The sequence below is a fragment of the Xenopus tropicalis genome, chromosome 2, assembly GCF_000004195.4.
Source record: "Xenopus tropicalis strain Nigerian chromosome 2, UCB_Xtro_10.0, whole genome shotgun sequence".
Classification (NCBI taxonomy): domain Eukaryota; kingdom Metazoa; phylum Chordata; class Amphibia; order Anura; family Pipidae; genus Xenopus; species Xenopus tropicalis.
The window spans coordinates 116,051,059-116,123,147 of record NC_030678.2 but is presented as its reverse complement, the minus strand read 5'-3'; the positions used below and the strand labels follow the sequence as shown (position 1 = coordinate 116,123,147).

At 37.2% G+C, this 72,089-nt stretch overlaps 4 protein-coding genes across 13 annotated transcripts in view; all 4 read left to right on the top strand.

Moving 5' to 3' along the window:
- Positions 1–20,977, top strand: part of mcf2l (MCF.2 cell line derived transforming sequence-like) — a 133,916-nt gene extending 112,939 nt beyond the window's left edge. For 7 of the 10 annotated variants that reach the window (XM_012957900.3, XM_012957901.3, XM_031897032.1 and 4 more), the window contains 19 exons: positions 133–206; positions 1,120–1,193; positions 1,959–2,025; positions 3,473–3,588; positions 4,679–4,748; positions 5,335–5,427; positions 5,754–5,846; positions 7,444–7,569; positions 8,388–8,609; positions 9,193–9,285; positions 9,544–9,622; positions 10,278–10,344; positions 10,558–10,673; positions 10,902–10,994; positions 12,653–12,727; positions 15,341–15,471; positions 15,926–16,035; positions 17,767–17,870; positions 17,960–20,977. In XM_012957900.3, coding sequence (XP_012813354.1) covers positions 133–206; positions 1,120–1,193; positions 1,959–2,025; positions 3,473–3,588; positions 4,679–4,748; positions 5,335–5,427; positions 5,754–5,846; positions 7,444–7,569; positions 8,388–8,609; positions 9,193–9,285; positions 9,544–9,622; positions 10,278–10,344; positions 10,558–10,673; positions 10,902–10,994; positions 12,653–12,727; positions 15,341–15,471; positions 15,926–16,035; positions 17,767–17,870; positions 17,960–18,054 — 1,898 coding nt within the window. In that variant the 3' untranslated portion in view covers positions 18,055–20,977. The remainder of the gene's footprint in view (positions 1–132; positions 207–1,119; positions 1,194–1,958; positions 2,026–3,472; positions 3,589–4,678; positions 4,749–5,334; positions 5,428–5,753; positions 5,847–7,443; positions 7,570–8,387; positions 8,610–9,192; positions 9,286–9,543; positions 9,623–10,277; positions 10,345–10,557; positions 10,674–10,901; positions 10,995–12,652; positions 12,728–15,340; positions 15,472–15,925; positions 16,036–17,766; positions 17,871–17,959) is intronic. The other 3 variants (XM_012957904.3, XM_012957906.3, XM_002933006.5) reach the window with 3 other exon arrangements.
- Positions 20,978–25,373: 4,396 nt separating this feature from the next.
- On the top strand, positions 25,374–38,631 carry f7 (coagulation factor 7 (serum prothrombin conversion accelerator)). Its single transcript, NM_001079351.1, is given in 9 exon segments — positions 25,374–25,517; positions 27,040–27,099; positions 28,555–28,718; positions 31,721–31,745; positions 32,064–32,177; positions 32,937–33,077; positions 33,756–33,856; positions 36,419–36,539; positions 37,657–38,631. Coding segments are annotated over 9 exon segments (1,359 nt in total). The 5' UTR covers positions 25,374–25,444; the 3' UTR covers positions 38,217–38,631.
- A 5,232-nt stretch (positions 38,632–43,863) lies between these two features.
- f10 (coagulation factor 10) lies at positions 43,864–53,505 on the top strand. Its single transcript, NM_001015728.1, is given in 9 exon segments — positions 43,864–43,911; positions 44,023–44,129; positions 48,112–48,269; positions 48,376–48,400; positions 49,169–49,282; positions 49,493–49,624; positions 50,161–50,387; positions 51,600–51,717; positions 52,530–53,505. Coding segments are annotated over 8 exon segments (1,395 nt in total). The 5' UTR covers positions 43,864–43,911; positions 44,023–44,059; the 3' UTR covers positions 53,081–53,505.
- Positions 53,506–62,985: 9,480 nt separating this feature from the next.
- proz (protein Z, vitamin K-dependent plasma glycoprotein) lies at positions 62,986–70,823 on the top strand. The gene is made up of 9 exons (NM_001122717.1): positions 62,986–63,015; positions 63,169–63,268; positions 64,698–64,861; positions 66,293–66,317; positions 67,182–67,295; positions 67,798–67,935; positions 68,678–68,766; positions 69,468–69,585; positions 70,177–70,823. Exons 2-9 carry the CDS (start codon positions 63,199–63,201, stop codon positions 70,707–70,709), a joined length of 1,251 nt encoding a protein of 416 aa, NP_001116189.1. The 5' UTR covers positions 62,986–63,015; positions 63,169–63,198; the 3' UTR covers positions 70,710–70,823.
- The last annotated feature ends 1,266 nt before the right edge of the window (positions 70,824–72,089 follow it).

Genomic DNA, 72,089 nt, shown 5'->3' with positions numbered 1-72,089 from the left:
ATTCAAATCTTACAATTAAATGATATTAGTAAAAATAAGAATAAGAAATAACAAAAACTCATAACTGGCATTTCATAAGCAAATGTTTTTCTTAAAAGTATTCCATAAGCATGCAGCATATCTTTCTTTTAGGTCTTCATAGGTCTTCTGAAAGCAGATATAGCTCAGGAAGTATTCAACGACGGATAAATTATCGCAGAGCCAAGGTATTTATAGCAGACTTATCAATTATTTTTAATTGATTTTTTTTTGTGAAGAATCTAAATTGAGTGTAAATACTGTATGATTATAATGATCTTTAAACTAAAATGATGTGCAGGTGCAAAAAAAAAAAGATGATTTTATCAGCTGGTATACCACTATGCTTTACTGAAGCTTTTTTTTTTTTTGGTTTACGTTATTTAAATCTGTTATAGTACAGTTCCCACCTTCTTTTGGATACCAGTAATCTATAGTTAACATGTCTAAAGGCTTAAACAATGGCTAATATTTTATATCTATGGGCTGTATGGACAGATAAAGTACGAGTGGCAATGCAGATGTATGGCTATCTTCTATTGTTTGATTAGGCCAATAGTCTCTTTACTTTCAAGCACCATGCCATTGCCAGCACATTTCATCAGCAGATTTCATTTTTAGACATACCCAGTTATTAGCAGGATTGCAAGATGATTTCTTGAAATTGCTCCCGGACCTGACATGGTTAGGCAGTGTGATCAAACTTGGCCATACTGCGTGCCCAAATATGGACATTTATGGGCAGATAAACTAGTTCTTTAATACGCATCTAAGGTCTTTGATCATAGCCACATAAATTAAATGCTTTTATATTATATTTTCTTGCATCCCTTACCACCTGTAGTAAAGGATCTAAATTGTGCACCACTAAGCAAGCAAGTGAAAATTAAGTAACTGGACAACTTGCTGTGCAGGAATAAACATAAAGATTCCTGATTGGAAAGCACTGTATGAATTTTAATAAGGGATCCCAATCAGCAGTGGGTAACAAGGAGGGCGACAAAAATAATATTACAAATATAAATAGACTAAACATAACTTTTGAAATATCACATTCTTTTAAAACAGGTTATTTTTATTTATTTTTTTTTCTACCCTTAGAGCGAAGTGGATGGTAGTCAGATGAGAAGTACATCAGTGATGGAAGACGAAGAAAATCTAGCAGTGTTAAGAAGGTTAGAATCATTTTATTTGATCTCATTATCATCAGGGAGAAAGTGTGGGATGAACATTAGAGAAAATGAGTGCAATGACGCATTTTGTGGAAGGGCTTGAGACAGAATGGGGCAAAGCTTAAGGTACATTGGATGTCAATAATTATACATTGGCATAAAGCTGAAGCTATATTGGGTGTAATTTTTTTTTCTCTTTCTATCTGGTTTCCTAGGGTCAGCAAAGCTGACTAAAGGTTGTCATACACAGGCAAATTAAAGCTGCCGATTCGGGTCCTTCAGACTGTTTCGGCTGCTAATCTGACTGTGTACCGGCCAGATGTCAATCGTGCAGGCTTGATTTTCCCATCGGATCGAGGACCGAATTGGCATATTGATATGGTCCTCGCTCCAGTGGCTGCTATCCCCTTCATTGTAATGCGAACGTTTGTTGCTAATGATAGGATTAGAACAATATTGCCCACCTTAGCTGGGACATATTAGGGAAAGATCTGCTCCTTTGGTGACTTTGCCAAATAAACAGATCTTATCGTGTATGGCCACCTTAATGTTAAGGCACAAATTTTATATTGTAGTGTTTTTATATGTCAGATTCATACGCAACAATGGACCACTGGATATGTGAAACAAATAGAATTACTTTGCTGCTTATTACAAATGACCTCCCTGTTTTGCTGAAATATTACCTTTGCAATATATAAAAAAGAATAACATAATATATGTGCAGCTTTTCTGGAAATTCTTTCATTCTGCTTCTGTTGTTTCCAGACATGTCATGAATGAACTTATTGAGACAGAAAGGGCATATGTGGAAGAACTTCTATCTGTGATTGAGGTATGCAGTGATAAGTAAATATGTTCAGTTATTCAATAAGGAGCAAAAATTATTTAGTGAGGCTTTAAATCTATCCTGCCACTTCCCTTCTAACAGCAAAATGTAAGTACACTGTTCCCTAGACAATAAACCTGTCACAGATAGTAATAGGTTGTGTTTATGTTCATTGATGTAAGACTGATGTATTGCTCCTTTTGCATTTATTTTTATGGCATGTTTCACCAAGGTTATCACTAAGGGTCATTAATATGAAGTAAAAGCCAATATTCTGATTGTTTGGCACACAGGAAACGTAGTCCTTGTGTTCAACTGTGCCTAGATATGCAGCAGTCTGTGAGGTCACAGGAAGTGATACAACACCTTTTACTTAATGCCAAGTAATTCCTGGCATGATATAAACAGCCATTGTGGCATCATATATTCATGGAATGAGGGGGTCACATTAAAGCAGTTTAATAGAAATCCCTGTTTCTCTACATGTAGGATGTGTGCCGGAGTCAGTTATTTTGTTAGATTTTGTATGTACTGGATTTGGTTAATTGAGATCCAATACATCTGCTAGGAAAGAGAGCCCCCCTAAAACATGTATTAGACCCACTTTTCATGTGTCATATGGCCCAGACTTTTACACTAAGAGAGATAGATTGCTGAGAGGGAGACTGTGAAGATTGATTTGATTATTTTAGAAGTAGTACAGCATTTTTAGTTAATATTTCTGTAAAATTATTTTAGTTCACCTTTAAAGGTCCAGCCGCTGTCTAGGGCCTCTTTGAAGGCATGATATAAACAGCCATTGTGGCCTCATATATTTATGGAATGAGGGGGTCACATCAGAGCAGTTTGATGGAAATCCCTGTTTCTCAACATGCAGGAAAAGTGCCCAAGTCAGTTATTTTGTTAAATTTTGTTTGTAATGGATTTAGTTATTTGAGATCTAATATATTTGTTATGAAACATCAGATTTTTATATTATTATTAGTTTCATATTTCCATGAGATAAAGCTTATATTAAATTTTCATAGTTCCGCTTTAAAGGTCCAACTGTTGACTACGTCCTCTTTAAAGGTCCACACTTTGGCCATGGAATGAGTACAAATATTTGCTGTCCTATATTTTCTTATAAGTGCTCATTTCAAGGTCTCACTGTATCTCTCCTTCAAGCTAGGCTTTCAGGTATATCTAGTAGAGTAAACTTCCCAATTGTTACCCTTACTGGCCTTCAGGCTGAGCAGCCCCAACCCTGCCCACAGCTGCTTCTATCCCCCGAAGAGGTGGCATCCACATAGTTTGGGAAACCACAGTGCAGCATATTACTGATTGGCTCAGATAAAAATGTATTACTATATCTAGTGCCAGACGTATTTCATTTTATATTTTTATAGCAGCATATGTAATTAAATAAAAACTACCCAGGTAAATATTGCATTTTCCTCTATGCTTCTTGTAGGGTTATGCTGCTGAAATGAATAATCCTCTAGTGATGGACCTTATCCCCTCAGTGCTCCAGAATAAGAAGGATGTTCTTTTCGGCAACATGGAAGAAATTTACCAGTTTCATAACAGGTTGTTTTTTGCAGTTCTTTTTTGAGGGAACAGTTTTGCGGTCTCTAAATAAATGTCTCTTTATTAAAAATTATTTTCTCTTGTGCTAGTCAGGCAAAATAAACTTATGCTATAAACATTATATAAATCTTGTTTTCTTTAGTCTTGAATTAACAATTGCAGAAAGCAGGAAGGTACAATTTTGTGGACACTACTATTAAAGCAAATTTTGTGTCACCACAAAATCTTTTGTATGCTCCAGAATGGGGGAGCTGATGCCCATGCACAGGGTACACAATTACAGACATGAGGAAGGAGATGGAATGTGAGGAGTGCAGTGACATCTAGGAAGTGCTGAATGGAAAATGAAAGTAATTACCTGTCCCACCTTTGTGCCCGAGGCAAAATATGATTTCCAACTAAGAATTCTAAATGAGTTTATAGCAGTTATGGATGTTGTTATTAAAAAGGGAATTTAGAGTTCATGTTTAAGTTGCAAATTACTTTCACTGTGCAACTTTTTATGTGTGGGCAACACGTCCCTTTTAATGTAAGTTGACCTACTAGCCAATGAGACACTTATATTATTTAGGTTTAATCCTGTTGCAATCAGTTCTCGTTCAGAGACATTGCAGAAATGCCTGGGAAATTACTATATCTACTTAATGTAACAGCAAATAAAAGAACACACCAGGTTTATACAAGTTGATTAGAAGATTATCTTGAAAAAATGTTAAAAAAGGTAAATTGAAACTGTTCTAAATGCACAATAAGCTATAAACTCTTTGCTTTGTATTGTAAAAGGTATAGACTTTCTGTCCAGCACAAGTGCTCCTAATACTAGTTTTACTGTGAGTGCATTTTTAAAATATAATAAAATATGCTTCATTTCTTGTGGCCCTACTGTTTTAAAAGAAAATAAAAATACGATACCTATTTGAACATACAATGCTAGCATGTAAGAAATTGGGTGTGGTTGTAAGCGATTTATATTATGGATGGAGGTGACTGAAATCAATTGGTAAATGTATTGTCTATAATCTGCTCACAGTATATATTCCATTTAGTAGATTATCCTGTTGAATGCTATAATTCTATTTCTTTTTTCTAGAATATTTCTGAGAGAGCTGGAACATTATAGAGACTATCCAGAACTAGTGGGAAGGTGTTTTTTGGAAAGGGTAGGTGATTCAGAGGTGTGTGACATATGAGTTGGCCAGTGCATAAAATACTGAAAACAAAGATGGCTGACAGTGCTGCCACCACTGGAAACTGTGTTTTGCTTTTCAGTAGTCCCCAGTATTCAGTTCCATTAGATTCTGCACTTATTCTAGTTTTATATATGTTCCCATGACAATATGCACTGTGATGTTTTTTTGTATATGGCATTGCTGCAAATTGTTGGTGGTATAGACGATAATATTATGTCTATTCGCATACCTAATTCACAAAGCTTAAAAACCTCAACAGAACTGGAACGTTGCTCTTTCCTATACATACGGCAGATGTTTTGAAACTCTCATTTCTGTTCTTTGTTTCCACAAGAAGATGTTTGTTGTCTCTGTAACAGAAGTCTAAAATTTAGTAAGGCATTAGTCTGGATCATTACTATCCTATGAAGAAAGTCTTCTTTCAAAAAAAAAAAAAAAAAAAGGTTACTTGAAATGACTTAATGCACATATATTAATGCCACTGTATGAGTGTCAGTTGGTTGGTGTATTTGTATTATTTACATATGCATGTAAATCTCCTCACTTCTTGGTAAAGATGGAAGATTTCCAGATCTATGAAAAGTACTGCCAGAACAAGCCACGGTCAGAGAGTTTGTGGAGGCAATGCTCCGATGCTGCTTTCTTCCAGGTAAGTGTGTGATAATGTTTTCTTGTTTTAATTATTATTAGCCTTTATTTACGTAGCACCAGCATATTCTACAGTGGTTTGCACAGATTGTTCACCATTCGCATCAGTTCCTCTAGCAATCACCTGCACAGAACCAGTTTCTTCAGGGGGTTGATTAACTTATTTTAATAGTAACATAAAGCAAACCCACACAGGGTGAACATACCGTGCAGATATTGTCCCGGCCGGTTCTACAAGACAAGCCATAGTATATTATGTGCATTATTATACTGGTCATTTTGGTTTAAACCGGATAAATGTGCGAAATGGTGTTCTTTGTTCTGCAGGATTGCCAAAAGAAACTGGACCATAAACTCAGCCTGGATTCCTATCTTCTAAAGCCGGTGCAAAGGATAACAAAGTATCAGCTTCTGTTAAAGGTGCAGTTGGGTTGCAAACCTCTAGTAAATGGCGAGGGTTATGGACACAGAAATGCAGGGCTTACCATTCATGCACCCACTTAAATACAAGAACATGAAGTTGCAGCACTGCACTTTATAGTGGTGGTATTGTTCTGACTTTTAACTTTTAAGACCCAGGGGCTGATTTACTAACCCACGAATCCGACCCGAATTGGAAAAGTTCCGACTTGAAAACGAACATTTTGCGATTTTTTCGTATGTTTTGCGATTTTTTCGGATTCTGTACGAATTTTTCGTTACCAATACGATTTTTGCGTAAAAACGCGAGTTTTTCGTATCCATTACGAAAGTTGCGTAAAAAGTTGCGCATTTTTCGTAGCGTTAAAACTTACGCGAAAAGTTGCGCATTTTTCGTAGCGTTAAAACTTAACGCTACGAAAAATGCGCAACTTTTCGCGTAAGTTTTAACGCTACGAAAAATGCGCAACTTTTTACGCAACTTTCGTAATGGATAGGAAAACTCGCGTTTTTACGCAAAAATCGTATTGGTAACGAAAAATTCGTAAAGAATCCGAAAAAATCGCAAAACATACGAAAAAATCGCAAAATACCGATCATTACGAAAAAAATGCAATCGGACTCCATTCGACCCGTTCGTGGGTAAGTAAATCAGCCCCCCAGTGTTCTACTCCATATTGCAAACAGTCCATATTGTTTGTGGAATAAACAGTCACTTTTTTTCTTAGAGGTTTGTCCTTTTTAATAACAGGAAATATCTAGTGAGAGCCCAGTGTGGGTCTGATCTAGTTGAATAGGGTGCACAGATCACTTCAGGGACATCCAGCTAACAGGGCTGAATTGATTGCAGTTTATTTTAAATCCGCTGCCCTGCAACATGTATTTATTACATGTGTCCCTGAATTTTCAAATGATCTGGTCACCTTAAATTAACAGTGATTTTTAACCTGAAAAACCAACTCATATTTTTATTTTCAGAAAACTAACTAGATATTAAGGTACAAAGTAATCAGTATATATGTGTCTTTTTGGATAAAGAAACCAAAAGATCATGTTTGCTAGATCACAACTACAAAAAAAACTACTAGGAACAAAGTACAAAAGAAAATATTTACTTTTTCTGAGGTATAGATAATACAATGGGAGAATAACGGGCAAGTGCCATTCAAAAGACTGCCCACAGGCCAGTGTAATACAAGCCAGTGCACGGCTGAGACCAGTATAACTTGACATAACATTTCATTATAGTTTGCCAAAGAAATATAGTTCTGTAACCATCCACTCTTTGGAAGATTACAATGGCCAATTTTAACAATGTAAATCAAAAAAATGGTCAGCTTTAGTAGAATTAGACCATTCACACAGATGGCTAAATAGTATTTATCCATGTGTGCATGTCATTGGATATCAGAACAGAATTAAGAGAAATCAGCAAATAAACTTTGCAGTCTGAATGGTCTGTCAGAATTGTTTCTGCTTTCTGTGGGGAAAGATCTAATTATTTGTGTCCGTCTTCTGTGCCAGACCATGGTGGTTCTCAACCCCTGGACACCTTGCTTTTTCATAACTAAAATCACAGTAATTTGTTTTGCTGCAGGAAATGCTTAAGTATAGTAAAAACTGTGAAGGAGCTGAAGATCTTCAGGAAGCACTTGCCTCTATATTGGGCATTCTTAAAGCTGTCAATGATTCCATGCATCAGATAGCAATCACTGGATATGAGGCAAGTTGTACTATTTTTTATTCCCTTTCTTAAAAAATATTAGGAAATGTTTTGTTTTCAACTAATTCCTGCTAGTGTATGCTAGGCACTAAGAAAGTGGCAACTATTATTTATGTTAATAGAATGTTGTTACCTTATAACACTTAATATGCCCTTAAACCAGTTTCCATAATTTCCCAATACACTGGGAACTGGGACTAAATATGTACAGAACATGCACACAATGTATAGCACAGTAGTTCCTCTAAGCAGAGTTGATTTGAATTAAAATGCTTTATTCCTTGTCTGCTTTTTTTACTGTTTATTTTCTAGTTCTGTTAACAGGGAAAAAGAAAACAAATAAGCATTGCATTGTTGCACCTTAGATCAGTAATTCCTAAACTGAGGGGTAGTCATTTATTGTCATGAATGTAGTTTATTCATGTTTTTTTCCATCAAACCATCAAACATCAAACCAGCTTAGAGATAGCACAGGAAAAGAAACTGCATTTTCATGCACGGCTGCCATTGGTGATTTATTTGACCCATAACTTCAGCCGGTCTTACTTTAAAGAATGTGCAATCTCAGCAAGTGGATATACCTACATCACTGTGATGTTGGCCAGATGAACCCCTTTATCTCTTTCTGAGAGGTCCCTTCCTCTAGCCATAGTGGCCAAAATATTGGGTCATGATGTCATGTTAACTGCTTTGTTAACTTACTTATGCTCATTTACGACATGCTTTACCTATACTCTTACTTGTGTTTTCAGAATTGTACAGTGCAGTTGATATATAGTCAGGCACTAAAAATGTTTGTTATGCTCTATGTTTTTTAGGGGAACTTACATGAACTTGGTAAACTCTTAATGCAAGGATCATTTAATGTATGGACAGAGCACAAGAAGGGCCATTCCAAAGTAAAGGACCTTGCTAGGTTTAAACCAATGCAAAGACACCTGTTTCTGCATGAAAAAGCTGTGCTGTTCTGCAAGAAGAGGGATGAGAATGGGGAGGGCTATGAGAAGGCACCATCCTACAGCTACAAACATTCCTTGAATGTAAGTCCCTGCTTAAGGCTGACTCCAAGAACATCCACAGTTTAGACTGAAAAGGAAATGAGCAAAATATGATTAGCAAAATTAGTGGGTACAATTATTGGAACTTAAATCACAATATAGTCAGAGACTGACCCACATGATGTGAGTTTTATCAGTGGATGATATCTAAGTATTTTGGCTCTGGTGCAGTGAAAATGTAACATCCTATCACCGGTAAAACAGCTACATTGCAAAAAACTAGAGATTGGTTTTCAACATTTCAACACTAAAATTAACATTTAAATCTTACATTTTTAGAACATAGAAATGGAAAGAAAAGCATTCGGTTCCAACTATGTTGCTAAATCTGACAGTTTGTCCCTGTTATCAGTTTGCTATTGAAATTGTACAGTGCATTAGATAGACATACAATAAAAAGTGCTCTCATACTCTATTTTTAAGGCTAATTGTAAATGAGCTTGGCAAACTCTTAATGTAAGGACCATTTAATGTGTAGACAGAGCACAAGAAGGGTCAGTTTCAAAGTAAAGGACTATCTCAATCTGTTTAATGCAGGCACTCATTTTCTGCTTTATCATTACAGATGATGTTTGTTGGAATTACTGAGTATGTAAAAGGAGACAATAGGAAATTTGAAATTTGGTACAACGCAAGGGAGGAGGTTTATATTGTGCAGGTAAATTTATTCAGTCATACATAACTATTTGCACAACTTGTTTTTGTGTTTTTTTTTTTATAAAAAAAAGATAAAAATATGGGATTGAATGGATGGACAAATAGGAACTTTCTAACAGTTCTGTTTACACTTGGAGAACTATTTACTAATACACTATTTACAAAATACTATTAAATAGTATACTATTTACAAAAAATACTATTTACCAAATGATCTGTGTTTCAATGTTACTTAAAAAGAGTTCTGGTTATTTAATAGGCACCAACCACAGAAGTAAAGGCCACCTGGGTAAATGAAATCAGAAAGGTGCTGACAAGCCAGTTAAAGGCACACAGAGGTAAACACTGAATATTTCTCTAAGAAATGATTAACATATGTAAAGTTCCCTTGGAAAAATTACTTGTAAAACAAATATTTATTAGGATTTAGCATCAGTAGGGGACCCTACTAGGTATTTCCACTACTGGCCCAGAAGCTGTGTTATTGTTTCACCCCTGAAAGGGATAATGACAGATTCATTGTCTGGTTTAAAAACTGCTTGGAACTAATAGTTTAATCAATATTATTGTTTATAGTATTTATATTATAAATATTACTTAAAATAGTTGGAGTTACTATTAAGGGGGTGAGGTGTTTTTCTTTTGAGATAATATTGATGATTTTGTGATGGCTTCACTTATTAAGCAATGCAGCTGCATACCCACCTTCTCAAAAACACAGACACAAACACTTCAGACAATGGCATTCAGCTACAATGGCCCAAAAATCAACTGCAGGAAAATTAAAATATTCCTTAAATAAACCTGCAGTTTCCTGATTTTCTATCGCTTAAAAGCAAGAACTACCAGAAAACTGTAAAATGGCAGCAGGTGAGGAAGGTTAGTACTTGAAGTTCTTTAGCACAGAGAACAATATTAGACATTTCTAGCAAAGTAAAAGTTCTTTATGAAGTGATTATAAAATAAAGTTAATGGGTATTTAATTTTCTGCAGATGCCAGCCACCATAAATCGGCAGAGCACGCAAACAGCTTACCTACTCCTCTCCCATCCAGTACTAGGTAAGTGTGTTTAACAAGTAGTGAATGGAATATTACAGACATGAAACTGCGTTTGCATTTATCTTATATTGCATCTACCATGCTCAGCCTAGAAACAGAAGCTATGGACTTTTCTGTGTTGAAATAAAATTTTACTTTGTGTTAATATTTCCAGTTACACAAAGGTAAATCACATGAAACCCTAAAATTCACCTGTCAATATTATCTTTTTAGTCCCCTGAGAAACAAATCTGGGAAGATCAAAAAGCTGGAGGAAAGAAAAACTGAGCCTTTATTGAATCCGGATGTCTCCTTAACATCTGTACCAAAATACCTTGAAAAAGGCAAAGGTTGGTGTTTCCCTGTCTGGTTAGAGCTAACCTATTAGTACATAGATCAGTAATTGTATACAGCTTAGAAGGTCTGTTTATTATGGACCCCTAGTTTAAATGTTAGTCACACCCAAACATTTTCTCTAAATACTTGAACTCTGCTTGTTGTTTCCTCTTTTCTTTACATCTCCTTTCAGCAATATGGTTCTACTTTGGCCTTTTCTCTTCTCTATCTCTCGTTTCTAGATGGCACAGTAACTAGTCCTACCTCAGACTCTTCTGCCTTGTCAAAAAAGCGGTTCACTTTGCAGGGTTTTTCAAACCTCAAAAGTCAGAAAGGTAATTACCTACCAGATATGTTATCCACGTACAAGAATCTGGCATTGTAGCTCTTAAATAACATATCAGCATAAGTAGATATAAAGTAGTTAAGGAGGACCATAATCATTGTTCATACTTTCTGCTTTCTTCTGTAAACACAATTATATACAGGTATGGGATTTATTATTTAGAGTTCTTGGGGCCTGGGGTGTACCAGGTCAGATATATTTCCTTAATTCAAAGCATCATGTCATAATAGATTTAAGCTAAACACAGCAAATCATACATTTTTTTAGAATTGCTTCTGTGGGAGATGGCATATTTAAAGTTTCTTCAATAATAGATCCCATGCCTGTAGTAGGAGATTCTAACTTCAGTATCGATAGACAATAAGGCATTGGATGGACCTGCTGACACCTCAGGGACCAGCCCTCACATTCTTCTGGTGTGCTGTGGCTAGTGGTGTTTTTATTTTTATTTTATATCTGCATATCTTCTTCCTCTTGCCCTTCACTTTCAAGCTGGCCAATACTTAATCTACTCAGTCCCTTACAGATATTGCTGCCCGTTTTCATGTGCTAGTCTTAATGAAATGGTACATTTGGTTCTGCAACCAAGGAACTGCAACCATTATTTTGGAAATTTGTTTTTTTATTATATCCCATGATAATTTTAAGGTGCCCTTGGTATTACTAACTGACCTGCTCTTAACTATTAATTATTCTTTTCATTTTATAGTTATAGCTTTACATCTAACAATGAATGCACTATAACATAAAATCCTTTATTGTGTAGAATGTTTGCCTTTGATTCTATCTAGAATGATAATGACAATGTAAAGTTTAAAAATGTTTGTGCAGATAATACAGCAGAAATGGGAAAACGCTGCCTTATTTTTTATATAAAGACCATATAGTCCTACATCTACTGCAAGTTAGATGTGTCTGTATACCTATAAAACTGAACAACTTAGAGCAATTAACCTCCTGCTTAAATAGACTTTTATAAAGTCTACATTATTTCATCTGGTTAGTTCTGACATACTGAGAAATAAAATAATTATTTTTTGCTTATGAGCTCATTTATAATTTTAAAATGTAATTAGATGGCCAAATTCTGCAGAAAAAAAATAGTTTTATAACTGCACTTCTTAGTAAACTTATACACACTCCTGATAAGGGATGGTTACTCCCCCAAAAACATTGATGCAAAGGAGTCACAATAAAAGGGGTAAGCTCCCCGCCTGCATGAAATAGGTTGTATGTGTAGTTCCGTTTAAACTTCTGTTTACTAAATTCTGCTTAAGGCCACAAGCAGGAGTTAATAAAACTCAAAGTATCACATATAAAAATAGGTTGTAAAGCATTCAGTAAGCATAAAACTGTTGGTATAAAGTAGCCCTTCATTTTAATATGCAATCAAACTAACCAGCCTTCTGTATAATATAAAAAAACTGACTCATAGAGATGTAGATGGGCCTATATCTTTGACCATTCAAGTTGAAGGCATTTTTTAAACACCTAGAACCTTATTATATCAGTTGCTGTTGAACTGTAAGCATATTAATCCTCCTATGATAAACTCAAAGGTATTGCATTTGCTCAGTAATCATTCTATCCTTTCCAGACCTTCAGTATCTGTGTCTTTCTATGTTTTACCTCTTCATCGTTCTGCAGCCTCTCCTACCAGCCCAGACAAAAAAGCTAAACGCCATGAAGTAAAGAGTGACCCAACTCCCTTTGGTTTAAGAGGTAGAGTGATAAAATATTTCATATATAACACTGATACAAAGCTCTTCATATCACAAATATGCCTGTCTTAAGTAAATCATGAATAGATGCAGGACATTTTTTTGATAAAGATAAAGAGCACTTTAGAACACCAATTTTATCAGGTTATAGTCATTTCTCCAGTTACACTGACAAGCAGATCTCAGTGCTAGAAATTAGCAAGTTCCAAGAGATGAGTTTTTCATATGCAGTATTGATAATGCAGTAGGCCATGGGTACTAATGACAGAAAATGATGTACAGCTACAGGCTTCTTTTTTCGCTTGCTATTTTCTGCATCTTCCTTTTTTTCTATTTTTATCTATGGGAAAATTTCCCACTTGGGGAAATTATTTGTATATGTGTACTTTTATTTGAACAAGTGGTATCCAGAAATAGTCATGGCAATATAAAGCTTTTTGTTGTTGTATCACTAATGAAAGTGTGTATAGCAGCTTTTATGCATAGAAAATTTTATTTTCCTGAATGAAGAATGATGAATATCCATATTGGTTTTCCTTCTTGTCATTTAAAAATGGAATGACACTGTGGGAAATACACATTCATACTTGTTCTAAGGCACCATATTCCATGCAATGTGGATTATGGTGTGGATACTATTTCTGTTTCAGCCATTCAACCATAGGTCCAAGAATGTCTAGGACATTTCGTTAAAGGCAAAGCAAATCTCCACATTTAATTTTTGCTTTTTCACCCCAGTGCACAGGTCCCCCTAGCCCCCTTTTCAGCTGCATCATTTGCAAATTCTGGTGCCCTGTAGAAAGTCTCACTTAGATCTTGCAACTGGTGGTGGCAATTATTATTATTATTAACATTTATTTAGAAAGCGCCAACATATTCCGCAGCGCTGTACAATAAGTGGGTTTCATACATTGGACATACAGAGTAACATATAAAGCAATCAATAACCGATACAAGAGGTGAAGAGAGCCCTACCCAAAAGAGCTTACAATCTACAAGGAGAAAGGGTTGAGACACAAGGTGTGGGGATCCCCACCTTTGGTGATCAGACAGCAGCAACATGTGGGCTAAAATCTAAAATGTGGTCCTTGGATAGTGAGCATTCCCATAGTCACCAGTGATCGTGGCCAAGGCTGAGAACAAAAGTTATGTGGCCAAAGATGGCAGCCATCAGCGCCACTGTGCCACTCTTAGTTTGGGACCCACCACAGAAACAAGGTTCAGTTGTAGAAGTGTAAATAATGGGGAGGGGGCCTGTATTCCCCGTTCAAGTGTTCAATCAATTTCTCACCATAAATTGCCTTAAAGCTTGGTCTCCCAAGCCACTGCTCTTGGCCCAGTGGGAACATTGCTCTATTCTTACAGGTCCTCATGCTTTGTGTGCCATTTAAATTGTCTGTGGTAGATAAGTTGCACAGTATAGAGTAGGTCATAGGCCTTTTAAGCAATGACATGACACCAAGTGGATTCACGGTAATATATGGATTTCTGTTAGGCCTGTAGACCTTATCATAAGTTCTTTCACAGATAAACGTTCATTACTTAAACTGACAAAGGACAGATGGCACAGTATTGCTCAGCTCACCCCAGCTGAACGGAAGAGGCAAGGTACAATTTGGTGGTGTGCAGTGAATACAAGGGGAACTTCCCTAGTTTGTTTTTGCAATAAAGGAGTGAGCATGCATTTTCATATATACGCTGTCTACAAACCAGGAACTATAGTATGTTTTGTGTGTGTGTGTTTCTTAGAAACCAATATTCATCTTTTACCGTACTTACTAAAGAAGATCTTTATGAGACAGCAAAACAATAAATTAATTTAGCTTATCATTTTTTTGGAAAGCTGTGTTGGCACACACATGCTTGCTTACACCCATATACACACAAACACACGCTTGTGGCTTGCAGTGTTGACTTTTGTAAAACACAACAACGTGACACCCTGAAAAATGACAAAGTTACCAATGGAAAGGAAAATTTTTTCCACCAGTTGCTGTAAAAAATATGTTATATATACTAAATTCTGCATAGAATTAAACCTTTAAATACTATTTTTTATTAGAGGAATATTTACATTTGAAAATATTTATATTAGAAATTATTTTTTGGAATGCATTCCTAAAAAGCGATCTTGTTGATCGGACACAGTGTAGACAATGGCTGCAATATGCTGCAAGCTTGTATACCCGTTGCCTTCCCTAAACAAGGCATTAAGTACAGAACTACTTTCTGCATATGTTCCAGGCAAGGGCAGTGAAAATCTTAATTGAGGAGGTTAGAAATAGTCTTCACTCCATAAGAGAGAGCTTATAATGTTATACGTAAATATGGTAGATGGTTTCACATCCAAAGACTTTATTATTCTCTAGACATTGCAGCCCTTTTCTCTCTGGCTTTTACACATTATAAATCAGGTACAGACTAATCTGCTGAATCATCTCCCATCTCCCTACCAGGATATTAAATTATTCTGTGAAGGTGGTGCTTATAGTGGTATATAGTTACTAAAGAAGAAAAATAAAAAAAAACTGATATATTGAGCACTCTGAACTGCAGATATAAAGTGAGTAATTTACATTTTATATATATATATATATTATATTTTTATGTGTAGGTTGGAACAGAGCATCACATTCACTTGATGTCTCTGAAGAAAATAATGAAGATTGGTCTAGCGGAGAGGATCCAATTAACTCTTCAGATGCAGAAGAAGATGGAGGAGGTGATGCACCAGAGAAAAAGCTAGTAAGTTACACAAGTTCAAGCCAGTGTCGGCCAGGCCCAGACTGGGAGTAAAACTAGGCCCTGGCATTTCAAGTACACAGAGGTCCAATCACCCCCCCATCAGCCCACTAAATAGAGACTGTCTATGGCATTTAGTACTTCTCAGATGTTTTACCACCAATAGAGTTATTCAACAGCTGTGAAATTACTGTGGCAAGATTACCACAGCTCCTGTGTTGGCACAACCCTTTTGTGTAGTAACATTTCTATTGCATACAATGGGATGTTGAGGCAGTTATATTGTTTCTGTTCACCACAAATTGTGTTATGCCTAGCATTCCTGCCCTACACTGCATATAATAGAGAAATGAAAATGCTTCCATTAAGTTTAAAACCTTGTACATTAACTAAATGCATGCTGATACACTGGGTAGGTCTGGGCATGAATTAACAGTCAATCCTATTTTCAATACAGACTCCTGGTAAATATACTGTTGTGGCTGATTACGAGAGAGGTTCAGATGAGCTGCTGGTAAAGAGTGGAGATCTTGTTCACATAATACATGAAGAGGATGGTGGAATGTGGTATGCCATTATATTGCTATTGATCACTCCTGAATTAAAAATCTATATGCTAGGAACGGCACGTAAAAGCATCACTGTATCTATCAATGTATTTTAATTTAGTCATTACAGATTATCGTATAGCCTGGTGGGACATTTAGCAAAGGGGTTGAATGGTTACTGAGAGATGGACAGTGCAGAGATTAAAGGAACAGTAACACCAAAAAATGAAAGTGTATAAAAGTAACTAAAATATAATGTGCTGCTGCCCTGCACTGGTAAAAGTTGTGTTTTTACTTCAGAAAGTCTACTATAATTTATATAAATAAGCTGCTCTGTAGCCATGGAGGCAGCCATTCAAAGGAGAAAAGGCACAGGCACATAGCAGATAACAGATAAAACACTATTGTATTCTACAGAACTTATCTGTTATCTGCTATGTAACCTGTGCCTTTTCTCCTTTTTTCCAGCTTGAATGGCTGCCCCCGGGGCTACACAGCAGCTTATCATATAAATTATAGTAGTGTTACTGTAGCAAACACACCAGTTTTACAAGTGCAGGGCAATAGTGCATTATATTTTTATTACTTTAAAGCTCTTTAATTTTTTGGTGTTACTGTTCCTTTAAAGCGTTTGTAACCCAGTAGTTTAACGGCAGCCTAGTTAGCATTACTAAGACTTTGATGCTGTGCAGTTACAGCCCATTAAAGGAGAACTAAATCCTAAAAGGTTCAGCATCCCTATTATAATAATGACACAGGCCTTCACATACGTGCACAGGAACTCCCCTTTTTGTTAGGATTTTGTTAGGATTGTCGGGGACACTGCACATGCTCAGTGTACTCTGGGCAGCTGTTGAGAAGCTAAGCTTTGGGTTGTCCTAAATTATCTGGTAAACAGTGAGGTTAGTCTGTAATACAAGCAGATGCTACTGGGCTGATTATTAAATTCTGAGGCTAATTGCACTCATTTCAGAGCTGCCATGTAGTAATAATCTGAATGATTTGCTTATCAGCATTATATTGTGAAATTCAGTGTCAGACTGGGGCTATTTCATTCTGTATATACAGTATATTGTGAGTCAGTCCCTAAGCTCAGTAACTGAAAGCCGCACAGAGCACGTGCATTGAATCAACAGAAAAGAAGATGGAGAACTTCTAGATGCCTACATCCTTGTACGCACAGATCTTCTCTGCTAAAGGGCTTTAGTTCTCCTTTAAAAAATGTCCAGAGGATTAATATGCATAATAACACTTTGGTAGATTTAGCAGACCAATATAACATTGTTTCTGCCTCTGCTTTTGAAACTTTATTGATAAGTTTTTATTAAGTGGTCTACATACCTAGTTATTTTAGAATACTACTTAAAGGATTCTATCTCTTTAGAATCTGAATTATATGGAAACCTCTGTAGAACATCAAGTAGAATTCTACTGTTTTGAAAAGTCACTGTTATGAATAATTAGAAAGCCATATAGATGGCAAAGAGAGTTTTGCCCTTGAGACATCAGGTTTTCATTGTTTACAGCGTGGCGACCTTGAGCCATTAATATAATTAAAGAGCCGAGTAAGAAATCAATAGTGTTATAAAATACATATATATTTATAAGGTAAAAGCCTATGTTGCTGTTGGCTATTGTATATTGAAAACTGGATGCATGCCCCACTCTATGTACTTGTGTGTGTCACATTATTAGAGTGCATTGGTGAACCAAGTTGTTTCTGTGTTGTTAATTACAAATCATGCTGCAGGTATGTGAAGAACCTGAGTACCAATAAGGAAGGTCTGGTACCTGCTAGCAACCTAATGACTCTCATAGGCACTTCCAAATCTGCCCTCTCTTTAAGCAGCTCTGGTAGGTTGATCTAATGGCTTTTTTGCATTGTGTAAATGATGAGCATATACATTTCTAATGCTAACCACTCTTTCAAATCTTCCATATAGAATCGGGACCCGCTTCAAGCACTTTAAGCACATCTTCTAGCTGTAGTGAGAGCTGCAATGCAGGCACCACCAGTTTCTCTGATATCAAGGGTTGAGCCAAAGCTCCATGTATGGAAAATGTGAACCAGTGCTGAGAGTCCAGAAGGAAGGAGGAGAGAGAAAAGGCACTTCCCCTTCAAGTACAGCAACATGAGCTGCTGGACCAGCCACTACACATTCTGTCTCCTTAACCCACAGCAGTGCTTTCCATCAAATGCATGCTAGCAGACCGAGCTGTCAGCTAGAGGAGTAGTAAGAAATGGGACTAAGGGTGACCTGTGTCAGAGAAATCTGCCTTCAAATGCCGCACTTATTTGAAGAATCGTTTACAGCTCTAAAAAAATAAAATGTAAAGTGTTTACAAAGAAACATTTTACCCTGCTACAAAGAACTTTATCCCTGCTGTGGAACATGATGGCATCCTTGGATTCCGTGGCTCTGTACAATTCTAATGAAAGGATTAAAAAACAAGCAAAACTGTTTTGCTTTTTAGACCTTTTTTATGTGCAGTGGGGCTTTTTGCCACTAATTAATTTCTAAAGGAATACCACTTTTACAAGATTCAATTTACTGAAATATTTGATACAAAGTTATTTTTCCACAGTCTTAAAGCCAACATTTGTAATTGTGGACTAGTAGTCTTTACATTTTCTATGGTTTTTTTTTGTGTTGGATAAAATTGCTGCTCTCCCATTCATGCTGTGTCTTAGCATGTTGAAGCATATAATGGCTTCCCTCTAACATATTTCTTTGGCTGGAAAGACTGGAAGAAAACACAGCTACAGCAGATTTAATGCATGACATTTTATTATACCAGAATAGTAACATGAGTCAGATAACCTGTCCCTGTGCTGAGCCCTAATAGTCACTAGTCACTACTGACTGGGTATGGATCATGCCACTTTGGTTCTCTTTCTTCACTGCCATAAATGTTCCATTGTTTGCTTACACTTAGTACAACAAAATCAGAAGTGTTACTGACCCATAACACACTAAAGCACCCACAAACATTTGTTTGTAAATATATAAATATATAAAAATGGGGAACTGCAGTTAAAAACAATAAATATGGATACAGAGAATAATTAAGGGTGTTGCCAAATATTAACACCGTCAGTAAAACTGTAGGATCCTAATGACCTTCTGTGTGGTGTCACAGGGAACTGTAAACCAGCTGAGGAGGTCGAATCTTAAAATTGAAAAAAGATTGAATCTATTTTCAGCTGAAACCTGAAAGGCTTCTAAGTCAGATTGTACAGACTGAAAGATTTTTACAAGCTGTATATTAATGTATGTATATGTAAACATATAAATGTATGCCTTTGCACAGTGCTTAATGGGTAACATTCTTCATAAACCAGCCATTTACTCAGTTCAGAGGATGAGCTGAATATGTGCACACCAAGGATGCATCCAGCAATCACAGGTCTACACCATTTCAGTTGCTGATGTTTCCAGATTATTGTAAAGCAATCATTTCAGCATGGTTTTGATATAATATGCCCTATTTTTATTTCTTTAAGTGCAATAAATAGCCATATGTTATAAGCTGAGCCACCCCTACACCTCTTAAAGATTTGTCTATCAACAGGCTTTCTAGAAGAGCGCAGTTGGCTCTAGAGTGGAATACGTGGCCTCTGGTTATTCTGGCTTTGTGAACAAATTTGCATTAGCCTTAAGATGGCTGCACATAAGCAATATGTTTGGCCAATCTAACCACATTGACCTGCCTTTAGCCTTTTGAAGACTATGAGTGCAATCTATTTGAATCTCCTAGCCAGTTACTTATTGACTTTATATTTTAACAGGAAGTCTGTTACCCTCAAATTTACAGTAGGGATTTATCCCCTGTATTCTAACTTACCTTTGTGAATTAGTTTCAATGCCAGAACATTTTCAGATTCAGTTGCTGTTCAAAATCACCAGTGCCACATGTTCTATTCAAGGGATCATCTTTATTGGCTTTGAACCTTGTCATTGAACACCTCAATTAATTCCTTAATACTGCCTTGTGTAATATGGACTAACCCATATCTATATATGTGTACATTAAGGGCCTATTAAAAAAAACAGTGTAAAAAGCTGTTTAAAACAAATGGCGAATTTTGGTGTCCAAATGCCAGATTTGGCGCCTTTATTTTATGCAATTTCTGGCAGACTAAAAAATTACACTGTTTTTCGCCGCAAAGACTGGCAATGTATGCCGAATTCTGTCGCCGTTTTTTACACAGCATAATAAATAGGCCCCGTAGGAACGTTGATTATCTTGGTGAGTAGTAGCAGGTCTAATTTGTTTTTCTTTTCTCCCTGCAGTCGTTTCTTGGGACCATTATTGTTTCCATGTGTCTTAAAAGGGAAATATATCTTATTAATTTACTTTCATATTTTCCACAAGACTTTAACATTCTGCATATTGTATGATTGCTTAAAGAGAGACTATCAACAAGAAGAGCAAATATACCTTATATTTTTGACCTATAGATGGTGCTGTTCTGGAAGAATGTCTCTGCTAATTCAAGTCCATTTGTATAATCAAGTATGGGGTGAAAGAACATACGTTATCATCCATTAAAAGAAAATAAATGTAACATTCAAGTTAATTTATAAAAAGGATATATTTTTTGTGTAAAACTCATTTCAGAGGCCAAGACAATCTCTGACACCCACTGTTAATACTAAACAAGCGTAAAACTTGTTATTAGCAATTTGCACAGATGTTGGCTTCTCAACTATGCTGTAAGTTATTTGTAAATAATTTGTAAATTATTAGACTGTTCTTAATGATATTGTGTAGATAGACACTGTGCAAAGCTTTCTCCTGTCACTGTCATGTGTATATTGATTTCTAAATACTTGTGACTGCACTTTACAGGCCACACCTCATATGCTTTTATTTTCTACTGCCGATGTAAATTTCAGAATGCAATGTGAAATATTGTTTTATGAAAGTTTACTGAATACATTTCAATGTGTTACTTGTCTGGTGTACGTCTTTGTTCTTTATGAAAAGAAGGAGGCACTTTTCAGATCGGATCAGCTAGTTCTCAGCTAGTATTACTGAGTTACTCCTAGTATTTTCCTTCACTTATAAATGAATAAAGAGACATTGAAAATGTCTAGAAAAGACTTGATATCCATACATAGTGTAGGTGTACCTAGAGCCGACACTATGATACTTCAACTGTTGTGTAACCCAGCAGCTCCCAGAACTTCAATCTGGCCCTACTGGTGGCCTAATGCTCAGAGTTTTACAACCCCAGTTTCAAAAAAGATTCCAGATTCAATTCACTGAGAAACATCTCATGGTTTATCACTTGAAAACTGAAAAAAAAACTTTCTACATGAATAACCACGAGATCATTTTTTTTAAAATTGAATTTCATCTTAAATTGAACCTCGTCCATCAGTTTTTATGTGATAAACGTTTTTGTCACTGAACTGAATCTGGCCCAAATTTGGGACACTGTGTAAAATGTTAATAAAAACAGAATGCATTTATTTGCAAATCGTTTAAACCCTGTATTTAATTGTGAATAGTGCAAAGACAACATATCAGATGTTGAAATTGAGAAATATTATTTTCTAAAAAATATATGCTTATTTTTGGACTTTGCCTTAGTTTATACAATAGAGAGATTACTATAAGTCTCATATGGCATCTCATTAAGTCTAATTCCAGTTTAAGAAATCCCTGCTTGCCTCTGCCCCCCCAGCACCTGCCTGCCAGCTGCGGCATCCAGTTTCTATAAGGGCGGCGATCGCCATAGCAACGCTATGACGCTAGATGCTAGGGGGAGCGCTCCTGCTTTACTAGCCTTTCCTTCTCCTTTAATAAAACACCAGGAGCCAGAAATGGGTAAAAAGAGGCCACAGCATTTATTCACATTTTATCAAATAAATAGGACCTTGCCAGACTCGCCCCCAGGTAATATTCAAAGCCAGAATTCCATAAGAGATCACTACTATGCTCTGCCATTCCTTACTAAGGACTTGAGATCAGCACTATGTCATTATATCCACCACTGAGTATTAGGCTGCCTCTACCTAAAGAGAGGATGGCCCCAACATCCTGTCTACCAGCAGGAGCTGCATCTCCCACCATGATAGAAGTTCAGCAGCCTTCTGCTGGTCCTGAATCTGCAGTGTCTCGATGATAGGAAATCCAAGCAGGCTGTCATCTTGCACAAGCAGTAGTAGCGTCCCACCATGCAGTCAAAGAAGAGAACCTCCTTTCTCCCTCTTCTAAAATTACCTGTGCAGTACTATGGTAAGGTTCTACCGCTGCTGTGACAAAAAAACTTAAAATACATTATCATATATCCACTGTTTTGATTCAGAGGAAGGCAAAAAACCCAACCTGAAGCGTGTGCCAATTATGCCTCAAGAGGAAAAAATTCCTTCCTGACCACAATGGCGTCCTGACCACAATGGCGATCGGAAACATTCCTTGGATCAAGGATTTACCAAAACCATAATATAACATGCATACAGGAAAACATCCACATTCTGTTATTAATAGATAATATGAGAGCATAAATCTCCTGACATTTTACAAAATATGCAAAAAAGAGGGGAGGGTAGGTGGGATGTTTCTACCTGCTCAGATAGGAAGTAAACTGCTTCTCTCTTGACATCACAGCCCAGCTTTCCCCCACCTTCACTCATTGCTTCTCACCCAATCACAGCTACATCTGATTCTGCCAATCTCTAAACATAAACCAGTGTAATCTGGCTGCTGGTTTCGGATCCCTTGTCATGCAGCCCCTGTGTTTATAGCGCCAGGGCTTTCCTTTCCTGAAGTTATTGTACTAGTAGATTTGTTAAATAGCTTCATGAAATTGTTGGGTGCATTCTTACCATATGGGAAGATTTACTGAAATTGACTGTTCTGCAAATTTTTTCCAGGGTCTGTTCTGACTGGCCCTTTGAAGATTTTTTTCCTTTAAAAACTAAAACTGGATTTGGTTCCTGCACATTCATATTTTTTTAAGCTACCTTCCAAAAATAACAGCATTAAATGAAAACTATACCCCCATAATGAATACTTAACCAATCACATTAGGTAGCCTATTAAAGAATTTTACCAAACTGGAATATGTACTTATATCAGTAAATACTGGCCTTTTACACCTTTTACCTTGAGCCACCATTTTATGATGGGCTCTGTGCTCCCTCAGAGATCACCTGCCAGGAAATAGTGCAGCTCTAATTGTAACAGGAAGAAGTATGGGAGAACAAAAACAGAACTTTGCCCATTAATTGGCTGATGTGATCTAACATGTATGTGTGCCCATGGTTTGTTTGTGTACACCATCAATCGTAAGATCCCTGGGAGCAGCCCTTAGTACCGGTGTCGGACTGGGGTGCCTGGGGCCCACCAGAAAACCTTAGACTGTGGGCCCAGTCTCCAAACAATTTTTCCTTCTCTGTTCACATTATTTATTCTCTTAATCACTTCCCCATATATATTATTATTTATTTTTCCTTCCTTCCTTTTATTTTCATATAGAAATGAGGAATGACCAGTGGGCAGGAGGGCCCACTGACTCCTGGGCCCACCGGGAGTTTTCCTGGTATCCTAGTGGGCCAGTCTGACACTGCTTAGTACTTATAGTACAGCATTCTATTTAGGATTACCCAATGGTACATACTGCTAAAAAAGGGCATTATTATCAAAATGTTTTATTTAGATGAAGCAGGGTTTTATATATAAGCTGCTTTATGCAATATACTTTTATAGAGAACTACGTTGTTCAGGGTATTGTTCTCCTTTAAGTATTTTAGGATAAGTATGTACGAGTTTGCACACTATTCAGTATTAATTTTTGCCCATTCTTCCAGGCAGATTTGCTCCCATTATTTAGATAAGTTGGGTGACGCGTATGCACCTCAATTTTGAAATAGTACCATAGATTCTCAACTGGATTAAAGGAGAAGGAAAGGCTAAGTCACTTGGGGGTGCCAAAATGTTAGGCACCCCAAGTGACTTCAGTCACTTACCTCGTATCCCGGGCTAGTGCCCCTGTTAGGAGAAAACAGCACCAGCCCGGGGTACCTGGAGCGATGCGCTTCCTCCTTCCGGCTTCGTTTTGGAAGGACTTATGACAGGCGCATGCACAGTAGAGTGAAAAGCCGACTTCTCTGTTAAAGTTCAGTTTTTCACTCTACTGCGCATGCGCATGCGCACGGAACCAGAAAGGAGGAAGCGATTGCTGCAGGTACCCCGGGCTGGTGCTGTTCTCTCCCAACAGGGGCACCAGCCCAGGGTAAAAGGTAATTGATTTAAGTCACTTGGGGGTGCCTAACATTTTGGCACCCCCAAGTAACTTTGCCTTTCCTTCTGCTTTAAGGGCTTTGACTGAGCCATTGCAGTGAATTTGCCTTTTAATTCTTGAACTGCTTGTGTTTGGGAATAATGTCCTTCTGAAACGCAACTTTCAGCCAAGCTGTGAAATAGCAGAGTGAAATAGGTTTGTTACAGTGTCTACCTTTATTTTGCCATGCACTCTACTGCCCTGGGAGTGTGGCACAAAAGAAGACATTACTAAAAACAAGCCATGTAAAAGTACATGTGGAGTCTGCCAGAAAGCCTGAGAGTGACCCAATGTTTTGTGTTCAGATGAGACCAAGATAGAGCTTATGGACTTCAGAACGATGTATGTGACACAAATCTAACACTGCCCCCCACACCATACATATACTATAGGGAACTTACATAGTACTGACATAGTACATACAGTACATATACTAAAGGGAACTTACATAGTACTGACATAGTACATACAGTACATATACTATAGGGAACTTACATAGTACTGACATAGTACATACAGTACATATACTAAAGGGAACTTACATAGTACTGACATAGTACATACAGTACATATACTATAGGAAACTTACATAGTACATACATATACTATAGGAAACTTGTTAATGTTAATATTCGTTTCTCCAACAAATAGATATTTCAACAAGAGTACTATTTTATATGTGAAAGATATATATAAAGCCATGAATTCCTCTAATTCCTTTGCATTCTAAAGAACCCTACTGGAGCATGAATAGTACCACCCATGGCTTGCTTCTTTATGTAAACTCTGGCAGATCCTGTGAAGTGAAAATACAGTTCACACCAATGCTCACCAGTGCATAATATTTAAATACATATGCCTTTAAAGATTTTGGATGGTAGGAAGTAGATGAAATCAGGAAGGAAGTGAAGGTAGGTGAGAACTTGTTATGGTGGAAACATTGTGTGAATCAATAAATGTAGATCTATGACTAAACATTCCCAGCAATTCCAATGTTGTTCAGATCTTCCCAGTACAGAGCACTGTCAGGGTCATCCAGTCACCTCCCCCCAGTCCTGGATGTTCAAACAAAGAACTTTGGACACACTATTCTCCCTTGGCGGATTTATAACAGAAAGAGATTTCCTGCAACATGGATCCAGGGCACAAAAAAGCTTTCTGCTTCTGTTTTCTTATGGTCCTTTCATACATTCCAACCTTTGCAGGTATGTATAAAAACCAATAATAATAATAACAGGACTGGCTAAAGATCAGCTCGACACCAAGTGGCACTAATAGGCACAAAAATGTATCATTTTTGCATTATAGACTGCCCTTGGCTTAATTACAAAAATATTTCTTAAAATGTTTCTTTTCTTATTTTCAGTCTGATAATAAATGAGTATATATATATATATATATATATATATTTGACTGACAGTAAGGCAGCTAGCTTTCAGTTAAATACCTGGAAAGTTGTGCCCCTCTAGGTATAAGGCAGCATGTATGCAGGGGTTAGTTGTCTTGAAACAGAAGTGCATGCTAAAGGGAATTGTTGGCCCTTGCGTGGATTTCAAATATTACATTTAACTGCATTTTATTTTCTGCCTTTCTATGATTCCTGATTACTGTCAGGAAAGGGCAGTAGGGACCTAGAACTGACCCTTCCATTAGTTGAAGTTTATGTGTCATTGTGAAGTACTATAGTTCTAATAATGAGCAGAGATTAATTTTTGTCAGACTCTGTCCACTTATTGATGCCTTTACTGTTGTATATTAAGTTGCTGCTGTTAGTCACTGATGCACTAGGCCCTGTCAGTGCCCAGGCCTCTTTTAGTCATTCTTTTTCTTTATACAATATAAGTTTTAATACCTTTTTCTTTATGAATTATCCATAATTTTTGCCTTAGTTTGTGATCTTTCCCTAGGCTGCCTTGTACATGACCCCAACTGCAAATGTTCCTTATTGGCATGAAGAAAGTCAGTACAGTATTCCCTACACTTATCTCCCCTTTTGCTAAGGCATTAAGCATGAATAAGGATTAATCTATAAGGATTAATTATATCTTAGTTGGGATCAAGTAAAGGTACTGTTTTATATTTTTTTAAAAAAAAAATGTATACAAGTATGGGATCCGTTATCCGGAAACCTGTTATCCAGAAAGTTCCGAATTATGGAAATACTGTGTCCCATAGACTCATTATAAACAAATAATTCTTATTTTCAAAAATGATTTCCTTTTTCTCTGTAATTATAAACCAGTACAGGTATCGGACCCCTTATCCGGAAACCCGTTAACCAGAAAGCTCCGAATTACGGAAAGCCCGTCTCCCATAGACTCCATTTTAATCAAATAATTCAGAATTTTAAAACTGATTTCCTTTTTCTCTGTAATAATAAAACAGTACCTTGTACTTGATCCCAACTAAGATATAAATAATCCTTATTGGATGCAAAACAATCCTATTGGGGTTAATTACTGTTTTATTGATTTTTTAGCAGACTTAAGGTATGGAGATCCAAATTACGGAAAGACCCCTTATCCGGAATACCCTTGGTCCCGAGCATTCTGGATAACGGGTCCAATACCTGTACCTTGTACTTGATCCCAACTAAGATATAATTAATCCTTATTGGAAGCAAAACAATCCTACTGGGTTTATTCCATATTTAAATGATTTTTTAGCAGGCTTAAGGTATGAAGATATTTGAGTAATGTCAAGTTCCTCTTTCATATCAAATTGCAGAAGATGCCAGTCTGGCTCAGTTGCAGGATGCTGCTGGTGGATATAGAGAGTCTGCAGATGGTGAGTCGAGATTTTTTTTTTTTTTTTTGAATAAACATATTTTGAGAACCATAATTTCTGCCAAAAACAGTTGCACAGTGTCAGTAGAGCTCATTAAGGTCATTGGGGTCATTTATTAAGAGGGTGTAGATGCAAAACTTTTGCATCAAATTAATAAACCTTCTCTTCATGTCTGTAAATGTAGTATCTAGCATGCTAGTCCAAGGCCTTATGCAATATGTGCAAGTGGTTGGGGTCTATACTGCCATGCTAAATGGATGCCTCCAAGCTCTCCTCTGGTTCTCCCCCATGGGGTAGTCTCTGCAGGAAAGGAAAGCCCTGGAGATATAAGCACAGGGGCTGCATGACAAGGGATCCGAATAACCAGCAGCCAGATTACACTGGTTTATGTTTAGAGATTGGCAGAACCAGGTGCAACTGTGATTAGGTGAGAAGGAAAGAGTTAAGGCAGGAGAAGGCTGGCCTGGGGAGGGGCGGAGAAAGAGAGGGATGTGATGTCAGAAAAGCACTCACTTCCTTATCTTCTGAGCAGGTAGAAACATCCCACCCACCCTCCATCTTTTTGCATATTTTGAGAAATGTCAGGAGTTTTCTCTTCTTTTGGTTTTCATATTATCTATTAATAGCTGAATGTGGAATTTTACCTGAATGTATTTTTATATTGTGCTTTCTGTATCTTTATATGGTATAAACTTGAGAGTCAGCTTTGTGTTTAATTCATGTTAACGATTTCTTGATCCAGGGAATGTTTCCGATCGCCCAGGGGGTCAGGAAGGAATTTTTTCCCTCTTGAGGCATAATTGGCACTAGCTTCAGGTTGGGTTTTTTGCCTTCCTCTGGATCAAAATAGTGGATATATGATAATATATTTTAAGTTTTATTTGTCACAGCAGCGGTAGGACCTTGCCAGAGTACTGCACAGGTCATTTTAGCAGAGGGAGAAAGGAGGTTCTCTCCTGTGACTGCACGGTGGATTGATAGATACAGACGCTACTACTGCTTGTGCTAGGTGACAGCCTGCTTGGATTTCCTATCATCGAGACACTGCAGATCCAGGACCGGCAGCAGGGCTGCTGAACTTCTCTCATGGTTGGTAATGCAGCTCCTGCTGGTAGCAGAGTTTGGGGCCATCCTCTCTGTAGGTAGAGGCAGTCTAATACTCATTCAAGTCTTCAGCGAGGAACGGCAGAGCATAGTAGCGACCTCTTATGGAATTATGGCTTTAGAATATTGCCTTGGGTTAGGCTGGCAAGGTCCTATTTATTTGATAAAATGTGAATAAATGGTGTGGCCATTTTCTCCACCTCTGTCTCCTGGTGTTTCATTGAGATATGTAACAAGGGGGTTCAGTGGGGTGCCTCAAGGCGAAGGGTCAATTGAGGAGTCCCCTTGTCATGTGCAACACTCATAGACCATGTAGTATCTCATGACTGTTTCCCACTGTTTGTCTTACAGTTTTCTTACAGGACAAAAGGGCCCATAGTCTGTTGAACAGCAGAAAAAGAAGAGCCAATAGCTTTTTTGAAGAATTTAAAGCAGGATCACTTGAACGAGAATGTATTGAAGAGATCTGTTCCTATGAAGAGGCCAGGGAAATCTTTCAGGATGACAGACGCACAGTAATACTCTCTTTCATTCATATCATGGTGCAGGCAAGAGCTTAGTGGTGAAACAGCAAAGCAGGGAATTAGTAAGATGTATTTGTTGTTCTTTATGTGGCATTAACATAAAGTGATGCTTAAACTTTGCTTCTAGTCGATTGTGTGTAATAGATACAACTGATTCTTTTGACAAATTTTTCATTCGTTTTGTGATTTTTTTGGTGAAGCAAAACAGGATAGATTCACTCATCACTATTCATTCACACCAGGCTCAGTGCCATCATGACATGTTTGCCTATACTTTTTTTTATAAAGGGGTAGTGTAAATTAAGATGAAAATCATGTATTTTAGTAATTACTCAATTAACACAATGTTTTTGTAATTTATCAAGTGTAAAAACCAGAAAAACACTAATACAAAACTACTCCATCTTAAAGCTGGCGAGGTTATGTAGAAGTCAATGGGAGCTAGGCAAATTGCATATTAATTAAAATAATTGTTTTAAAGGTTTTTGTGATTTTTTTGATTGTAAGCACACAAAATCTCTTTGATTCGAAAGATATTGAGGTTTTCATATTTGGATTCAGATTCTTCTGACTTTTATTTTTTCGTGCTTCTTATATTCAGTCTTTTTTTTTTGTAATTTGTGAAATTACTTACCTTTTTGTTTAGTTCTCAGGTTTATTACTGTTAGGAACTGGAAGAAAAAACTAAAGTCTTGGGAGCTCATTTTTTAATACATTAAGCAAGGGAACTGGGAAAATCATTTTAACAAGGATTGTTTCTTTAATCCCAACAGCATTTCAAATTTAATGTATTTTCTCCCCACATTTAATTATTTATTTTTCCTCTAGATATCACCAAAAAATTAAAAACTTGCCAACTGAAACCTAGATTACAGAGAGTGGTAATAAATGGAACATGTTCTAATTGGACCAGTGTGGTTAGTGGAGTACCGCAGGGGTCAGTCCTTGGTCCTTTGCTTTTTAACTTGTTTATTAATGACCTGGAGGAGGGCATAGACAGTACTGTTTCTATTTTTGCTGATGACACAAAATTGTGCAAAACTATAAGTTCCATGCAGGATGCTGCCGCTTTGCAGAGCGATTTGACAAAACTGGAAAACTGGGCAGCAAACTGGAAAATGAGGTTCAATGTGGACAAGTGCAAAGTTATGCATTTTGGTAGAAACAATATAAAAGCAAGCTATCTACTGAATCAGCAGTTCTCAGCCTGCGGGTTGGGACCCCTTTAAGGGTCGAGCGACCCTCTCACAGGGGTCGCCTAAGACCATCGGAAAACACAAATTTCCAATGGTCACCACAACATGAGGAACTGTATTAAAGGGTCATGGCATTAGGAAGGTTGAGAACCACTGTACTAAATGGTAGTGTGTTAAAATGGTAGTTGTCTTATTCCAGGCAGTGTCATTCTGTGGCTACTAAAGCAAATAAAGTGCTGTCTTGTATAAAAAAGGGCATTGACTCGAGGGACGAAAACATAATTTCTGGTAAGGCCTCACCTTGAGTATGCAGTGCAGTTTTGGGCTCCAGTCCTTAAGAAGGATATTAATGAGCTGGAGAGAGTGCAGAGACGTGCAACTAAACTGGTTAAGGGGATGGAAGATTTAAACTATGAGGTGAGACTGTCGAGGTTGAGGTTGTTTTCTTTGGAAAAGAGGCGCTTGCGAGGGGACATGATTACTCTGTACAGATACATTAGAGGGGATTATAGGCAGATGGGGGGGTTCTTTTTCCCATAAAAACGATCAACGCACCAGAGGCCCCCACTTCCCTTTAGATTCCATTTGAAGCAGCGTAGGTGGTTTTTCACAGTGAGGGCAGTGAGGTTGTGGAATGCCCTTCCTAGTGATGTGGTAATGGCAGATTCTGTTAATGCCTTTAAGAGGGGCCTGGATGAGTTCTTGAACAATCAGAATATCCAAGGCTATTGTGATACTAATATCTACAGTTAGTATTACTGGTTGTATATATAGTTTATGTATGTGAGTGTATAGATAGGTCAGTATAGGTTTGTGTGTGCTGGGTTTACTTGGAAGTATTAAACTTGATGGTCTTTTTTCTACCGAACTTAACTATGTAAGATCAAAAACAAAATGGAGAAAGAATAATTTTGAATTAATATATTCAAGTCCCAAATATTAATAAATGTGCCCCTTAAGACTGTTTATTTTTTTGTTTGCGGGGTCAATGACCCTGACCAAGTGAATGTAGACCAAAATTTTTTTTTAAAGTTGTCCTTATTTTGACCTACTTACAACCAAAGATGATGCTGTACTTTAAATATTTTGGAACCAATCATTTAACATTTATAATATTAAGTAAAGCAGAACAGTTAGGAAAGAAAGGGGATATGAAATTATATCAATAATGCTAGTTGCTTGCATTTATAATTATACCTATGTGTATTTATTTTATTATATTTATAAAACACCAACGTATTACACAGCATTGTACATTATATGGGTGTATGCATTTAATATACAAGAAAACATACATGGGTGTATTAATTTCCTGATACTGTAATTAAGCTCTGCCGTGCCTGATGGCCAGGATTTTAGCATGAGTTAAGGTGGATATACATATTTAGGCTGCTGATTTGGCCCCTTCAAACTGAGTAAGTAGGTTATCTGCCCATTTATTCACCTTAAATCCATGGCCCTGCCTGTCTAATATCTGGCTAAAGATCCTGCAGGTTTGCAAATCCCATCAGACAAAGTGAGCTTAGGTGCGTTGATGTGGTCTTACATTGACAGGTCTCCATAGGCCAACAATCAGATCAGCCTGATTTGGCCCAGCACATAGGTGGGCAGATTTGACTGTGTATAGCCACATTAATTCAGGGACACAAAACCAATGAATTGCTAAAAATACATAAATATATAAAAACCCAAAGGCTAACACTTCAGTTATCAAACAATTTATGTATGATTACAATAATAATGTATGTAGATATAGTAGCATGCATTTCTGATAATAAATCTTCTTTTGTATTTCAGAAAGAATATTGGAAAGTATACACAGGTAAATTAAATTCAGGATGTATCCAGTTCATTTTTAATGTATAATGAGTATGGCTGAAATAACACTGAGCGCCACATCACATGATTAGTTAAATACTATTCCAATGGTGTAATGAGAGAGACAGAAGAACAGGCATGAGCTGCGGGCCCAGTAGGTGCCAGACTGGTGCTTATTATTTGTAGTTGCTAGAGTGCCCTATAAAGAAATACACATAAGGTCAAATAACTTTGTTATACTTGTGCACCAGATTTGACACAGCTAGCAAAAACAATTTCTTTTTACTGTACTGATGCATTAACTAATGCAAATTGTTTGCAGATGGAGATCAGTGTCTCTCCAACCCGTGCATGAATGGTGGAACCTGCTTTGACCAGCACCAGTCATATATCTGTACCTGTCCCATGGGCTATGAGGGTCGGCACTGTGAAACAAGTAAACATGCTAGCTACTTGCAACCTATCATTATTCTTTGTAAAAGATATATTGTGTTCACTTAAATAATTAGCTTTTGGCCTGTTCTTGTGATAATTCCAAGAGCCAGATATAGGTTAGACCAAGCCTGTGAAAAGGCCTCTTGCAAAGGCAATGCACTTAGTAAAAATACAAAGAACATATTACAGGTATAGGACCTATTATTTAGAATACCTGGGACCTGGGGTTTTCTTAATAAAAGGATGATTCATATTTTGGCTCACCATAATTTAAGTCTGCAAAAAATCCCTGAAACATTTAATAAACTCAATAGGATTGTTTTGCTTACTTGAGTACAGTAATATTTTATTATTACAGGGAAAAAAAGAAATAATAGAATTATGTGTTTAATAATAATTTCTGTGTTTAAAAATAAGGGGCTCCATACCTGTGATATACTTGGCAATAACTGTTGGACATAGGGATGTCCAACCTGTAACACTTGGCTTTTAATAGTTGCTGGGAAATGTAGGAGTCAGTAACAGCAGAATAGCTACTGATTGTATATCCTTGGTTCACTTTTATTCCCCAGTCTTCCTGCATTGCCTGGTCCTCAAAACCTTGGATTTGACCCTAAACTTTTATCACCAGCAATCTCTCAGTATATGACTTGTTTTGATATTGAAATGCTAGGTTGTACACCAAATGAAATGGAGACAATTTTGACATTTTACACAATATGCTCCTAGGTTTTGTAATACCTTTCCTGCTATTTTTCAGACTTGAGGGACATGCTGAAATGCATTTATGACAATGGGCAATGTGAACATTTTTGCCATGACAACTCATCGACAAGCCGCCAGTGCTCCTGTGCTGAAGGCTATAAACTGGGAGCTGATGGTCTATCGTGTGAACCTACAGGTTAGTGAAAATCATTCTCAACAATATTGTCAATTGATAAAGTATGCATTTAATCTAAAATGGAAACTGTATAGAAGAAATTCCTTACTCTGAGTTGGGGGGGGGAGCAGTAAAAACAATGGCTTAGCTTGGGGGGGGGGGCTTACACTTTTAGATTTTAGATTAGATTTGGATTCAAATAAATGGCAAACCAGATTATCACCAAAAATAACACCATTCATTTACACTCTAGGCCTTGGGGGAACCCACTATAACCAACAGAACAAATTTATGTAGCAAGGAATTTGTAGTGTAAAAGATGAGAGGGCTTAAAAAAACACAGACATTCATTCAGTTCATTCTGGTGTTCCAAGTTACCGGTAATACCTGTTTTTTCCAGAATTTTACACTCAACTATACATTTGCATTAATAATTTATATAGCAAATACATTTGACTGTATGCAAAATCCAGTGGGTTTAATGAGGTAATATTTAGTACATTTTAACTTAGTTTTTGTCATCATTATAAATATGACTTGTACAGTGAGATAAATAGTTATATGCTCTCAAATAACTATTATATAGTCTCAGTGCTTCTTGATTTATGGCAGCAGTTATCCCAAGGCAATGTTCGCCCCTTATAAAGTCTTTTATTACTCATAGCTTAGTTCTAATTTGGGGGGTTTATTTTGTTCCAGTTAATTATCCTTGTGGCAAAATTCCAGTACTGAAAAATGTAAATAAACGTGCACGGATTGTGGGAGGTGATATGTGTCCAAAAGGTGAATGCCCCTGGCAGGTAAGAAAGATACAAAAAGCACCTTGTTTTTCCAGCTAGTTAATTATTAATTAAGTTTTAGAGTGACAGTGTTTCCTTCTCTCTTTATAAGAGATTTGATCCCAATATGTTATAAAGAGGAACTCTTATTGATATAAATGTAACAGGTGGATGGGGGGGTACCCCAAAATGCTCTGCTACTGTGAATCTGCTCCAACTGCAAAAAGCGACTCCTGGTGAGCACTTCAAATGTTAGACTCTGTATCCTTAGGCGGGCTCCCTCTTAACTTGGAGGAAGGGTAACCACATGTGTGCACACAACATTCAATTCACTTTCTCAATAAATGTGGGCACCAGTGGTTCTTAATATAGTGGAATAGTTTATTGAACAATTTTATATCTCAAAGCCAATCTTTCAAGATGGAAGGTTTGTGCTCAATTGATGTTAAGGAATAGAGGACAAATGGCTCACACATCTCTGACTTGAATCATGAAGTAGTTAAGTCTGCCTCCTGGTGACCAATCTTCATCACTAGGTGAAGCCCACAGAGTTAAATTGCTCCAAGGTCTATCTAGTCCTGAGTCTAAGTGCTTGGGACCCTATAATGGCTGCAGAGGTACTGCAGGGAACAAACCCAATTAATCTCCTTATTGGAGCGCAAGACTGCTCACTAAATAATCCTGTACTCATTTTTCGCTCCTAGAGTGAACTATGACAAAATCTGATACTTGCTTAGTCTGTACTGGGCCTACCGCCACCCTATGGAGCACACCTCACCTCCTTCTGTGACTGGGGGAATCCAAAAGAGGCAGAACAACTGAGGGCTTACATTTTTATCAGCTTGGGAAACCTGACACCTCTGTAACTAAGAGAAATACTCCCCCTCCCAACTTATCAAGGTGCTAGGGATAGATACTAAATGTTTGGGAAAACCTTTACCATCCTACATAAATACATAAATATGTACCCATACTGTAGTGGATGCTTGATGATTCTTTATCACAAATAGGTTTTATTGTTTTTAATAAGCGCATTTCCTCAGCCCAACATTTTTTCCTAGCCAACTAGAGCAGGTGAAATCTGTCAGCTACCCACAGCATGAGTGTGTTGATTGCAGCTAAAAAAAATATTAGGTTGAATATATAAACAACTACTTTAAGTTAATTTAAAAGAAAGTCCAGTGTAGTAAATGGGATTCTTCAAGAGTCTGGCTGTGTGAATTGTGCAAAGTATTTATGAAGTCAGTATATTAGTCCTCACTGGGGCCTTTATCAAGAATCAGAGACAGATAATTTCTACTACAATACAATGCAGAATTTGCCACCAAAGTCATCTCAGTAACTGGTTAGTTCTGCCCTTTGTTTCCAGCCCTACACTACTAGCAATTCCCATATAGTGAGCTTGAGGTAGGGATGCACAGGATCCACTTTTTTGAGATTCCACTGAATAATAAAGGATTTGGCAGAATTCTGAACTGAATTTGAGCCCCAATTTGCATATGCAAATTAGCATAAGGAAGGAGGGAAATCAGCGAGAGCAGCATTGCTATCTCCTTAATTGTGTGCCCTTGATTTTGATGGTTTGGATTCAGTTTGGCCAGGCACTTAGATCTGTCCAAATCTTGTACTGAATGTGGGATTTGATGCATCCATAGTTTATGGTACTCTCTCTATGGTTGTGGCTTTCCATAGTTCCATAGTTTTCCCATAGTTGACAGTCATACTTATCACTAGAGATTGGGTACTTTTTATTTTCAGGTCAGTCTTTATTTTGCTACTAAAATTTTATCACAAGCAGAAGATGGGTGGTCCATTACAGATTTTTTTTATGGTTTTCATGCATCAGTTCAAAAAAGTTGCAGTTTTCGCTTTTTTCCCGGATTTTTTTTAGAGTAAGTGATTGTCCTAAAACCTCAAGAATCCGAATTTTAATAAATTCCCCTTTAATTTTATTCAATATAGGGTTCAAATTAGATCCCTTTTCAAGACCTCAGTCACTGGGGAAAAGTGTCACCAGCAATAAAGTGAATCACTGGTGGGAAGGCATATGTAGCACTCTGTTTTCCAAAGTTGCCTGACGTTTGCACAGGAAACTTTAGGAAACTTCAGAACACAATTTGCAGCATGTGTTTTGCCAATGTCGGTTCACTATCACCGGTGCCAAAGCATTCAGTCGAGACTTGTCACCTGGGGTTGATGAGATTTAACCGAGGTGACAGATCTCCCCATGTGCCACTGCCCTGTCAGATAAGTTTCTATAGCCTGATGGTGTTTACAATACATTTGCACTTTAACTCTCTGTTAAAATTATTTTTTTTCCTACTGAATTTGGAAGTTTGAATGCAATGATTAGGCAAGGAGTGCACTGCTGCAGCATTGTTGTTAAACATCTGTGTGTTGGAGGTCAAACACTTTCTTTGCCCTACCCTAAAATCAGCCTCCCATGCTTTTAATAAAGTCAAGTCAGTTATTACATTAAGATGGAACACATTTAATGTGAATGTGCATTGTTATTATTCTTTTGCCTGAGGATTTCTTCATGTTTTCATTGCTCCTTTCTGATCTTTATAAATCTCTTTGCAGGCTCTTCTGATGTATAACGAAATATTCATTTGTGGTGGAACTTTAATTGCCCCAAACTGGGTAATCACAGCAGCTCACTGTTTAAAGCCACTTCCAGAAAACAAACTTACGGTAGTGCTAGGTAAGTCATCACTGGGCTAGGGGGATACATAGAGTGGTATCTCAAGAGGATCTTACTGCAGCATTTAAACAGGCAGTTCACCCTAAAATAGATTTTTATTATATTGTAGATATTGATATTCTGATCAAATTTGGAAATGGTCTTATTTTTCATTTTGTGAGTGAGGACTATAAGTTATTTGCCATTTGGTTTTGCCTCTCTTGAGACTGAACATTTCAATGCTAAGTGAATGTTAGGGTCGCTGACCCTGGGAATCAGAAAGATTGTTTACCCTGCAGTTAGATTTGTAATTCTCTTATTATGGTTTATCGCTTATCTAATAAGGCCCTTTCCTATTTATATTTAATGTCTGGTTACTACGGTAAGTGTGAACCTAACAACCAGAACATAGTTTCATTCCATTCAAACTAAATGCACAATGTCTCAAAATACCTCTGTCTACATGATACTAAAAGGAAATTTCAAGGTGAACTACCAGTTAAATATTGATTCCACTGCCTAAGGGGCATGGCCAAAGGTCATCAAAGGCTGTGCCCAATCCAGTCATGTGTCTTGGTTTGAGAACTAAACCAAGGGTGCATGTTACAACCCCACAGAGGATTTTTTTCATATAATGAAGCCAATGGTTACCCTACAAGAATGGAGCCTAAATGGATAGAATGTATTGTTTGTACCAATAAGTGACATTATGTTCTACAGGTATGGGAACCCCTTATCCAGAAAGTTCTGAATTACGGAATGGCCATCTCCCATAGACTCCATTATAAGCATATAATTCTAATGTTTAAAAATGATTTCCTTTTTCTCTGTAATAATAAAACAGAAAATTGTACTTGATCCCAACTAAGATACAATTAATCCTTACTGGTGGCAAATCAGCCTTTTGGGTTTATTCAGTATTTAAATGATTTTTTTTAGCAAACATAAATTATAGCAATCCAAATTATGGAAAGATCCCTTACTGGAAAACGCCAGGTCCTGAGCATTCTGGATAACAGGTCCCATAACTGTACTATTCTTCAGTTAGACATTGTTAGAAACACTTGTAGAAATTCATGCTGTTGCTAAACTGAGCATGCTTCGAAACTGAAACTTGGTGTTTTTCTTGACCTTTCAGGAGAACATAGAATTGGCACACCAGAGGGAACTGAGCAAGAGAGCAAAGTTTCTAAAATAATAATGCATGAACATTATTATGGGTCTAAAACAAATAATGACAATGATATAGCCCTCCTTAAACTGACTACGCCTGTCAACTATACAGACTATGTGGTCCCTTTATGTTTGCCTGAGAAACAGTTTGCTGTACAAGAGCTCTTATCGATTAGATACTCTACAGTCAGTGGCTGGGGACGCCTGCTTGAGAGTGGGGCAACTCCTGAACTACTGCAAAGAGTACAGCTGCCCCGAGTCAAGACACAGGACTGCATCAGACAGACTCAAATGAATATTTCACAAAACATGTTCTGTGCAGGATACACTGATGGCAGCAAGGACTCTTGCAAAGGGGACAGTGGGGGGCCACATGCTACACAGTACAAGAATACCCATTTCCTTACTGGTATTGTCAGTTGGGGCCTAGGATGTGCTAAAAAAGAGAAATATGGTGTGTACACCAGGGTATCCAGGTACACTGAATGGATAAAGGAAAACATGGATGAGCAACCAGAGGCTTAAATAAGTATGACACAAAACTCTTGCATAAGAACAAAAGCCTTCAACTGATGTCCTTTGCAAAGCTACATCTCCTATGCAAGATTAATATGATATGATCACAATGCCTTTAGTACAGTCAATCACTGACATAAATAAAGAATAGGAAAGCTCACCCAAAGTACAGAGTTAATGGTTAAATAATGTTCTCTAATGCAGCATATAACAACAGGAAACTGGACAATCTACTCCTGGGATCTTTTATGAAAAAAAAGAAAACTTTGCCAAGCCATAGCCTTGTTCATTCCATTGGATTGGAAACTCCAGTTACATACTGCTAGATCAAAAAAAAAATTCTATGAGTATATTTATCAAAATTTGAATTTGTGAGGTTTTAGAGAATTTTTCTACTTTGAATAAACTCACAATTTATAAAAAACTCAAATGACTGCTTATTTATTAAACATCCAAACATGAAAAACTCAATTGAATAAAATCATGGAAAAAAACTTAACTACCTCGAATTTGTGAGTTTAGCTCAAAAAAGCTTGAAATAAAAATAAATAGTTTAAATAAATTGAAATACAAATGATGATAAATGGGTTTATTTCTTATAGTGTTTCCTGCCATTGTTGATTTTAGTATGGGGTGAGCTCTCTCTTTTTGCTGTTTGTGTATATGAGCAAAACATTTGAAGTGGGAGAGATCTGAGCCAACATTGATCTGGACACCCTTAGTTTCCACTTACTGAAATTCAGGTTTTCACGGTTTTTCGATTGTCTTTGTAATGAATCAAACATTATTGCCCAGTTGCAATTTGTGCTTTATTCAAAAAGTTACAAGTCACAATAATGCAGAGGTTCCAATATCTTTGGCCACAATTTTAATGGTGTAAAGACGAGATCTGACTGGTCACACAAAAACCCTATTTAAAGCCTATTTAATATTATTATTATTATTAATTGACCTTATACGCCATATATTATAGCACCAGCAAATTTACAAAGTGCTTTACAAACATTTTTTACTATTTATAACAGCCCCCATGACCTTATTAAGCTTACTATCTGAGATCCTTATCACATCACACACATGAGGGTCACTTTTATAAGGAGCCAACTAGCTTGGCAGTATCTTTTTAGAGTTCCTGGAGGAAATCCACATAGATGTCGGGAAGAACGAACAAACTCCAGATTTTGTTCATGTTGGATCAGAACTCCAGTGTCTGAAGGCTGTATTGATGTGTAGAAGTTGGTTAAATGGACAAAGTTTGGAAATATCACCATCATTTACAGCTTTTATGATATATACAGTATTATAAAATCTTAACTGCATAAATCATATACAAAATATTTTACTCCCATTAAATCGTGAAGCACGCTGAACCAATTTACAAAGAGCTTTGACATCCCCATTAACAATAACAGAGCTGCAGTGACTGCACCAGCTTAGCTGAATAAATCATATTATTACCTAAAGTAACATAAAGAACTTCATTGCTTAAGTGAGACAAGAAGTCATCAATATTTTATTTCGCAGAAATTGACTGCCCATGCCCTTTATGCCATTGCATTCCCAATACTACTTCTAGCCAAATAAGACTTGATTTAAAACACACTGTTGTGCATGATGCTTGAATCCATATAGCTTGGATGCAATTTAGTCCTTTCGAAAGCAAGTTGTGCATATTGATTAACAAGGCTCTAAAATATGAAATATAATTTCTGTTTAATTTCAATGATGTGGCTGAACATGGGACCAATTTTACAGAACAGAGCCAGCTGGCAGATGTATAACTGTATATGTAGTTAACAAATAGGGGAGTTGTGGGAGCACTCCAGGCTATGTAAAATACACAAGTACACTCGGAGTGCAATTGATCTGGCCATATTAGCTACAAGCACACAACAGAGAGGGGTTTGATTAATGCACATTCCCTGGTCTCCTGTTTTATAAGTAATTTAGTATCTATGCAAGTGCATGTATTTTTATAAACAGGGGCTTCAGCCTTGTGTTTTGTTATGGTCATTGAACTTCTTGGTAAATTCTAATATATACAGTGAAATATATATTTACAAAAGGGGGTACAGGTATGGGATGCCTTATCTGGAAACCCGTTATCCAGAAAGTTCCAAATTACAGACAGGCCATCTCCCATAGACTCCATTATAAGCAAATAATTCTAATTTTTAAAAATGATTTCCTTTTTCTCTGTAGTAATAAAACAGTAACTTGTACTTGATCCCAACTAAGATATAATTTATTCTTATTGGAGGCAAAACAAGCCTATTGGGTTTATTCAATATCGAAATAAACTTTTTGAAGGCTTACGGTATGGAGATTCAAATTATGAAAAGATCCTTTATCCAGAAAACCCCAGGTCCCGAGCATTCTGGATAACAGGTCCCATGCCTAAACTTTATTCACTACATATAGGACATCTAAAACACCATTAATTGCACATTATGTATTTTAGGTTGGAGATTTAATTTCATGAGAATTTTGCAGATAAAATACTGGCTTAGTAGAGGCAGAAAGAAGAAAGGTAGAAGAAAGTGAGAGAAGGTATGCTCTTAGACCAACATATGCTAACATAGACTGAATTAAACAGCATATGATCTACATTTGTGATCTATGCATTATATAAAACTAAATTCTAAAGGGAGAAGCAAATTTCAAAGCTTATCAGAATACCCACTCACTAAGGCTCAAGTGCTTACATTTCACAGTACACAGGGCACAAGGATACCTTCATCTACATGGAATGTGCTCCTCACAGGGATGGAAATGACCTGCTCTTCTCAGTCAGTGAAGCTAAGCCTAGTTTAACGAAGTTTAAAAGTGGCATCCTGGAGAATGTATTACTAATTTACAAATCTGGCTTCTAAATAGCACAAGTTCAGTGGCCAAAAGAAACCAATCAGCAGTTAGTTTTGATTAGTCTGCTGTAAGTTATAAAATAATAGTACTAATAATGATTGATTACTAATTGGTTACTGATAATTGCACTTAAACAATGTAGCATCTTTGTTACTAAAAGCATGTTTTGTAGTATAATGCTTACTGACTGGAAACACTAGCAGGAGGTTGTGTCTCCTGGCTGTAAAATTAAAGGCAATCTAGCAGAAACTAACATATTTCTGGAGTAGGTGTTACTTTCTTAGCACGTGGCACCTACAGATATTGCTGACTATTGTGACACTGCATACTTAAGCCTATAACGCTGCCATTTGTGCGCAAACTGATCAAGAAAAACATATCCACATCATGCGTCAATTGCTCCACATAATATTTTGTGAGCCACTCTAATGACTCTGGAAAAAAAGCTTCATTGTGGGTAAAAACATAGTAATTGCATACAGTTTTGTGCTTGCATTTGTATATAAACCTTCTTGTGTAGACATGTGGTTATTTTTTTTCCTTAGAAAAGTGTACAGCTGTGTATAATAGATCATGAATTTGACTAAAGGATACAAGGTTTTCGAGTTTTTCGTTTGTAAGTCAAGAAATATTCATTGAAAAATGTGAAAACCATGACACATTTGTGGTTTTCGTGTTCTTTACGTTTTCATTCCATATTTTAATTTGTTTGTGTTTTTTCAGTTTGGATCTTTTAAAAAAAATGACTTGGACCTTCGTGGTTTGGAAAACCTTTGAAACCACGAAAATAAGAATGTAAATAAATCTACCCCTAAGTGATGAGCACAAGGGCAGCAGGATCTACTGGTACTCCCTTACTTCCATGACTATTAGAGGGAGGGAGGATGCCTACATGCTCCAAACAAACAGGAAGTACAGGGCTTGGGGCAAAGTACAGAAAACATGGTGGATTGCACCCTGTGACGCAAGTAGATGACCCCCCCAAGGATATTCATACCAATACAAAATGGCCATGCTAGTATCAAATACAAATATAGGCTGGATGTCAGTATGCTCAGAATCTCTGTTTTGCATTGCACAAGTTTACAATATACAATATTTACAATATAGATCTACCTAATTGTCCTTGGATTTCTCACTAAATTACAACTATTTTGTTTTTACATATGTGGATACATGGTTTATACTGTATATATCTTCATGACCTCCACATCACTTAATATTTTACCACTAATAAACGCTGTCTGAGGATTTATTCCTGTCTTATTTACAAATGCCGGTCTTAAACTGTACTGTTAGCATTGTCAGTAGCAGAACCACTTCTAGTTGGCAAGGAAACCTTTCCCATAGCCTGCAATAGAATTAAACCTCAGATTTATGCTGCAATCCTTTTTTTGCCAGAATTAGAGAATACTTTTCCAAAAAGACAAAATATGATGATAAATAAAAATCTAAGTATACAGTGGAAATTGCCATCACAGTTTATGTGAAAATAATTTAAAAGGGTAAGATAAAACAACCAAATGACTTACAAACCAAAGGCTACAGGGACCTGCATGATGCCCAAAGCCAATCACTTTCTGTGAATCAGTTCTCTATCTGTACTTCTTATATGCAGGGTGGTTCTACCTTTGTCATGCAATGTTCATTCACTCTTCTGCCTCATTTAACCTTTTTTGTGTACTGTTCTATTCAGGAAGCAGATGTTTCAGTTTGTTGGATTTTATTCCTCTTTAATGTTTTTCTTTTTTGTTTTTCATATGAAATTGGCTAATCATATGATGTGAACAGGAAAAGGCTGCTCTTGGGAAAGAGACATAAACCCACCATAATGCCTAGTTTTCCAAAGGATTCTTAATCATTGCAAATATTAACATACATTCCAACCCCATAAAACTTACTGTCATTCGGACAGGCCATGATAAGTAATCCCATGGCAGCCAAAGTTTGACTGAAAAGCTGCTTTTGTGTGGAGGTTCAATCCCTTCCCTACTGATTTGCATGTAATCACATTATGGAAAGGTCACATCTAAGGTATCACAAGAGGTCATTTGCTTTTATCATCTGTCAGTAGCCAATCCAATTTCATGGTACTTCCATTTCAGCTAGTTGTGTCTCTTTTATGTGTTTCATTTCATTTTTGTTGGCTTAGAGTTCTTTGTATTTATACAGTACTGATTTTGTCACAGTTATTATGGTATCTGTTGCAGTAGGAACAAAGAAAGCCTGGCTCATCCGGAGGCATTGCTAGTTATATAAGGTCTTCCAATCATGCATAAGAGATTGCATACATTATACACACACACATTAATATATATATATACAGTATATCTCTTTAAAAAGTGTGGCATCTATTGTATTATACATGGCTTGATAAAGGAGCAGGATGTTCTGAAACGTTGCCTTTTTCTGCGGTTTATTGTTTTTGTTTCTTCTTGAAAATTAGAACCACCCTGCAGCTGTTGCTAAACTGAAAACACCATTATCTTCAGTGGGAACACAATTCAATAAACAACCAACTAAAATAATTTATATATACATTTTTATATAAATAAAGTCATATATACATGCATACAAAAAAAAATCTATAATAATAGGGGTAAAAGATATTTAGAAAGACAGCATGGATTTCAGCCATTTCATCTGCCCGTTTCACAGTCTGCTCTTTGCCCTCTCCTGATCTATCAGCTAAACAAATACAAGTGGACAAATTGGGTAATGGAAGCAAATAAGATTCATGGCCAAAATCCAGAATTCATTTCTGTTTTGGATGTATTCTGTTTCTTGTATAGAGAATTTGTTTTTCTTTACATTAGTAACAGTCTGGAATAAGTGAAAGGTTTGTATAAGCTCCTTCCCAGCACTTTGCTCCCAGGGCAGGAATTCCCTGGCTTCCCTTGCAAGCTGCTGCTTGAACTGTTGACTTCTTTTTCCTTTATAAACTGCCCAGGAGAGAACAGGAGCTCTGCATTCAAAAACATAGCACCATGGCTGGCCAGACATGCCTGATCATTCTTATTGCTTTACCCGCTGTCCTCCTCCAACAATCACCAAATGGTAAGCAACAGCAAGGTTCAGCTGGGATCCGTGTACTTTCTTTACTCTCTGTTTGTAATGCATTTTTAATTGTACAGGATACCAAAATCCCTGCTTATCTTATTTTTTCCACATGTATTCCATGTTGGAATTAAGGGTTATAAGATGCAGTGCCTTTCCAAAATAGCTATAATCCACCAATACCAGATTAGGGAAATGTCTTTCAGGCAGAGCCCTGTAAATAAACTTTGTTACAAGCAACTGGAAGTTTATAAACACCAAATTTGTACTTATTATTGTTCTTTTTGTAAGTATTTACATAGAATGAGTTTATTGTCTGCATATGAAAGGTTCCTTTACCATAATGTCAGGTTATAGACTTGCACACCAAGAGACATGGCAATGTATAATGTATTAATTAAATGTATTTGTAGCAAAAAAGGGCATATATAATGTTTAATTAGTCTTTGGAGGCTGGAATAATTTTTCCTCCTGTTTTAGAGAGTGTTTTGAAAAGCTTGAAATCAGCAAATGTATACCCTCTTAGAACAAAATATAAATAATATATGATGACTTTTTTTTTCTAACATGTTAGCTTGAACAAATAAAGCAGGAACATACAAGTATTTGGAAACAATTGAGCAATTTATACTCAGTTGCTTAATAATGTTTACCAGTGAAGTATACGACAAAATTGTGTTGCCACAATTCAGCAGATGGTGCCCATTTATTAAAGCCCAAGTGTTATTGTGGTATTCACTAATAAATATTTCTTGAAATGCTCCTGGTTCAAGATATGATCCTGCCTATTCATGTTCAGATTAGAGATGGGGCCCAATTTTTTTTTTTTTTTTTTTAAAACTATTTATTTTAGTGTGTAAGCCTCCAGTTGTTGGTGGGATACTGGAAGCTGGAGGGCTGCAGGATGCACATTTCTGACATAACAAATTCTTTCTGGTTAGGGACAAAGAATTCTTCTGTGCCCTAAAAACAGCCCTTTTGTATTGCTAGTTTTAGCATCCTTGCACAAGACTGGTTACTACTAAAATTAAGGTTGCTGCTTTGTTTGTAGTTCAGCTTCATCCTACCTTTGCCTTAGGCCATACAAATAGTGACGTACAGTAGTCACCAGACTAGGTTTGCCTATTCCCATGACTGGCAGTAAACCTTTGACTCTTTTACTTAATTTTGTTTGCAAATGTAGCTTATCACCAATGACATGGATGGGAAGCTTGATGATTCTTGACATCATTTATTATATCTATGGATTTCCCCATGCTAATTACCTTCTTGTCAAGATTCACATGCCTATGGCCAACATTAGACATCAAATAGGCAATACTTCCAGCACACCCAAGGCTGCCTTCTCATAATATCTTTGGGGTTTGCCTTCTGATACATTAAGGGGCTGATTTATTAAAGTACGACATGTAAGAAATACAAAAAAAATTGTGTATTTTCTGGGACTTTTTCGTACTTTGTGACAAAATCATATTGTCGCGCAGAGTACGAAAGTTTCAGATTCATTCAAGCTTCGGTATTGTGACTTTCCTTGGGCCAGGTTGGAGCTGCAGAGTGCCATTGAGCCCTATGGAAGACTTTCCTTGGGCCGGGTTGGAGCTGCAGAGTGCCATTGAGTCCTATGGGAGACTTTCCTTGGGCCGGGTTGGAGCTGCAGAGTGCCATTGAGCCCTATGGAAGACTTTCCTTGGGCCGGGTTGGAGCTGCAGAGTGCCATTGAGCCCTATGGGAGACTTTCCTTGGGCCAGGTTGGAGCTGCAGAGTGCCATTGAGCCCTATGGGAGACTTTCCTTGGGCCGGGTTGGAGCTGCAGAGTGCCATTGAGCCCTTTGGGTGACTTTCCTTGGGCCGGGTTGGAGCTGCCAAGTGCCATTGAGTCCTATGGGAGGCTTCCAAAATCATGCACAGAAGGATCAAAGTCAGATCAAAGTCATAAAGGTTTTCCCGCCGTTTACGATTGCTCGGATATGAAAATTTTGTGACTTTCAGATCGCCAATACAATATTATCGACTAATACGTTTTTTTGTAAGCATTTTCGTGATAGTTGCGATCATCAGAAATTATAGTATTTAATCCGAATTTTTCCCAATTCGGGATTTGAACTCGTACTTTGATGAATCAGCCCCAAGGTGTAGTGCCATGCTCAGCATACTGCATGCTTGAAATAGCACTACAACACTCAACTAAGGAGGGGAAGGGTGCTACACTGAGGGTCATGTCAAGTGACACAATTTAGGGTTAAAGGACAAGGAAAGGCAAAGTCACTTGGGGTGCCAAAATGTTAGGCACCCCCAACTGACTTTAATCGCTTACCTTGTACCCCAGGCTGGTGCCCCTGTTAGGAGAAAACAGCACCAGCCTGGGGCACCTGGGGCGATGTGCTTCCTCCTTCCTGTATTGTTAAGATGTGACTTAGGCGCATGCGCAGTAGAGTGAAAAGCCGACTTTTCTGTTAAAGTTCAGCTTTTCACTCTACTGCGCACGCGCGCGCGGCAATACAGGGAAGGAGGAAGCGCATTGCTGCAGGTACCCCAGGCTGGTGCTGTTCTCTCCTAACAGGGGCACCAGCCCGGGGAACAAGGTAAGCGATTAAAGTCACTTGGGGGTGCCTTACATTTTGGCACCCCCAATTGACTTTGCCTTTCCATGTCCTTTAAACAGAGGGTTGATTCATTGTAAATGTCTGCTTTAAACTATTTAGTTAAGTCATAAGAACAGACTGAATGGGCTAATGGCACTTAACACAAATACTGCAAGGAGCATGTGTAGGTGCAAGTACCTTTAATGAATGGTATCAATAGCAACATTTGCATCTGTTTTTGCATGATCGCAATTGTGGCTGTATTTGTTAAATGACCCAATGTTGTACCATATACAGGCTAATTCCTTGTTTTAGGAAAATACACCTTATGTCTAAACTGGTTTTATCTATAAATTTTCTTTCATAAACTGGTATGGTAATACCCATGGTAAATTCTAGTACAGGTATGGGACCTCTTATCCAGAATGCTCGGGACCTAGGGTTTTCTGGATAAGGGATCTTTCCGTAATTTGGATCTCTGTATATTAAGTCTGCTAAAAATCATTTAAATATTGAATAAACCCAATAGGATGGTTTTGCTTCTAATATAGATTAATTATATCTTAGTTGGGATCAAGTACAAAGTACTGGTTTCTAATTACAGAGAAAAAGGAAATCATTTTTAAAATTATTATTATTTGCTTCTGATGGAGTCTATGGCAGATGGCCTTTCCGTAATTCGGAACTTTCTGGATAACGGATAAGGGATCCCATACCTGTATCAGTCTGAAAAGACACAAAGCTCCACAAGTGCCAATGTTTACCGATACTTTTCTGGGTCCTTCTGCTTTCTGTGATGACACAGAATCCAACTCTCTTCAAGCAGCCTTATTGCCTAGGCAGCAAAGTCACAAAGATCAAAACAGACAGCAGAGGAGGTCATCCATATCCTGACCAAAGACAAAGGCTGGGTGCAGTTGCTAGCACCCATATCCATGCCAATAGTCATGGCAGACCACAATATCTGAATACTTGGGCATGCAAACTTTAGAACTGGGTAAAAAAGAAAATAGTGCAGTGACAAAAAAGGACTGCAGAGGGTTCTGCAGTAAAACTGAAGGTGGCTTGAGCAAAGACCATAGCACAAGTCAACTTTAAATGGATCTGCCACCAAATTCCTCAAATAACTTTATATGTCTCCAATAATAATTATTATATCCTTGTACTAATAGAGGTATTTTTATCCTTATGTTTAATGAAAGTGTTGTGACTGAGCTTAAATACCATAAACTTTGTAAGTAAATGGTTTTGATAGGAATATTTTATATTATAAGCTTTCCCAGACACTTAGATCCATTGAATTTACAGTTGTATCATCAAAATACTCTAAATAAAATAAGTTAGCTGCCTAAATAACCCAGCACCACTAAGCACTGAAATAACATGGACACCATTGTCAGTCTTTTTAAAGCATGAAAACGCACACAACATATTGAGAGCAAAACGAGCAAACTCAGCCTTTGAGGAATTCAAAAAAGGCAACCTGGAAAGGGAATGTTATGAAGAGCGCTGCTCATTAGAGGAAGCACGGGAAGTGTTCGAGAATGAAGAGCAAACTGTAAGAACAAGTTCCATAGTTCTGTGGACCATTACAATATCTTATATTTTGAGCATTTAAGTACTTTGTTAATTTTTTTTAAAAACTTTTATTTTTTGTTTAACAGAGAGAATTTTGGAGCAAATATTTTGGTAAGAAAAGTCTACTTTATTGTACCTAATCATAATTTGTCTAATAGCGTTGTCCAGGTAACATTTTAAATAACAACGTCTAATTTTTTACTATATGCTATTAGGGTTGGAACAGATCTTTTTTATAGCTAATATTAAAACAAAAAAAAAACCAGAAGATACTTTGAGGACAAAAAAAAATAATGCCTTAAACAATGAAGTTACCAACAGAGGTGAGACAGCAGGGACTCCAATTGAAGCTACAATATTAAGTATTGAAGGTGATGATGCTGCATGGAAGGAAAAACTAAATGTAACATTCACTGACATGCACTAAATCAAACACAGAAATAATAAATATATGATTTATGTAGCTGCCACCAGGTGCTTCCCTAGACAGAGGACTGGGCCATTATGTGTATGGGTACAAGGAGGTGTTCTCTATCAAGGTGTAGGCATGCCCTGTGGGAGACTGGAAATCTTCATTGGACATAGATGTCTGTTGGTATTTCCTTAGGGCACACTTGCCACGTGTTTATCCAAATCTGTAAAGCAATGTAGGGTCCAGACTAGGTTTAATATCCCAACTAGTTCTGAAATAAAAACTCTACATTACTATTTGTCACTGCTCACAATTGATGATTTTTTGCACCTATCCTAAAATATGCAAAATTTCTTAATGAAAAACAAGAGTACTTCTTTGAAAAACTTCCTGAAATTTGAACTAGTGAACAGCAATTGTGTACGTCATCATGTTAACAGGCTTTCCTTAACTATACGTGTTTGTAGATGGTGATCAGTGTCAATCGAATCCTTGTCAATATGGCGGATCATGTAATGATGGGATTAATGAATACACGTGCCTCTGCAATGCTGGTTTTGAAGGCAAAAACTGTGAAACAGGTAAATTGATTTAGCTTTTTCTTGGTTGGATATTTTTCATGTATTGTTTTGTTTGGTGGGAGGGTTGTTGAAGGTGTGTTCCACCAGGCACTGGGGTCTTGTACACTTGTATAACTCATACATTTTTAAAAAAAAAAATTAAGTACCATATCTTGTGTCAACCAGACTTGACTCCTAACAAAACAAACTCTTCAATTGTGTTCCTTCCAGTAAAACTACAGTTGTGCTCTTTAAACAATGGCGAATGTGATCAGTATTGCAAAGCAGTGGATAGAGATGTTGTATGTTCTTGTACAAATGGATACATATTGGGGGAAAATGGTAAATCCTGCCTTCCAACTGGTAAGAAGGAAAAACTCACCTTTTACTGCCCTTTCTTTCTATACACAGGGCCATTGCACAATATTCATTTATTAAATATTAACCATTGTCTTTGCACCAGAAAATGTAAATGATTTAAAAGACAGTTTTAATAAAATAGTAGCATTTTTGTGCTAAGGGAAGCGTAATCAAACTGTTAAGTCTTTTTCCTTTATATTCTATCTATTTAGGCTAAGTAATTGAGATAAACTTTTTTTCCTTGCTTTAGAACAGATATATATCCCATAGAAGTCAACCTATTATTCAGTACAGTACTAGTAGGTGGCAAGGTTGGTGGACCAAAAGCAAAATGATTGTTTTTTTAATGACATTACCATTAGAAAACCATAAATCTTCAGACAGTCATTTCAGGACCAAGATAGCTATGAAATTGCTGATAAATGCCATTCATTCTACCTAGCACTTCTCAAGCAGTAGTAATAAGAGAATTGAAGTATTCAGTGCTAAGGTTCAAGAATGGTGTTGCTGTTTTTTTAATAATTTTTTTGTATTAACAGAGAAATATTCCTGTGGACGAAGGCACATGAAGAGAGAAAGGAGGGAAACAAAATTACATGAGAATGATAAGAAAAACCATACTGACAGTCAGAATGAAGTGAAAATGAACCAAACTGGCACTCTGCCGGAAAGAAATGTAACAGGAATTAATATACTTAATCCAAATGATCCAAATGTTAGGATTGTGGGTGGACGAGAGTGCTCTCAGGGTGAATGCCCTTGGCAGGTAAATACTGGCTATTCACAATAACAGGCCACTTAAAATGAACCTACGTGAAGATAAAAATACTATTGATTTATTTTATTCAGAGATTTTGGTGAATTGTATTTATATACAGTATGTATTTGCATAAAGGCTCTTCCATCTACCAATGACTTTTAACTTTCAGTGATCATTATATTTATTTGACACCTCATCATATGTGTCTCTTAAAAGAACCCAAAATTTAATTTGATGAAGCCAATTTTGTTACAGAGAATGAACACACTGTCCAGAGGAGATCTTGTTGGGCAGCTGTTACGTTTACATGCAAAAAAAAGGTACATAGATGTGCCTATGCCTGCCAAGTATTTCTAAAATACCAGTATGGAACCTGTTATCCTTAATTGGATCTCCATACCTTAAATCTCCTTAAAAATCATTTAAACGTTAAATAAACTCAATAGGATTGGTTTGCCTTCAATAAGGATTAATTATATCTTAGTTAGGATCAAATACAAGGTCATTTGAATTAGTCAATTAAACTGGAGTCTATGGGAGATGGCCTACCCGTAGTTCAGAGCTTTCTGGATAATGAGTTTGTAAATAACGGATCCCATACCTGTATATGTTGTACTTGCCATGGTTGTTGTTATATAAATTACAAGTCTGTCACTAAAAGCAGTCTTCAAATGCAGCTGAGATGTTTGTAATGGATTCACTAATCAAGGTAAATTGTAAAGGGCACACAACATTAAAGGGATGCTGGCACCTAAAATGAAACTGTTTTTAAATATATCATTACATTGTCTTTGTATGAACTTTATTATGTTGCCATAAAAATACTTCCTGATGCATTTCCATTCCCTTTCTGACCCCCCATGTTCCTCTATGAGGAGGCTGCCATTTTGTGTGATATTTACAAATTTTACTTACTGCCCCCCAGTGTGCAAAGTGCAATTTTTGATAAAATCACAATTATTTTTTTTACCACTGTGCTATAACATTTACACAGTGATGTGTGTACCTGAACCCTGGAATTATGCCTGGTTTGGAGGTGTTGGTAGCTCCATGGTGCCCACAGTGGCCTACGTCAATAGGTGCAACTGCACTCAGTTTTGAATATGATGAATGAAGTGGTGCTGATGGCAACTATATGTGCAAGAGAAGGTTATTATTGGTGCAAATAACTATAATGCAGTAAGTAACTGAACCCTACTCTCTTTTATGTTTTTGCAGGCCCTGTTGGTTAGTGATGAAGATGAGGGATTTTGTGGGGGAACCATTTTGTCTCGAGAGTTTATACTGACTGCGGCTCACTGCATGAACCAGACAAAGTATTTCAAAGTAGTTGTTGGTAAGTAACTTTTTCTCTCTTGTTGAAAATGCTGCAGATAGCAAGAAATGGTTTATGCACATGTTTTATCTCCTTGCATGATAGTTTTTACCTTGGGTCAAATAACTTGCATGTTTAGCTTTCCTAGTAGGTGCACAGATTTTATCCAGACTTACCTTGACTCCCCTGTAACCATGACAGGTTGTTCTGTATAAACTAGGGTATATGTATTTATATACTTAGGGAGGCATTTGCACAAGGGCAATCATTAAGGGGCTACAGTTGTATAATATTACTGGGCCCCTAGAAATTGTGTGGGCCTAAAGCAAGTTGTTATAGTAATGAGTAAGCCACAAGGCAACACAACTATATGTGTCTCCAGAGACTTCCTTAAGTCAGAACTCTGTGTCTGCCAGAAGTACATGTCATTATAGCTCTATATTTCGTTCTCACTCCTTGATCTCTGCCCCCTTTACACTCATATACTCTAACCCCTAAATATAAAATTACGGGTACATACCTTTGCCTGTGTATTTAATTTGCCTGTGGTAAAAGATTTATTTCTATGTGCTCATAAACCCCGCACAGACCGAAGGGTCAAGGTACAGATTTAATACCTCCTATAGTAACTACACTGTCAATATAGTAACTGTTTACAGTTGTTTGTTTTTTTTCAAGAATTGTGCAGTTAAACAAATGTCTGCCATTATTTTGAGTTCTGACTAGGCCAAACATATTAGTGATTGACCACATAACTAATTTGGATCCTTTGTGCCTTTAATGTTAATGATTTCCATTTTAACCTGAAAATAATATGTTTTATAACTGCACAGGGGAGCTCAATACAAAAATAAGTGAAGGCACCGAATCCATCCATAAAGTTGAAAAAATAATCATGCACCCTCGATTTGTAAAGTCAACCTATGATTATGACATCGCTGTGATAAAATTAAAGGAAGCCATTAACTTCACTGAGAACATTATCCCTGCTTGCATCCCGGATCCTGAGTTTGCTGATCAGGTTTTGATGAATGAACCAGATGCCATGGTTAGCGGTTTTGGGCGAATTCATGAACGGGGACGTCAAGCCTCAACACTTCAGATGCTCCAGGTCCCGTATATCAAAAGACACAGCTGTAAAGAGTCCAGCACTTTTGCAATCACAGAGAATATGTTCTGCGCTGGCTTTGATACGGAAGTGAAAGATGCCTGTCAGGGCGATAGCGGAGGGCCACATGTCACCCCATTCAAAGGCACTTATTTTGTGACTGGCATAGTTAGCTGGGGTGAGGGATGTGCTCGAAAGGGCAAATTTGGGGTCTACACAAAAGTATCCAAGCTACACAGATGGCTTAAAGGAGTTCTGAAGAAGAACCAGGTCTAAAGTGATAACCTACCTTATTTTCTTTAGACATTTAAAAGCAAACAAATCCTTTCACTCAACTTTATCATATCAAATTATATAAAAAAAATGCAAAAAGAGGAATACATCCTCAAAAAGATATCAAATGCCTGGGTGCCAGGAATACATACAGTAGTTAGTTTAGTCTCATAGTTAGTCTCAAAGGTTCCCTTGAGAAAGGTCACAGTCTGTGACTGAATCGGGTTTTTCAACCAATAAATACACTTTGGTGTTACTGAAAAGACCTGCAGAGTGCTGTACTTTGTAAAATAAAATTATATATATATTTATATACAGGTACATATATATTTTATCTGCACACGCAATGTGGTTAAAAGGGTAATGCATGATGATTCTGTATTAATGTCTTGCTTTTAAATTAACATGCCCCCACAATATAGCTTCAATGAGCTTCTTCCATTGGTTTGGTCTTGCTTTTGGAGATGCTAGTTCTTGAATCGCTTATAGAAGCAAACATGAAGCACCAGCTTGGGGTTTGTGCATGGGGAATGGGATTTCTTCTGTGGACACACCAACCAATAACCTCATAGATTATTTTCAATGTAAGTGGAGATAAACTGTCTTCAGATACAGTATATGGTATGATTTCCAATTAAAAGCCAGTATTTGAGGGATCACGCTTACACCATCATGAGAATAAACATTTCTGCACTACTGAAAAATTTACTGAAACTGGATGTTAACTGATAAAATCACATATGTCTGTTTCATAGTATCATTAAATGTGAAGTAGTAAATCATTAAACAGCCTTAATTTTACTAATCTGTAGCAGCAAATGACTAGTTAACTGGATCCTAAACAATACACATGCTTTATAGCCAAACAGAAATGAATTTAGCTGCCTTCCACATGGTTAAAAAAGGCCAGTGTGGTTTTCAACATGCATCAGAATTTATAATAAATGTAGTGTAAGAATGTATAATAGGCTCAGCAAGGTAGCACTTGACTGGAGAAATGTTGTATATAAATGTATCTTGTTGCATGCAGCAATTATTTTGTGTCCTCAGTTGAAATGGTGATCTGGTCACGGTTATCAGAGGTACATTAAAGGAAGAAACTGGGGTTCTAAGTTAGATCACACAAATAAAACATTACTTCCTGCAACTTATGGTTCCACCTGTCCTGTTAAAGTTGAACACCTAAAACACAATGTACTGTAGTGCGGTTTAGTTAGTCTCTTGCACAAACATTTAATATCAATTATATGCAGATAACAGACTGACCATTGTCCTTGCACCAAAGTACAGTTGAAAATATAGAGAAATAAACATTATTAAAGTTGTTTGGACTGGGTTCAGTGGCTTAGATTTTACAGTAAAGTTGTTAGTGACACTATCAAGAGGGCCATGCTACTCAAAGTTATGGCAATTAATCTGAATATGGACCTAGGCATCCATTTGTGCTTTCTAACAGAACAGATGATCTGTCTTTGCTGATGGGTCCATATTTGGCTTACAAAAGAAACCAGGTTCAAAAGAATTTGAAGCTTCTTGAACCACAATATTGTAATGAATATTACAAGGTAGCCAACCAGGGCCGGACATCTTGGAGAAATACAGTCAATATACAGTATGGGTAAGGGCTGACAGAGAGGGGGAAGCAACAGTATAAAGTATAAACACATCCTATGATCCTATGTTCTATATTATTTTATATACTGAGCACTACTTATTTTAAGGAACTGCAATATTAATTTCCTCAACTAAAACATACCCACAGGCCTCAATACAACAGCAATTTTAGTGATTGGGCCAAGGCAAGCTACTGTTTCCCTTTGGCTACTAACTTTGGCTCAGGAAATAGTCTAATTTCCAAAAGTGTACAAGTATTCTCTGTTCTAACTGTTCTAAAAATTAGGAAGAAATGCCTGAATTTTTTTGACCATATGAAGGGGCACACGTTACATACTGGGGTCTAGGATATTTGTGTTCATAAAAATAATCTATTTTCTGGGCTGCCATACTTTCCTTCTCTCTGCAGGATCTTACTTCCCATGCAGAACTGTACTACTGTGCTGCATATGAGAGGTGTCTGCTGGTGATATCAATATGGTGGTGGCTGAAGCAGAGTAGACAGGTTGGTTGCACAGAAGAACAGATGTGATACCAAACAGTGTAATGTGAACAGTAGAGTGAGATGGTGGAAAAAAAGAGTGAAATGTAGAAAAGGTAAAAAGAGGACGGAAGAAAAGGAGAAAAAGCAAGTAAAGAGCTAGACACTTCACCATTGCTGCCAGACTTGCTATACTATTCCAATGAGAGTCTACAAGACTTCAAAACAATTAAGCAAAGGCTCCTAAATGCAAAGAAATGGCTCAGTACAATAAGCTGTTGGACCAAAGTACTAAGCAATGACAAGAGTGCACAGTTGTTTTGTTCTATTAGTTGTCCTACAACAGGTTACTTGGTCATTGCGGTCAGTTGTGGAATGTCCAAATATATTGCACTTGCTTTACCTTGGCATCTGTAAGGACAGAACTCCTTAATTTAATTAAAAAACATTATAATCGGTAGTCTACTCTTTCTCAAGCGTACAGCATCATACAGTCTATATAGTAGCCTATGGGCAAAGACACATGGGGTGATTAGTCACCACGATTTTTAATATTTAGTCGCGGTCACTCAACACCCCAATAAAAAGTTGCGGCATCATGTATCACTCAGCTGCGGCAACTCACGTTTATTTGCCGCAACTGTTTTTAGTAGCAGCGGCTGGGAGTTTCTTAAAGGACAAGGAAAGTCAAAATCTATTAAGCACACTATTAAATAGTACTACTATTGCTGTGTAAAAACGCTCTATTTCTGGCTTGCCTAATGAAAGATTTACAGAGATACACATACTAGAACCTACATACTTGTTTCAGTGAACAGCGCCGCCATCTTGTCCAGCGTGTCTGTATGGGCTATTGCTGAAAAAGCACAAGCCAGCCCCCCCTCCGATCCCTGCTCCTGCCACAAACCAGACACTCCTGCTGTGTGCGCATGCACCGCCTACAGTCCCAAGTCGCCAAGTCTGGGTAGTAGCATTGCATTATGGGAATCTTCTCTACCCTGCTCAGCGTTTTTTTTCCTGTTTGGCTTCTGATCTTCTGACCAGGTGAAGTATGGGGAGACTTAAGGGCACTATTGAGACAACTGAAGGTATGCCTGCAGCTTGAGATTAACTCTTTACTAGCCTTTCCTTCTCCTTTAAAAGTCACAGTGACTAATCAACCCATCTGTCTTCCCCCTACAACTTGGAACCAATGCAGTGGGAGCTAGCCTTAAGACACTTCCCTCCCATACAGTCAAAGATCTGGAAGCCTCAAAGGCTGGGAACTGACTTCAGTAATCAAGCAAAGTGAGAAATGTAAGCTATACATGAGTTAACAGGATAAAACTACTAACCCCCAAGGGCTGAGCAACTCTCCTCTCCTGTGCTGCACCTCTGTGCTAACTCCTACACTGACTACCTATCAAATTTACACCCCCGACCCTTTCTTACTGACCATTGCCTCCAAAGTCATCTCTAACATATACCCAGGTCTAGCCAGTTCTACACTCGATTGCCATGCTTCAATATAGATTTAACAAAGGGACTAAGTTTTACCAGCCAGAAAAAGGCTCACCAAGAACACTCAGTTCAAAGACCCACTCTCCAAATTTTTCTTCCTATCTTTTTATTCACATAGTCTTGTTTCTTTACATATTCTGAGCTATATTTTACTACATTTGTTCTTTTTAATCTGGTACAGAAAAACAGTAAGGCAATGGTATAGCCATACAAGCTAATGCAGGAGGGCCCTTAGACACCTGAGCCCAACAGGAGTTTTGCTGGTACCCTGGTGGGCAAGTAAAAAAATGACATTTCCCTACTTGCAGATGTTCTCTTAAAATATACTTCATCCATCAAGTTTACACATTAAGCTACCAACCTCTACCTGCTCCCTTAAACAAATGTGTCAGTTCCTCAAATTTCTCATGAAACTCAAATATCTTATAAAACTATGGCACAATCTACACTTGGTGCAGCGACTAATGCTATATCTTCTTAGAGTGGAAAGAAAGATTTAGCATTTTACCTCCTTTGTCTTCTTTGCCTCATTCTATAGAAAAACATTAAAACAATAAATTGGTTCCAATGTTTATAGCTATAGGCAGGGCCATTTCTGCCCTCTGCTGCCGAGGTGATTGAAGAGATATGTGTAAAAATATGTCTGTGTCTATAGCTAGGATTTTAGATAGAAAACTCAATTAGGGTTGGAATGACAGGACTAATCAAGGAATCTCTAATCAAGGAATATGGTGGTGCTATCTAAAGCATCTTGCACATATTACCACATTGCTATTCTTACTGAAATGTGCAGCAGATTACTCAGTTAAGTCTGATCCATCCATACAATATACCATATGCACAGTATATATACAGGTATATGTATATATACAAAGTGCCAGTGTATATTTTATAATCATAGCAGCTCCCTTGCTATTGAGGTGCATCCATACAGTAGAGCTTTTAACGTACATGAAATGCAGCTGTATTGTAGCTAGTATCATATTTATTTTTACATTTTCTTTATATGGCCCTAACAATCAGAAGATCCCCCTGCAGGCAGAGGGGAATTGTACTGAAGGGATCATGATGCCCTTGTTTCACATACAAAGGCTCTTTAGGGTTTATATACTCTGCCCAGTGCAAGTCCAATCTGAAAGACATATGTTGGATATATTTCCTGTTGATTGCTTTTATCCTGGGCCACCATCAGGGCTTTAAAGGGGGTACAATCATGCCGGGCCCGGTAAAATTTGTCTCTTAAGTGGGGCCAAGTCGTACTCTGCTTACTTATATTAGCCAGGCCCCCCTGCTGTCAGCACCTAAAGCTGGGAGCTTTTACATTTGCACTGATTGGCCTAACTCACCCCCAACCTGATTGGCCTAACCTACCCCCAGCCTGCCCCCAATTGGATTGGAAAACAAGGCAGAGGTAAGAAAGAGAAGAGTGAAATGGGAGAGGGAAGAGACTGGAAGAAAACAGAAAGGGAGAGAAAAGTATGTAAAAAAAACCCAAAGAAGTGAGGAAAGGTGGGTGATGCACTAGCAGAGGTGAGGTTGTGGTTAAAATATAGTCAAAGGAACGTTTAAGAGAGAAGAAAAGTAGAATAAGTACATAAGAAAAGACATAGGAGAGTGGAAGAAAGCAGGAAAGACCCTTCACTAACATTCACATCACAGCATATAAAATGTGTGGCAATCCAGCATAAAAAATATGTAAGAAGGGAAAGGTATTTTCTTGAGATTTGTCGCCTACATAGTGAAGAGTTCCCCAGTCTCTCGTTAGTTACACAGTGCCCTGGCCACCAATATGTGCTCTGGTTTTTAACCATTAGGCCTCTGGGGGGCCCTGATAATATTGTGTGTGATGGCAGCCCTGCTTTTATCTATTAAACGTTCTTTAACACCAAAACTAAAAAGGGCTTTACATACATATAAATGCACTGTATACAAATTTGACTTGGACTAAAAAGGGCGCTTTCCCATGAAAGTTAAAGATTGCAAGAATATTTGAGCCACCTTTATACCTCTTGTACATCATCACACAAATTATTGTTTTGCTGTAGCTTACAACCTAGCAACAAATTGCTGCCTTGGACATTAGAATGACATGCCTCTAGTGCACACCTTCTGGGACAAATCCTGCTAGACCCTTTCTTTCATATAGAAGCTGAGGGTGATAAATGCAAGTCACTTTGCTAGGCAATACCTGAGAAAAGCAATTTACCAAAAAATTCAAAAAGAAAAATCACATTTTTTATTAGAAAATCCATATTAAAAGCATAAGCCCCAAAACAGAAAAAAACCTTACTCTAACGGTACTTGGTCATAGGTAGTTGTTGCCCTGTGGGTTCTAAAGCACATATTTAAGCACAAAGTAACCCCACTCATCATTAAAACCATTACTACTTAAAGAGAGACATCTCTCTACATCTCAAAAAGTTTTTACAAATTCATTAACAGGGTTTTTATAACAGGGTTGTGTATAATGCATACTAAACATGTTTTTTTTTTATCTATGTTGTTCTTTCAAACCTAGAGGGAATAGAAAACAGGTCACAATTCATAGTGCACTCAGGGCTATTAACTAAATATTTGTAATAGTTAAATGTTAAACCAGATATTGAGTAACACAAGTTACCAGAAAGAAACATGAACATGTACATTTGAACATTTGAACAATTTCAGCTCCTTTTTGCTCTCTTTACCCTAACTTATCTGAATCTGCTAACTTTTAAGAGAGTTGGTAGACCCACTGAAAGGAAGTAGAATAAGAATTTGCAGTATTTTTCAATCAAGTTTTTTTTTATTAAAATGTTAATTAATTAATATGCACACAAAAGTTCTCAAGTTTGTTTAAATTAAAAGTCATAAGGAAATTCAAATTTTGTTAAATAGCCCTCCCAGGGCATCAGGCTTGTCACTGCAGGTAGAATCTATCTGGTGTAATATTAGCCTTAATATATACCGTATTATATATATATATATATATATATATATATATCTTAAGTTTATTGTATTATTGACATTTTAAAAGAGACCGAAAGAATTCACTCCAAGAGCGTACATGGACATATACATATACAGGTATGTAAAGGGGCAAGTGTACTGCCACATGTAATATAAAAGTGCCACACAGACACACTACACATACTATACAAGGCAGTACACGCAGTACACCAAATAAAATCAAATGGCTAATTACACTTGGAAAACAACACAACACCATTATTTGTAAAAATAAATACACAAGGCATCACTTTACATACACTGAACATGCCAGTAACCTAACCAAAAACCCTAAGGGAAAGTAACATACATATTGACTGACTACTATTCAATGCATTAAAAGATATAGCTTCAGGAAATACAAAGTTATACTTAAAGCAAGAAATCTGCAGTGTGTCTAGTTGTTTTCATGTAAAAAGTTCTACTTCCCAAAAATATTTTTAATATGTACATGTATGTACAGTATGAACTGGTGGTGCAGTACATGTGTAATCACTTAATTATATAACCAGTTAGTATCAAAGGACATTAAGGGCAATGGCACACTGATTTTAGGTGTAGGTCTGCTGTAATATTTTAGCTCAAACATTCAGCTAGAATGCCTCTCCAGAAGTACTTTCAAGATAATATTTTAAATGGCAATTGTGTATAGTTTGGGGCAATTTGAATCCTGTATATTTAAACCATGGATGCAGCCAAATCCTTTTAAAAGCAAAGGTGGGGGGGAGCTGTAGCTGAAAGAATATTTTCCAGTGGGGGGGGGGATCTTGGATGACCAGCCTTGGGGGGCACACACTTTGAAAATCCAGCCCTGCTTATTAGCAAATATGGTAAATTCATTCTAGCGGGTAGGGATGAGAAGGGTTAAAATGAGCTGAAAATGCCTCCACTGTGCAATAACAGAAGGTATTCACACACATTTCACAAACTTAAAAGAAAAAAAAAGATGGTTTACATTTTTATGGACATAAACATAGCACTGTATATGTGCTAGAATACCAGCACTCCTAGATGCATATATTACCCCAGCTACAATGCACAAAGGTCATGATTCCAATGCAAATAGTCAAAGTTCATATGGCTGTAAATTGCAGGTGTCTGTGTGCCACCCAATATGAATAACCAATTTAATGAAACAAATCAAACAGCTCCAAGCAGTAATAAGCAGACTGTAGTGCTTTTTATAAGCAGTGTAATCACAAACACATTATCCCAGGTACACAAAGAATGGGACCATAGGGACATATTAGACCCTTTTTGGCAATGATATGTGAAAAATATCCTTTTTTCCACACATTTACAGTAAACAGTATGAAACTTTTACCTGCAACTTGCTTTATTAAGGTAAAAACAAAAGCGTGCACTACTTCATCCAGGGTATTTATAGGTGAACCCTGTGGTGTCTGACAATTAGGAGAACTATTGGGACATTACAATAATAAATAAGGTAATTGATCTTGCACGCATTCACAGTATTTTGGTGCACATTGCTCAGTTTTTCTAATATCACGGGAGACCCTAAAATCCTCTGGAAGGATCTTATAGTTGATAAATCATCAGACAGTTTATTGTATTGCACAGAAGTCCAAAATAATGCTGCATTTCTTGATGGTGCTTTAGAGCTTTATAAAGGGGAATAATTTACCCTCTCCTCCAGCAGAGCTATACCCTTTATAATACAGTACCATGCCATGTTGGCCCTTTCTTCTGCAAACTGGCATGTGTTACAAGTTTATTATCCACAAGTACCTCCAGGTCCTTATTAAGGATATTTTTATAGTTATCTACAGAAAATCTCATCTGCCAGTTAGTTGCCCAGATTGTCAGTTTGTCCAGATTCCACTGCAAGGATGACACATCCTGTATGTATTTTACTGTCTTGGATAGTTTTTGTTTCATTGCCAAATGTATACCATCCCCCAAGCCATTACCAGCTAAATCAAATAAAAGTGGAGAAAAAACAGAACCCAGTTGCACACTGCTATTACCTACTTCAATGTGATTTATTTGCTTGTTCTCTCATGTATAGCATTACTAAGACCAAAAGACTTTAGTTGAGAAAGCAAACTTGTGTTGCACCATATGCAATGGAAAAATCTACTCGGCTTCCTACTTACTTCATCATAAAAAGCTAGTACATTTCCTTGACCTGAAGAGTCCTTCAGAAAGCAATGCTGATAATTACTTTTAATGCCATGATCCAGAATATAATTTTTAAAGTGATCTCTTAAAGGAAAAGGAAAGGCTAATAAAGAGTTAATCTCAAGCTGCAGGCATACCTTCAGTTGTCTCAGGTCTCCCCATATTTCTCCCGTTCAGATGATCAGAAGCCAAACAGGAAGAAAAAACTGAAGCTGAGCTGTGTAAAGAAAGTTCCCATAATGCCTCACTCCTGCACAGACACCCAGACCAAGTGAACATGCTCAGTTAGTTAGCCTGCTGATTGGCTCAGATCCACATTCCTAAGGAGGGGGAGTGAGTTCTTAGCATTCTTGAGGGAGGGGGGTGCAGGAGAGAGCAGGAGAGAGCAGTGTGTCACTGGCACAGGAATTACAGACACAAGAAATCTTTTTACAGAGAAGTCAGTGCAGCTTTTCTGAAAGTGCTTATGGCTGTATTTACATAGACCTTTCTGATAAAGCTTACTTAGTTTTTACCTTTCGGTCACTATAGGATTTACAGGTCTATAATTGCCAGGTTGACACTAAATTTCTCTCCAGAAAACTCTAAGTCCTCAGCATTCTGGATAACAGGTCCAATACCTTTACTGCAATAGAACAAAATCTGAAGTAGTTTGGTTCAATAGTCTAATCTTCCCTTTTTTATAATTTTTTTTTAAAATTTTTTCTTGAGTGGAAAAGCTCGGAAAAAATATGTATTTGGATGAATTGACTAATTTTAAAAGGTTTTTTGGCCACTGTGGTAAAATGATTTTTGCTCAAAGTTGCAGAACAGTTTCTGGAGGAAAAAACAATGGGGAAGTAGGAAAATTATTTGATAAATTATCCTGATTGTTAACAAAAGTACGTATACCAACAAAAAAAAGAAAAAAAAAAGCCTGGCACTTATTTTCTAAATTATATAAATATCACTGTGCTTTTTGCCTAATTATTATTGTTAATAAACCTTACAATGTGCAAGGCATATATATGGATACGATTACAACTGAATATGATGATACAAAATACTTTTGTTTCTTTGTTTTATTTTTTTTTTCTATGAAATTCATGGTGCTTACTCGAGTCTGATCTTCTCTCTGGCAAACCAGCCACACATTTTAGATACAGACTGAGAATGAGACCATCAGTCTGACAAAGCTTTATGGCAAGATTCAGATAAAAGGATAATTTTGTAGGTATGATATAAATAATCATTTAAATGAATTTAAAATCTATCCCTCCACCATTTAACATCTGCAGAATGTAAATTGTTGCCCTTACTATTTACATTCTATTAAACTCTGAACTTTGAACTTTACATTTTTGTTATTTACTAACTCTTTGCACAGACATGCTGTCCACTAGCCCCAGGTATCAAAATGGCACATGCAGTGCAGACATTCTGCTTATTCTCCCTAATGCTTTTTATTCACCAAGCAGAGGCAAAAGGTATGAGAAACTTTTATTAACTATTAAGACTTTGTATTTTGTTTAGATTAGTAATGTGGGTTTAAATACTGGTAGAATTTAATGAATACAGATAAAAGACAGGGGCAGTTCAAAATAGATCTTTATGAGTAGGTTTAAGAGTATTTTGATGTGATTGTGATTGTCTAAATGAAAGGTGAATTTTTGGATGTAAAATAACAGCTATAATTTAATATGGATTAAATAGACCTGGATAGATCCAGACCTGGATACTCTGTAGCTCTCTATAAGTTGTTATCTATATATTGTAATATAATTACCACAAAACAAGGTTTACTATGCTACCAGGTAGAAGATTTAACTAAAACTACCTTAGACCTGAATAGACCCAGACCTGGATACTCTGTAGCTCTCTATAAGTTGTTATCTATATATTGTAATATAATTACCACAAAACAAGGTTTACTATGCTACCAGGTAGAAGATTTAACTAAAACTACCTTTTTTATATGTGCCTGAAAACTCTGTGTAATATTTACTAAGAATGGTCTCTTTGGTCTCCTTTATTTCTTCTACAAATTAGCAGTTGTGTTATACTTTATGCAGACAATAATGTTCTGAGATCATAACCGATTTAATTGGCAGAGTGACTAAAATACAAAAGCAAGCATAGTAAATGAATATATTAAGTAACAAAATGCTGGCCAGAACTAAAAACACACAAAAAATATAAATGTATTATTCACAATTACCCTAAGTGGAAGATTCATTCAAATAGAAAAATTGTTTTCTTGCATGTATCATTTTTCACTCAAATTATTTTGATGCCAAAATCTGAAATTTGCTTAAATTTTCCTACAGACTAACTGTAAAATAGCATGGGAATTCTCATGAATTGTTGAGACTTGTCAAGTATGTGGAGTGAAGGAAGGATCTCATCTGAAACACATGCTGATGTAGCCATTGGGTTAAGTGGATGTAGGCTTCAGGTAGCACATTTATATGCTGTTGAGAATTATTAAAGGAAAAACATTGATAAATACAAATCTCGATCTGACCCCAAGTTTATAATCTACAGTTTCTGTGTGCAGTGTCTTACTTCCTAGCTTTGCTTTATCTCCCTAGCATATAAATGGTGCCTATAAGGATATGATTTACAGTTTGATCCCATAGGGAAATGACCAAACTGTACATTATATAATAATAAACAAACTTTTCAAACATAACATAGCAAGAGTGCAAAGGGAGCAACACAACACACAGTGCTTAGATACAATTTTTTTTTTAATATTGGCCTCACAAAGCGTTTCTGGCCATATGGACCCATATTCAAGTCTTTTTCAACAACAACATAACTTTTGATGATTGTGATCAGGCTGAGGTTCATGATCTAGAACAGAAGCATGTATACATTATGTTTTTGCAACCTTGTTAACCTCCATCTATATAGTCTTCCTGTCTTCTGAAAATGCAAATAAAGTCATTCAGAGGTCCAAGAGAGACAACTTTATCTTCATCGAGGAATTACTGAAGGGAAATCTAGAAAGGGAATGCCTTGAAGAAAGGTGCTCATATGAGGAGGCGAGAGAGACATTTGAAAACACAGAAAAAACTGTAAGTATATAAGCTTAATAGTTTGTGTTTGTGCTGAGGTTGCTTACTGTCTTGCTATGAGGCCCTTCCAAATTTGACACATTCAGCATTTGTTTTTATTGTGGGTAGAAAACATAGAATGAATGGTCCTTTTAGGCAGCTCCAATTTGGGATGATGATTTAGCACCTTGCTTGAACATTCAACCAAACGCTTTTGATACCTACTTAGGACAACAAAGAGATGCTTTGATGCAGTCCCCAGCTTTGGTGATTATAGCTAAAGCTATTAAGTAAAGATAGAAGCAGTTTAACAAATTGTCCAAACAAAACAGTGTATGCTTTGCTCTATACTAGCTTGTAACAGTACATGCTATTCCCTAAACCAGTGCTGTCCAACTGGCGGCCCCCCACCTGTCTGGCCGCTTTGATGGCTTACCTTTATGTAGCCTTTAAGTGGTATCAGTACTGAGATTAACTGGCCCCCTGCATGGTTCACACCTCAGATTCAGGCTGTAATCCCCCTGTATTGTTTAAACATGTAATCCCCTGTGTTCTTCACACCTTTTAATCCCTACACTGTTCACCTTCTGCATTGTTCCCACCTCAGGCTCAGACTGTAAGCACCCATATTGTTCACCTGTTCACACCTCAGACTGTAGGAGCAGTAAAAACCCACAAATAGACCATGCACAGTACAAAAAGAACATATACTGAGGTGGTACTGCAATTAAAAAGTTTATTAATATATAGTTATTGTGCAGACTGTAGGAGCAGTGCCAGCATTGTGACACTGTATGCTGCCTGTGTGTGCCATACTCTGCCTACCCTATGCTGCCTGTGTGTGCCAGAAAGGGGAGTGGTTAAAACTGGCTTCCATTATCAGCCCTCCACCATGTAGGCCCCAAGAAATCCGGCCCTCGGTACCACAGACGTTGGACAGCACTACCCTAAACTATTTTACTGACTGAGCAACACTACATTAAACTGACCTGTATTCTTTTGTTAATATAGTTTGCTTGTTCATTTGTTTTTATTCAATAAATACTGAAAACCGGGCTTGCATTTGGGAAAACAGTGCAGTGACTGACCATCAAAATTCGAAAAGCAGTTTATAAAGTACAGTGTTCACTTCATCTACTGACAGCTTCAATGCTGACTATAATATCTTAGGTTTCAGTAATTTAAGGGGAAAAATGTATATACTTTGTGTATTTCATGTTTTTTATGGAAGGATATAGGACACTGCAAAGGCTGGCAATTACTGAAAACAGCTAATTTTTGTGTCCTGACAATTTGCATATGCAGCAAGGGTTAATCTATAGAAAATAAGAAAAAGAAAAAAAAAAAGAATGTATGGGTTTTATGGAAGAAGGACACAGAAGGTCTGTAAGTTTGTATACCTGTAATAAAATCTACCTATTGAATAATTCTTAATGCTATTATTTTTTATAGAAGCAATTTTGGAGCCAGTATCATGGTAAGTGTAACACTTATATATCTGCCACTCCTTGTAATAAGATTAGTGTTACAGACATACCCCCCGGGAAACAGATGAGCAAAACTCTGAAAATCAAATAAAAAATTACCAAGAAGTCTGAAAAGTCTGTTCTTCTGTTTTTAATCTCCATGCATCTCAGTATCTAAAAATTTCCTTGTACGCATGGAACATCCTATGCACAGCAAAGCACTGGGTATTCAGAACAAATACAATAGGGCACTTTTACATCTGCAGATGCAGTGGGCAATTTGTGGTTTTCCCCACAGTGTGTTGCATTTAAAAACAACTTCATTAAAGGTACATATGTCCCAATGCTATCTGTGTACTTGCTTATAATTGTGCTTAGCAGCATTGCGAACCCTGGAGCTACCATCATCTCCTGACCAAGTGGTAGCTTCAGAGTTCCCTCAGCACCCTGCATCAATAGGAACTACGCACTTGCACCTAAAGAATAAGGCACTGGCATCATTCACATGGCAAACACTGGAACTGACACCAGGCAGACTGCACAAATATTTGGCAAAACTGAGAAGTGCATGTGCAGTTACATCCATTTTGACAGATCAGACACAATGGTGCTTGACGCAGCATGCAAGAGTTAGACACAGTGCAATTATGTCTAATTCCACGTCCACAGAGTGCATGCAATGATGCATGAATTTTGGGAAAAAAACTGTACACTGTGGAAAAAAAAACATGGCAATTGCATCTAAAAGTGTAAGTAAATGCACCCTATGATCTACTCCATGCTAGAAGTTCTAAATCAGTACTTTCTCTTCAGTGCTAGAAATCTGGTACATGCTCTAGGATTTCCCAAAATAGTGACAATCTCCTTGTTTACAGGTGGGATGAAATGTTCTTTAAATCCCTGCAAAAATCAAGGCAGTTGTAAAGATACCATTCGAAGTTACATCTGCAGTTGCCCTGAAGGATATACTGGGAGAGACTGTCAGTTTGGTAAGAAACCTGAAGGATTTGTACTAGGCACAGATTTAAACATTAAAATTGGTTCATAATTTGTGACCATTTGCTTTACTACGCAAGTGCAAGGTCTTCACCCCAGCACAAAAGACACCCAAATAGCTAATTTGATTGCAAATTACACAAAATGACCGTAAATGACAGTCTGTTGCAAAAAAGAGAAAGTTGTGCTCAGACTACATTTAAAAACTTTGGGTGGGGGTGCAATGAGGCTGTGAGCACAAATTTCATACAGACAGAAACAAAAGGTCCTCTGCACTCGCCCATTACCAATATATCAGGGCATTAATATATTCTGTGCATTAAGCTATCAAGGAATACCCTCCCCTTTAAAAAAAAAAAAAAAAAAAAAAAAAAAACAGGGACTGTTTGTCCATATATTGCAATATATTCAAGCGGCCAACTATGGCAAAGTAGAAACTCCATATGTATTAATGTCAGGCCTACATTTTTTAATCCTTCTTTGTTTTTTTTTTAGCAAATAATGAGTGTCATCCTGATATGGAGGATGGATGTCAGCACTTTTGTCATCCTAGTTATGAGGCAGACTCTTACTCTTGTTCATGTGCTAATGGTTACAAACTTGGTGCGGATGAGAAGTCATGTCATCCAGAAGGCAAGTAAAACCTTGCACACTTGTCTAGTTTATGCATTTAACAATTTATTTTCAATAAATTAAGCTTTGAAACAGCATCAAAAATACAAAAGTCTGTTTTTCCTCCTGATGGAGTTTGGGCTACGGCACACAAGGCTGACAAATTCCCCTTTTAGCCTGTCATTATAATACTAGTAAATGAAAAGCAGCCTGTTGGCCACACACAGATCAGTAACAGGTATAATTATGCACAGAAAAACTCAAGCACTCTGGCACTGGGCTCCATCTACTTCAGATTTAGGACTTTCCATTCACTAGTATTAAAAGCAATAACAGAGAGGGGCATTTTGTTTACCACTGTTTTCTGCTGGATTAGTGGTGGACAAAAAGCCCTGTATGCCTGTATGGTGGGCAATAGCCCTTAGCATTCTGCGACCACCTGATATACAAGCACATAGATATTAGACTGCATTGCATTCTACTGATAATACTCCATCATAGACAAGGGCCTTTTTTTCTGCCCATCGCTAAATAACTTTTGAGATACTGGTCGCCTCGTCAATCCACCATACACGCACCGGATATTGTACCTTTCGTAAGGTAATATCTTTTTACAGCCAGCTTTAGGCTCCTGCAGGCCTATGTTTATCCGCAAGCTGAGAATCTGCCACCTCTGGTAGGAACCTACGGGTTACAAAATTGCACATTGTGCTGATGCACAAAGCACTTGGTCAGTGAATTGACAGTATCTTTTTATTGGCAGATCCCTTTGCGTGTGGACAAATATTAAATCTTGAGGTATCCATAACAAAAAATCGGAATCATTTGCAGGCTGATATTTTCCCTTGGCAGGTAACTACAAATATATACATTTTCATTTACAGTTTTTACTGTATATCATATGGCTTGGTCAAGTTTGTTACCTATCCATTCTTTTTGCACTTTGTCTTCCTGTATAAATGAATTGCCACAGGTCTCTGGGTTCAGTTTCTGAGCACAGAGAACTGCAGCCATCCCCATGAATGTGATTTTATAAAAAGTCAACATTCATTGCATGCAAAATGGTACCTTGCTTTTCTGATTAGTAGAACTAAGCAGAAACTTCCAAAAGTGCAAGCTAGAATGGTTTGCCATACCTGAGTAAACAGCTCAAGGAGCTCCCTCTGTTGATAGCAGCTGCCATTTTAGCTTGGTCTGACATCACTTCCCTGCTTGTCTCGCTCCTGCTGCCTGTATCTCTCATTGTTGAGGGGAGGGGAGGGAAGAGAAGAGAGAAGCAAGCTGCACAGGCGTGTGCTGTTCCCTGAAAGGTTTGAGCTGAGAGAAACCCATATGTACTGAATAGAAGAAAGGGAATACAGTGTTTCATTTCACAGGAGGACTCAAAGCAGCAGTTCTTTAAGTGTTTATGTCTCGATTTACTTTTTTGATAAAGCTTACTTAGTTTTAACCTAACTATTATAAATTAATATTATTCACACGTAATTTAAAACTAAGCATAATGTTCAGCCAGTTGGAAAGATCACTAACGTTTAACCATTCTTTGGTTAAAGGTACCAGTGCTAAACTCCCAAAAGGTTCAAGTTTGTAGTGGAGTGGTACTGAGCGAGTCTGTAGTACTGACAACCGCCTCGTGTATAACTATGTATGACCCATACTTCGTTGTTGCAGGTAAGGGTTACTGACATTGTCTTGGTAAATCTGTATTCTAGACTGTGAAGTAGAAAACAGTGCCTTATTAACATGCATAGCATTTATGTTAGGTTATGTTATGGTTATGAAAACACGCAACAGAATAGAGCAAGCACATTGACGTTCCAATAGGGAATTCCAGCCCTTCCATTAAAATATTTTTATCTTTTTAACTTATACTGGACAGAGAGTGGCGTGCACATTTCAGGGGCACCCACCTCCTTTTCTCAGGTGCCTCTATTCTATGCAATGCATTTGGATGTGTTGTTCAGGATATCAGAATATGAACTACAACTAGTTCAAGGTAACACAACCAAATGTAACCAACGACAGGATATGGCCTATAGATGTGATGGGCTCAGTTTACTAAAGCTTAACATTTACTCCTGTTTTGCTTTGCCAAATTCAAGCTGGTGAAAAAAAATTAGCAAAACCGGCAAAAATCATTGGAAATTTTTATTGGCTGATTATTTGTCACAATAAAAAAGCAGTCATTGTAACTGTTATTTTCTGAATCGCGCCCCTTTTATAAAATCAATGCTAAAGGATTTTTTTCTTAATATGTTACAGGGGTGCAGCAGAAGAGTGGACTGGGGCAAAGACAGATGATCAGGGTGAAAACCAAACAAGTACATATGAGATACTCTGAAGAGACTGGTGATAACAACATTGCATTACTTAAACTGAAAGAGAAAATTGTTTTCCACAACAATAGCCTTCCCATCTGTATTCCACAGAAAGACTTTGCAGAAAATGTGCTGGTACCATTTAACACAGGTCTAGTCAGTGGCTGGAAAAGCTCCTCAGAAGAGGAGGCTGATGCATTGATTCCCATTCAGTTCTACACAAAATACACCAACAGAACTGAAGTTTGTGAACAATCTCTAAATGTGACGCAAACAAACAGAATGTTTTGTGGGGTTTCACATGAAGCTATCGACTCTGAGCTGTCAGAGGGAGGACATTTGGCTGTACAACACAATGGTGTATGGTTTCTAGGTGGCATAATGGGATCCTGGCAGCCGACTTTATTAAACAAGGGTGTGTTTTCATTTACCAAATTATCCAGGTATAACATGTGGCTAAAACAAAATGGCAGTTAATGTTTAGTATCAGAAGAAATTTGTAGTCAAGATGAATGTTTTCTTTTGTGTCATTAAATTAAGGGTGTTGTTCTGTTTTTGTTAATAAATACAGCTACCCCACATTTAAATATACAATAGAGATAGAAATGGTCAAATGCACACGCCCAGGAACAGTCAACACAACAAAGCTACATCATGCAAAGGCAAAACAAGGTCTTTAAAATGTATTAAGTAGTACCCACTCTAAAGGTGGCCAAACACGCCAGATATAAGCTGCTGATTTGAGTCTTTTAGACCAATTCAGCAGCTTATCAGCCTATGTATGGGGACCACCGATGGGCCTCCCAGATTAATATCTGCCCAAAAAATCAGACAAGTTTGAATTTTCCATTGCATCATGGACCACATCTGCTCATTGATGTGGTCCTCAGCCCAACGGCTCCTATGCCCATCGTTGTATGGTGGGCATATCTCGGAAAGGTTCGCTTGTTTGGCAACCACGCCATATTCTTAGTTTCCCAGGCTACTTAAGCCACGTGACTTGTGCTCTGATAAACTTTAGTCTTTCTTTACTGCTGCACTGCAATTTGGAGTGATATCACCCCCCTCCTTTCCTCCCCAGCAGTAAATTAGCAGAATAATGGGAAGGGAGCAAGATGGCAGCTCCGAGTAGATATCAGAATAGCGCTCAATATTAAGAAATGCAAATGCCCCGGCTTGGGACTCCTCCAGTTACAGTGTAGTGCTGGCTCTTTCTGAAAGCTCAGAATCGGGCACAATGCACTGAGATGGCACATCAATATTACAACTAAAAAAAAACATTAATATGTTGGTTCAAGAATAACATTTTAAATGGTAGAGTGAATTATTTGCTATGTCCCTAAACCACCTCCCCCCCCATAAAAATCATGACAGAATCCCTTTAAATTTATAGTACAAGTAATTAGTGATGAGCAAATTTTTTGCCAGGCATGGATTCGCTGCAAAAATTCTGCATTTCACCATTGCCGAATATTTTTGCGAAACTTCCTCAAAAATTAGACAACACAAAATTTTGCAGAGAAAAAGTCGAGATCATGTAAAAAAAAAATTCAAGGTTGCATCAAAAAAAGTTGCCAGTGTCAAAATTTTTTTTTTTTTTTTTTAGCACTTTCGCTAATTTTTTGAGATCTATATGGGACAGATTCACTCATCACTACAGGTAATGTTTTAGATTCCATTTGGGAAAATCCACTGAAACTTAAAGGAACAGTAACACCAAAAAATGAAAGTATATAAAAGTAATTACAGGTATAGGACCAGTTATCCAGAATGCACGGGACCAAGGGTATTCTGGATAAGGGGTCTTTCCATAATTTGGATCTTCATACCTTAAGTCTATAAAAAAATCAATAAAAC

What these genes read in the sequence shown, in the direction of transcription:
- proz (NM_001122717.1), top strand. Translation starts at nt 63,199, where the DNA reads ATGGCACATGCAGTGCAGACATTCTGCTTATTCTCCCTAATGCTTTTT. An exon ending in CTGATATTTTCCCTTGGCAG is followed by an intron (nt 68,767 to 69,467) that starts GTAACTACAAAT and finishes CTTTGGTTAAAG; the next exon opens with GTACCAGTGCTAAACTCCCA. An exon ending in CCCATACTTCGTTGTTGCAG is followed by an intron (nt 69,586 to 70,176) that starts GTAAGGGTTACT and finishes AATATGTTACAG; the next exon opens with GGGTGCAGCAGAAGAGTGGA.